The sequence below is a fragment of the Manis pentadactyla genome, chromosome 9 (assembly GCF_030020395.1).
Source record: "Manis pentadactyla isolate mManPen7 chromosome 9, mManPen7.hap1, whole genome shotgun sequence".
In the NCBI taxonomy this organism is placed as follows: domain Eukaryota; kingdom Metazoa; phylum Chordata; class Mammalia; order Pholidota; family Manidae; genus Manis; species Manis pentadactyla.
The window spans coordinates 91,301,235-91,372,186 of NC_080027.1; the positions used below are offsets into that span (position 1 = coordinate 91,301,235).

At 47.3% G+C, this 70,952-nt stretch overlaps 1 protein-coding gene and 1 pseudogene across 3 annotated transcripts; both read left to right on the forward strand.

Annotated features, from left to right (window-relative positions):
- The first annotated feature begins 1,888 nt into the window (after positions 1 to 1,888).
- On the forward strand, positions 1,889 to 38,088 carry PARP1 (poly(ADP-ribose) polymerase 1). 3 transcript variants are annotated; one of them, XM_057507796.1, is made up of 24 exons: positions 1,889 to 2,133; positions 6,287 to 6,452; positions 9,935 to 10,050; positions 11,341 to 11,555; positions 12,173 to 12,272; positions 14,151 to 14,267; positions 14,894 to 15,070; positions 16,030 to 16,071; positions 18,247 to 18,391; positions 19,554 to 19,694; positions 21,771 to 22,013; positions 22,298 to 22,366; positions 22,602 to 22,734; positions 24,367 to 24,562; positions 27,180 to 27,308; positions 30,082 to 30,165; positions 31,618 to 31,740; positions 32,283 to 32,411; positions 33,820 to 33,918; positions 34,379 to 34,531; positions 35,447 to 35,574; positions 36,311 to 36,372; positions 36,909 to 37,023; positions 37,256 to 38,088. In XM_057507796.1, exons 1-24 carry the CDS (start codon positions 2,014 to 2,016, stop codon positions 37,335 to 37,337), a joined length of 3,084 nt encoding a protein of 1,027 aa, XP_057363779.1. In that variant the 5' UTR covers positions 1,889 to 2,013; the 3' UTR covers positions 37,338 to 38,088. The 3 variants fall into 3 exon arrangements, with proteins under 3 accessions (XP_057363779.1, XP_057363781.1, XP_057363780.1); XM_057507798.1 differs by lacking the exon at positions 21,771 to 22,013; XM_057507797.1 differs by lacking the exon at positions 16,030 to 16,071 and having other exon boundaries at positions 1,891 to 2,133.
- Positions 38,089 to 57,482: 19,394 nt separating this feature from the next.
- Positions 57,483 to 63,880, forward strand: LOC118926322 (isopentenyl-diphosphate Delta-isomerase 1-like; annotated as a pseudogene).
- Positions 63,881 to 70,952: the final 7,072 nt, after the last annotated feature.

Genomic DNA, 70,952 nt, shown 5'->3' on the forward strand with positions numbered 1-70,952 from the left:
TGAACCGTGATGCCCAATCATCCTCCTGTGGGGGTGAGGGCTCGGGCAAATCCTGAGTACTGTCCCCCAGGAAGTTTTGCAGGGATAAAGGCTGAGCATAAGGCCTTGACTCCGGTTTCCATGTACTGGACCTCAGCTGCTGGAACTGCTGCTCTGCCTTTAATTGATGCCACAGTTCTAACAAGATTCTATTGGGCTGCCCATCAAGGTTTTCTTTCACTATCCCGGCCTTTATCAAATCAACCCACATCTGGGTCCTCGAGACCTTCGCAGGGCCTTTTGCACCTCTCCTTTCAGTCATAGCCCATACTTCCTTCAGTGCTCATATTGTTTCAACCTCCCCCAGAACTGCTAAAGTACGAGTAGCCTCATCTATGAGTTGCCCTATGTGGGTGCAAGAGTAGTCACCAGGGACCCAAAAAGAGATGTGGGAGCTCTCTGCAGCACCAGATTTCTCATTCCTACGGTGAACACCTCCTCATTGGGGCCTGAGGGTCCATATTATAAATGATGTTTTTCATACCCAATTCCCACAGTACCTGTTGTAGCTCTACATATGTTTTCCAACTACTGGGTAAAGACGGTAAACCACCCTGATTAGGCCAAACTGCCCTGATGGCAGCCGTCAGCCATTCCAGGAGAGTCTGATTCCCTGAGGCACGAAGGGCATCTTTCAACTGCTGAGGGAGGGAAGGGTGAGTCATCAGGCAAGCCATTCTCCTCAAGGGGAACCACGTGGGTAGAAACCGCACCAGACAGGATAGAGGCAAGACAGAAGGCCCACACCATCGAAACCTGGGGTTGTGCAATGTTCACCTGTTCTGTCTCTCTCTGCCATTATCAGCCAGCCCCACTGATGGAAGGGTTATGGGTACCAGAGCTGAGGATGCTCAGGGCTATTCAGCAGAGTAACTGGAATCAACTCAGTCACCAGTCAGAGGGACATCTGGCTATAGGTAGATCACTAATCAGCCTGCTGTGCAGGCATGGGTTTATCTGCAATCCTTGCACAGAGCATATGGTAACTAGAATGGGACCATGTTACTGCCAGTGATGGCCATTTAGAGGTGACACGGTTGTCAACCCAGAGGTCCAATGATCCTGATTTTTTATTTGGTTGCTAAGTTCTTTTATTTATTCCATCCTGTATCCCACTTACTGTTTACCTTCAGCACATCTAACAGGTCACTAACAAGATTCTTGTCTATGTCTCACTACTTGCTGTCTACTTCACACGTCTTTTAAGCTACTAGCTTTCTTCTCCCCTATGCTTAGCACTTTAATGAGTTTCATGCATCCTGTTCCTTTTTCTTGTCCCCACAGCAGAACTAAATAGTCTCAAATACAGCACACTATGCTATGGTAATGTCTTAAATGAATAAAATGAAACGCTAGGATTATTAAATAAACCAGTTATATATAGTTCTACATTAACAAGCTGTAGTAGCTGCAGCCCTTTTGACTATTGCTGACAGTCACCGGGACCCTTAACATTGCAATGGAGCCTCCGATGCCAGCGGGATACAGATCTGGCCAGTCCCGAGCCAGACCAGGGCCCCCAGACCTCGGCCGCCAGGGGAGGCTGCTCTTAACAGGGCTGGAACCACCAGCAGTGACAGCACGTGCGTCTGGCCGGCATGCAGCGGTCACCTAGCGGCGCAGGGGCGCCGGAAGCGGCGGGCGCAACCAAGCCCCGCCCCCGATCCGGGCCCGACTCTCCAAGCCCCGACCCAGACCCAGCCCGCGCAGCCGCAGAGCAGACCCAACCGCCCTCTGGCCGGCGGTGCGAAGGCGCGCGAGCGCGCGTCGTCGGCCCCGCCCCATGACGCATAAGGGGGCGTTCCCGCGGCCTGGCATTGGCCGTCTATCGGGGCGCGGCGTACTCGCTGTGCTCTGCGTACGCGACGTCGGCCGCGAGCGCGCGGGGAGCGGGCTGGCGAGCGAGCGGCCGGGCGGACGAGAGCCGGGCTGCAACGGCGTGTCTCCAAGTTGCGTAGCAGAGAGGGCACGAGGATGGCCGAGGCCTCGGACAAGCTCTACCGAGTCGAGTACGCCAAGAGCGGCCGCGCTTCATGCAAGAAATGCGGCGATAGCATCGCCAAAGACTCGCTGCGGATGGCCATCATGGTGCAGGTGCGGGCGCGCGCCGCGGGCTGTACGCTCCAGGGCACGTTGCTCCTCGGGGCGTTCGCCAGGCCGCCCACCCTTGGCCACCTCGTCCGGGAGGTTTTGTCCTCTGTTGATGGGGGCGACGGGCTCGCGAATTTTTTTAAATCTATTTTGGGGTATCAGTTCAGCACGTTCACCCTTGTTCTCTTAATTATGCAGAACCTTACAAGTTGGCGTCATTTCTGTGCCTTCCATTCGGTTTGGGCCTGATTTGTGGTTTAAAACACTATTTTCCCTCAGACTTTCTGGATCCGGTCACATGTTTTCTTTGTGCGTCTGCAGCTGCCTGGTCTGAGCGAGCGTGGCTGGGGGTCCTCCCCTCGGCTTCTTAGACCGGGGGCCCCTCAGCCTCAGGCTTCGGGACGGGATGGAGGAGTTGAAGGTCGGGGGCCCCCTCCATTTCCCAGGCTTCAGGACGGGGTGCGGTTGATAGACTGGGGGACCCCCTCCGTGTCCTCAGGCTAAGGGGCTGGGATGGAGTTGATAAACTTGGGTGGAGGGTGGGGGGTTGCTGCCCGTCTCGCTAGGCTCAAGGCAGAGTGGGTGAGCCGGGAGGTGCTCACGGGCCCTACTTCCCCAGCTCCCATCCCGCATGAGTGTAGTCCGGCTTTCACTTTCCCCTCCAACCCCTCCTCCAAAGTAAAGCTGTCTGTTCCCAAAAGTAGTGCTCATGGTCAAGGTAAATGATTTTATTCTCCCAGCAGTGAGGCAGTAATGTGTTTGGGTATGACTGGATAGTTACTGCTGGATTTTCACTACTCGTGCGGTGGAGGAGAGTGACTTCCAAATGCCAAGTACTTAAGTCATCCCATTTCATTGGAAACTGCAGTCAGTGGGCCCCTCAGAGCCTACCGAGCTCACTACTTGGCACTCAGTACTTACTCATTCTTTAAATACTGAGCACCTGGTGAGTATTATGCATTGTGTTTGTACTAGAAACACAGCGACTGCCCTTGGCAGCATCCAGTTTGGTTAAAGGGAAGATGACTGGTGAACTTTGCTGTTCAGGGTGACTGCCCCTGGATGGATGTGTGAGCTGAACTGGGAGCATCACAGAAGTGGCAGGGAGTTGCAGATGGAGAAGCAGACAAGGCCCAACTTTTGAAGACCTGTATCTTCTACTAAAGTCTTCGAACTTTCCCCCGAATGGGTGGCCTGCTCTTGAGAAGCTCCCTTCTAGTGCAAGGGTTCTTAACCTGCAATATGGGATGGCAGGTAGAACCCAAACAGTGCATGAGTTCACATGAGAAAAAAATGTACATCCCTATCTTCACTAACCTCTAAATAAAATACATTCTTTCCCTAATTAGTAATGTAAATCGCAGAGCAAAGGCATATTTGCTCCACTTGTGATTTTGGTCACCTTACAGTAATTATGGGCATTTTCACCTCCCTTTACATCTGTTGGAGGTTGTCAGAATATCATTTACACTCATCACAACAAAACTCCAGTAATTAGAGTGAATGCTGAATCTTGCTGCATCCTTCCAAGTTCAACAGTAGCATATCCCAGTAAACTTTTAAATGTTTTGGTAATTATTTCAGAATAATTGGTTTCTTTTGTGAGCCTTTGTGTATTCTCTGCATTTTTAAGACACCCATAGGGTGATGGCCCCATTGAGGAACCGATTCCTGAAGCAAATGATGTTTAGCCTTCCGGGCCTTCATTTGGCATGCTTGACAGTGAAAGAAATTACTAATATTAAAAGTTGGTGTGTTCTGTAATTGGGGTGGAGTTCTAACTCAGATTATAATGTTGGTCTTGTAGGCCGCCTGAGCTGGTGGAGGCGGGAAAGAAAGAAGCCATTCTTGCCATTTGGTTTTGAATACTGCCTTTGGCATCTGTATGAGAAGCTTGTTCTTTGAGTTTCAAATACCTGATACTTCACCAGGCCTGTCCCTGGGCAGCCTCGAGGGGATGAACCGGACTTCCAGCCTTTGGACTGGGATGGGGGGGTGTGGAGTGAGGGTGGTGGGAGTGGGAGTGGTGGGGGATGAGGTGGGCCGAGTGTTCTGCCCTGTCTTGGACGGGCCTGAGGCAAACAGCGTGGTCGCATACTGTGTACCAGTGGCAAGCCGTCTGAGTTAGGCCTGTAGCCTCTGGGTAGGTGGGCAGTGTAATGGCCTGTTTCACACAGGAGGAAGTAGGCCAGGTGCTGGCTGCGGACACTGGGACATGGTGGGTGCTCAGTGTTTACTGAATACACAGCCAGCGACTGCCACTTGCTCAAGCCTTACCTTGTAGTTGCCAAGTGAAAGCCAGTCTTGTGACCCTGGTCTAGTTCTCCTCCTGCCACGTTCTCAGCCTTAAGTTCTCACTTTAGTCAAAGGTTCTTCCTTTAGAGAGAGTCCCCAAGATGTTGCTGTGAATATGCCCTTGGGCAACGTGTCTGGCACTGCACTGGGTGGGTGGCTGGGGACCATGGTTTGGAGGGGCAGACCTTGGGGCAGATGGGCCCTGGCCGAACCAAGAAGAAATGCCACCCCCACAAGTTCCCACATAGGACAAAGCCACTGAGCCACGCACATCTGTTCACAGGTGTAAGCTGAGCATTGCGAGGTGAGGTAGACAAGGCCCCAAGGCAGGAAGAGCCAGGTTAAGGCCACTGCGGCTGTAGTAAGGTGGGCAGTGCTTGAGGGTGAGTGGGCTGCCATGGTGGGAACACGAGTCCACTCTGAAGTGCTGTTTGTTGTCTGGTTTGGAGTGAACATCCTCTCCACAGAAGGAATGCCCTGTCCTTCCTCCTTCCCCCCAGACCTGGGGCATTCCACAGAGTGCCATCTGTGGGCTGGAGTATCAGTGCTAGCAGGATGGCATCATGCCCCTTGGAGCTTTGACACAATGCAGGACACAGGCATTGACCAAATAGGCATCCTGGGAGATGTGTTGGGCAGGAAAGTAGATATGAGCGGGGTGGAGAGAGAATAAAGGCCCATAAAGCCCACTAAAAGGGACTCGAGAGTTAACCATTTAAAACTAGAAAGCCAGAAAGGACTCACATCCCCTAACAGTTCTATCTGTGGGGAGTTTGGACATGCTGTTTGCTCCCAGCAGGTCTGGAGCCCTGAGCCCTGCCCAGGGGGTGGCGCAGGCTGCTTGAACCCAGGGGTCCTCAAAGTACCCGCCTGAACACTAATATTTTACTCCCGGAAAGAGGCCCCTTGCACGGTGAGAGCGAGCTGGTCGGTAGACCTTGACATTGCCTTTTCAGCATATTTCCCCTATCCCCACAACTTCACCTTTTTTAAAAAGTTGTGAATAGTAGTTATTTTTAATGCTGTTATAATACCCTCATTCCATCTGCATGACATTCAGCTTTATGTTCTGTAGAAACAGATGTTTGGGGCCCCCCTTGCTTCGATCAGAACTGTTTGTGTATTTTTAAGCAGCTCTTCCTTCCAAGCAGTGTGGTGGAAAGAACCATGGGTGTCGGATTCAAGCTGGGGCTGAGTCACCTGCCTGTGTCACCCATAGCCCAAGGCATCTGTGAAATGAGGGTGCTAGTCCCCACCAGAGGCAGTTGTGGGGTTACACATGATGGCTTTAGGGACCCACTCTGCTTGGTCCCTGTCACAGTGAAAGGCTCGATGCTGTCAAGTTAGTACCCCACCTGGGTGAAGCCTCACAGGAGAGAGGGGCTGGCTGCAGGCGGGGAGATCCACCCTTGCCCTCCCTGGCCTGCCACTCCCCACCCACCCCCACCGTTTTCCCTCACAGACACATTCATGCCCCCTATCAGTACAGCTGCTGCTTTCTGATACATTTTCCCCACCTGGCTCATTATCTGACTTGTCCTGTCTGAGCGCTACTGCAGAGGTGCTCAGCCGGGCCATGCAGGCGCAGGGGATGGGGACACAGGAGGTGTCTTGTGGAGGACCATCCCTGGCACACAACAGCACATAATCAGAAGTAATGCCTTCCCATGGGTGGTGTGGTCCTGAAGAGCTGGGGAAGGGAGGAATGGGAGGTGGCTTCCTTGTGTGTGCAGCTCTGGGCCCATGACTTGGAGGATCTGGGCAAGGCCTCCTCACCTTAGAGAAAAGCAAACAGGGAAACAGGTTTACCTCGGAGGCAGGGGGAGCAGCTGGTCACACACTGCACTCTGTCCCATTGTAGTCACCCATGTTCGACGGGAAGGTCCCGCACTGGTACCACTTCTCCTGCTTCTGGAAGGTCGGCCACTGCATCCGGCACCCTGATGTCGAGGTGGATGGGTTTTCTGGACTGCGGTGGGACGACCAGCAGAAGATCAAGAAGACCGCGGAGGCTGGAGGAGTGACAGGTGGGAGCAGACCCTGCTGGGAGGGCACCTCAGCCCTGCTCTGCTGCCCATGTGTGCGAGCTGGTCAGCCAGCCCCAGTGCTGCAGCTCCTCTGACCAGCATGTCCTTTAGCAAAATGTTTACTTCTCCCCGTGCTTGAGATGTAGCCTTTTAAATGTGGTGTTGTTTTTGTTTTCAATAGACTTTATCTTTCAGAGCAGTTTTAGGTTCACAGCAAAATGAAGCAGACAGTACAGGGTTCCCATGCACCCCCAGCATCCCCACAGGCACATCCTCCCCCAAGATGGTGCATTTGTCACAGTTGAAGAACCTGCAATGGCATGTCAGGGTCACCCAGAGTGCACAGTTGCATGAGGACTCATTCGTGCCGCGTGTGCTGTGGTTTGGACACATACCCTTGAGAGCTTCGCTGCCTTAAAATGCCATGTTCTGCTGATTCTCCCTTAATATCACACCACTGGGTCTTACTGGCGCAAGTTTTGCTTTTCCCAGGAATGTCGTATATTTGGAATCATGCAGTATGTAGCCATTTCAGATTGGCTTCTTTCACTTGGTAATACTCATTTAAGTTTCCTCCATGTCTTTTCACGGCTTGACAGCTTGTTTCTTTTCAGCACAGAAGAATATTCTGTTGTCTGGCTGTACCACTGTTTATCCATCACCTGCTGAAGGACATCTAGTTGCTTCCAAGTTTGGGCAGTTATGAATAGAGCTGCTGTAAACTTCCATGTGCAGGTTCTTATGTAGACATAAATCTTCAGCTCCTTTGGGTGAATACCAAGGAGCATGATCGCTGGGTCGTATGGGAAGAGTATGTTTAGTTTTGTAGAAGCTGCCAGCTGTCTTCCAAAGCAGCCACACAAGTCTGCCCTCCCACCAGCAATGGAACAAGTTCCTGCTACTCCACGTCCCCACCAGCACTTGGTGTCAGTGTTCTGGATTTTTTTGGCCATTCAAATAGGTGTTGTAGTGGTTTTAATTTGCATTTCCCTGATGATATATGATGTGGAGCATCTCGTCATGTCTTTGCCATCTGTACACATGTTTGGTCAGGAGTCTGTTCAGGTATTTTGCCTGGTTTTTGTTCCTTTTCTTATTCTTGAGTTATAAGAGTTTTTTGTGTGTTCTGGACAGCAATCCTTAATCAGATGTGTCTTTTGCAAGTACCATCTCCCATTTTGTGGTTTGTCATCTTTCTCATTCTCACGGAGCAGAAGTTTGCAGTTTTGGTGTAGTCCAGCTGGTCAGTTCTCTCTTTCATAGATCTTTAGCCTCGTGTCTAAAACGTCATCACCACAAGCACGGTCGTCTAGACTTTCTTCTGTGTTATGTCCTAGTTTTGTGATTTGGGGTTTTTAAATCCATGATCCATTTTGAGTTAATTTTTGTGGAGGGTGTAAAATCTGTGTGCCCTTCTTTTGTCCGGGCATGTCCAGCAGTTGCAGCGCCCCGTGTTGGAAGACCTCTGTTCTCTGCTGCATTCTGTGCTCCTCATCACACATCAGTTGCCGATGTTTGTGTGGGCGTGTTTATGGGCCCTTCCTTCTCATCTCCCTGTCGGTTCATTTGGCCAGTACCACGCTTTGATTACGGCAGTGCTATGGGAAGTTTTGGTGCCCGGTGGTGTCAGTTCTCCAGCTTGGTTCTTCACTGTGGCAGCCGTCCTGGGTCCTTTTCCTCCACGTGAGCTTCAGTCGTCACCCCTGCAGACGTAACTTGCAGCGGCACCTTTAAATTGTTTATTTTTCATCCCTTTGAAGATCTGAGGCTGTGTTCTAATTTTTCTGCCTTCCTAAGCTGGCCCCGTTTTCCCTGAGCTGTTAGGATAGGCTGTCGATGGGAACATCAGCTGCCCTTCCCCCTAGATCCCCTTGGACCTGAACCAAATGGTGTTCTCTGACTGTCTCTGTCTCCGGCTGCTTCTGATCTGCTGGAAACTGAGAGATGAGTGACACAGCTAGAATTGTGAATAAAAATGAGAGGCTTGTTGCCAAGAGGAGGTGGAGAGTGGATTTAGCAGAGGACAGGTGTGACAGAACTTTCCATTGTTTGGTCATTGTCAGGATAGTAGGGTTGTCCATTTAGGGGTCTAGATTGTTATATCTAGTTAGAATTTACATGTGTCAAACTATAATTTTATAATATGAAAAGGCAGTCATTTTGCTATAAGCATGTTTCTTTTATGAAACAATCATAAATTGCTACCTACTAATTGTTAAAGGATTTTTCATCCAAAGAGCCCAACTTAATATATTTAGACATAGAAAACATTTAAATCATCCCATATACTGCAGTTTGGGGATAAATATCATTAGCATTATGGAGTACTTCCTTAGATAATTGCTTTCTGTTCAAATACTAATTCATGTGTGTATGTATATATTTTTCTTTTTTCTGCAGAAATGGGATCCTGTCCTAATATAATACCTTTTTTAAATGCTCAGTCACTTTTTTTATGGTAAAATAGACACAACACAATATTTACCATCTAACAGTTTTAAAGTGTATGTTTTGGTGACATTAAGTCTGTTAACATTATTGTGCAGCCATTCTCACCATCCATCTGCAGAACTTTTTCATTTGCCCAAAATACCCATTCCAAAATAATGTCTATTTCTACTCCCCTGGCCCTCGTAACTACTATTATTTCTGTCTCTGAATTAGAGTACCCCGCGTGCCCTGTGTAAGTGGAACCACGCAGTAGTGGTCCTTTTGTGTCTGGCTTATTTCGCTCAGCATAATGTCTTCGAGGCTTGTCATGTAGCAGGTGTCAGGATTACAAACTGAGGCGGCTTTACTTGTTCTTTTCTAAACTTACAACTTTTACATCTTTTTCTTATCTTCATGCATTTAGTAGAACCTCCAATACAATGTTGAATAGAAATGGTGAGAGGAGACAGTCTTGTTCCTGATCGTAGGAGAGAAACAGTTCGTGTTAGAATTATTTCCGTTTAACAGAAGAATCTAGCTTTGGTCCTGGATGCTTGGCCATGTACTCTCAAAACCCCTTACTGAGTGATTGAACCTAGTAGGAAATGGCCTTTACCGTCTGTTTAACACTTACATGTACTTGTGTCTGATTCTATATCAAGGTACTCCCTTTGACTCAACATTTAACTTAGATAAAAGTATAGTAGAAATTAGAAGGTGGGGTTGGAATTCCATGTGGTACAGGGCTTTGGCGGTAAGTACCTTATGGTGAGGGAGGGGTCCAGAGGCCGCGGAAGAGCTGGAAGGTGAGACAGCTACCACCTAACATGCTGTGCAAAGAGCTTGTCTGGTAACATTTTTTTATTTCAGTGCCAGGAAAGAGGCTGACAGTTGTCAGAAACACACATAGATGAGATGGGCCAGTTTTAGTCACCCCAAACACAAGGTGTCCTGGTGGAAAGAGCCTGGGGAGGGCATGTAGGGGAGGCCAGGGGCTCTCTGGAGCAATGCTCTGAGGCTGCTGAGGTGAGTTGCTGTGTTCGATGCTTCAGGCAAAGGTACAGATGGAGGTGACAGCAAGATTGAGAAGACACTGGGGGACTTTGCAGCAGAGTACGCCAAGTCCAACAGAAGCACGTGCAAGGGCTGCATGGAGAAGATTGAGAAGGTAAGAGCTCGGGAGCTCAGACGGCCAGGCTGTAGGGATTTCTTGCATTGGATTTCATTGGGTGTTTTGAGAGAAAAGAAAAACGGGCTTCAAACGCCAGCTCAACACTAGAGGTTAAAAATGAAGTGAACATCTTTGAGACAGGAGCTGGCAGTGACTTCCTTCCATACAGGTGAGCACTCGGGGTCCAGCTGCTGTGTGCGGCTGCATCCACTCTTCCAAGACCTGGGAAGGTCTGGAAAGCTTCACTCTAGGGGCCTCTTCTGGGCTCCAGGGCAGGCAGCAGAAGCTGTTGGTCTGTGTTTTATGGTAGGATTACACTTGAGGAGTGGGTTTGCTTCCTGGTTGAGCTTTAAGGTTTCCTCTATAATCAGAGGAACCTTACGAACACAGTCTGGTCCCTAAAGAATGTGACAGCCAGTCAGGCAGAATGAATGATTATCCACGTAGCCAGGGACACAGAACAATAGTCCCGTGCCTCCCAGCCTTGTCACCATTCTCATCTTAAGCAAACATTCCCATTAATTAGTTTAAGGAATTGATTGACAGTTTCTGCCTCCTCAAAATATTGCACAGGAAATTGAAGTGAACCAGCTGGGATTTAGAAAGGAAAAATATGGAATTGCTAGATGCTCTAACCACCTTCAGCCACCAAACTTTTGAAGCAAAAGTTAAAGTTCCAAGGTCAGTGCCTGAATCTACCACCACGCAGTTGAGTGTTGCTTGGCCTGAAATTGAACTTTACATAGTGCCAGCACTCCTTGCCTAAGTTGGTGGGATCTGGGGCTCACAGGCTTGAAACTCCTAGGAATATCAGGCCTGGGAATTAGAGACCTGGGCAGGATGGCAGGACTTGGTTCTTACTGAATAAATATTATTGGTTAATTACCACCTCTTATGCTGGAAATCCTGGCTGGCATCAGGCATCTGCAGTGAAGCCTCCTAGGTGTTCAGACCCTGGCTCACCTTGACACAGTTCAGTGTCCTTATTCCTGCTCCAGATCTACCCAACATCTGCAGGAATATTACCACTTTCCACCTGTCCAGGTCACTGGGAAGATAGTCGCTATTGGAGTTGACCACATACAAAACGGGGGTACTGAGGCTTGAGGGTGATACAGTCTGTGGTAGCATAAGGGCCAAACCTCCCAACAACTGTTGGGGTGCCCTGGGCATGGATTCAAGACCCCTCACTGGCTGGAGCCCAGGCTGGCTTGTGTCTCCCCCAGCCCCTTGTGTTCACCACCCTTCCTTGTCTCCCTCTTAGTACCATGTATGGTTTTCCCATAGGGCCAGGTGCGCCTGTCTAAGAAGATGCTGGACCCAGAGAAGCCTCAGCTGGGCATGATCGACCGCTGGTACCACCCAGGCTGCTTCGTGAATAACAGGGAGGAGCTGGGGTTCCGTGCCGAGTATACCGCGAGCCAGCTAAAGGGCTTCGGCCTCCTCACTCCAGAGGATAAAGAAGCCCTGAAGAAGCAGCTCCCAGGAGTCAAGAGTGAAGGGTGTGTGGAGGGCCACGGGAAACACGGGCTCACTCAGCAAGGGGCTCGATGGAGGTGCAGAGACCAGTGGATTACACACCACCCCTGTGTTCCCCTTATTATGGTTAGAAAGCCAGGGGGTGCAGACCTAGGTGTGGTGACAGCAGAGCTCTGCTGCTTCCCTGCCTGGTTGGGAGGACAGGGTAGGGAAGGCTGCAGGGCCGTCCCTGAATGTGTGTCTGAAGTCCCTGGTTGGTCTAGCCCCCTCCACGGCACATCTCCTTGGGCAGGTGGTTCGAGCATAGCTCCTGCCAGAACCTTCCAGGCCAATGCGTTGTGCCAAGAAATTATGGGAGTTTTGACATCAGATGAGGCCTGAGCCCTTGATTCTGTTTTGGATGTCCAGTGCCCTGGAGCAACCCCTGCACTGCTCTGTGGCACAGAGTGTTCTGAAACCATGGTGTCAGCTGCACATACTGCCAAGCAGACAGCAAGCTCCTGAGAGCACCAAATGAATCGCAAGCATGTCAGAGCCTGGCAGAGGGGACAGTGAATGACATAAGGTTATGTGTTAGGTCCCTCGGTTTCAGAATGTTAATGGCTCTTGTTCTTTTCACTTATATCCTGATTTCTCTCAGAAAGAGAAAAGGTGATGAGGTGGATGGAATGGACGAAGTGGCCAAGAAGAAATCTAAAAAAGAGAAAGACAAGGATCGTAAGCTTGAGAAGGCTCTCAAGGTGAGCTCAAGCAGCGGGTCTCCTTTTGCCATCCTGCTTCAGTTCTCTTCCCTTGTTCTGCGAAGAAAGTTCAGACGGTGTGGATGCCCCCTTTACCAAGACCTGTGGGAATTCCCACTAGGACAGCTGTTGCTAAATAGCATGGCTTCCCCGCAGTGTTTTCTTCTCTTCCCTTAAGAGAGCAAGTCTTATTCAAAGGAAAACCCACATTGGGCTCTAGGTGCCACATTTCCACTCTCCACCCTCACAGGGAGGCAGTAGGTTCATGCTGCAGCCATGAGAAACATATCTCTGTGGCCTGGACCTGTAGGGTCGCTTGTAAACATTGCAGAGTGGATGTTCAAGGATGCCAAAGGTTCTTAACATAGGCAGATAGCTTGGAGACACAAAGATGTTCCATGTTTTTATTAATGAAGACGTCTTGTTAAAAAATAGAAGGCATGCACAGCATCTTACTATGATGATGGACAGTGACTGTGAATGGGGATGTGGGGGGGACTTGGTGAAGGGGGGAGCCTAGTAAACATAATGTCCTTCATGTAATTGTAGATTAATGATATCAAAATAAAATTTAAAAACAAAACAAAACAAAAAAACAAAAAATAGAAGGCATGTAACAAAAGGGAAAACTATCCATTGTTAATCAGAAAATAATGGGTTTCGGGGAATCTAGGGGAGAATAGTCTCTCTTGGGAACATGATCTTCATGAGCCCTCTGTCTTGCTCTCAGTATGAGGGTAGTTTTTGCCAGTGGTGTAAAAATTAGTAGTAGTTTCAGAACTGGGTCTGATTGCTTGAGAGGAATCACAAATACAGTGTGATTGTCCTTCAGTAAAAAAATGGGTCTGTTGTGCCCCAGCCCAGCTGCAGTGAAGCTGTCACGCTGTTCTGCATTTGTCCTTGTGTGGGTTTGGTGGTGTCTCTATCTGGCCTTTTCAGAGGTAAACAGTCAGAAAATCAGGTGCTTCCCCACCCTCCCCGCCTGGCACATCTGTTTCTGCTGGCCTCCCCTCCTTGGTCACATAAGTGAAATGGTTCAACTGCTTTCACCTGAGCTGTGCAGTCAGACAGTCTCCTTGTGCTCTGTCTCCATAACTGGTGGCCTAGTGCAGGTGCCACACTGGGGGTGTTCTTGACAGAGCCCCTGCAGAGGGGGGTGACTCCACCCACATCGCTCAGTGCTGAGGGCGCCTGATGGGTCATGCAGGACCAGCATTTTCCTCTGCTCATCACAGGGGTCTGAGACCACGGTGTGAATGGCTTGCCCCCTACCCTAGAGAGGGAGGTGGCTGGCCCTGGCTCTGACTCAGCAAGGCCAGTGCTTCCCTGATGGTTGTGAGAGTAAATGAGATGACATGAAAGGGTTTCACTGAGAGCAGGTGCTGTATGAGTATTACCATAGAGATTCAAAACTCCATTTTCAGAAGAGCTTAAAGCATTCCTGCGTGGTAATGTAATATGCAGTCAAGGAAACCGGAAGTGTGCGGGGTTTGTCCCCTTTGGCTTTCAGATTGGCAGAGAGCAGCAGGTGCCCCAGCTCTTGGTCATCTCAAACAGCCTCTCTCTAACAGCTCCACCCAGGGGAGATAAACCTTGTTCCTCCAGCCTCTTTCCTGTGTCCCAGGATTTGTCTGAGGGGTGGATTCCAGGAACTCGAACCTGACTTCAGCCTTCCCGTCCCCATGTGGTCCCTGAGACCATGCTCTAGGCTTGCTTTGGCCCCCATGGAAGCGTGGCTGGGGCGCACTTGCCATGGAGGAGCCAGCTTTGGAGAACGGCTCCACTCCCTTGCAAGGAGACCAAGGAGAACCAGGGTACGATTGTCTCTGGGCGGCTTCTTTGAGAAGAGCTGGTTCTCAGTGGGGATCTTGCCCACAGGCCCAGAATGAGCTGATATGGAACCTCAAGGATGAGCTAAAGAAAGCATGCTCCACCAACGACCTGAAAGAGCTGCTGCTCTTCAACAAGCAGCAAGTACCGTCCGGGGAGTCAGCGGTGAGCCACTTTAAATGAGACACGCATGACAGGCCCAGGCACTGTGGAGTGACTGTCCCTGTGGAGTGTGGGAGGCCCTTGAACCCCTGCTGGTACTGACTGGGAGGCATGGATGTTCCGTGTCGCATTGCGTGATCATCTCCGTCATGGCCTCTGCCTCGGGCAGGTTCTCTCAGGCCCTGGGGATCTTGGCGTAGACTTTGGCAAAGACTGAGGTGTGCCAAGTATTTGCCTGGCATGTTCACTCCACATGCTTTGACCCAAGGAGTCCTCTGCCACCGTCTGCCCAGGGTCCCCAAGGGGCTGCAAGGGAGTGGGGGACCCTCTAGTTTCCCCAGGGGCCCTACCCTGCCATCCCCTCTGGGGTAGCTGTTGGCACTGTTACTGGGTAGCAGTTGGGGGTGCTCGGGCTCTCCATGTTTGAGTCACCAAGAGGTGGGGAGCTGCAGGATTACCCTGGGTGGAAATAAGGTCTCAAAGTACAGAAACCCAGGCTCCAACCATAAACCAGATGCCGAGGGGAGTTCTAGCAGGATTGGGGTCTGCAGATTGTTTATCCCACATTGGTTGGTAAATGTCTCTGGAGCCACTCTTTCCCTCTGACAGGGTTGTTTCACTGGCTTCAGATCCTGGACCGAGTGGCCGACGGCATGGTGTTTGGCGCCCTCCATCCCTGTGAGGAATGCTCAGGCCAGCTAGTCTTCAAGAGTGATGCTTATTACTGTACCGGGGATGTCACTGCCTGGACCAAGTGTATGGTCAAGACACAGACACCCAGCCGAAAGGAGTGGGTGACCCCAAAGGTAAGTTTGGTGGGGCAGGGAGGATCCTGAGATGTTAACAGAAACACATGGTCCCACCTCCTGGGCTCGTTCACACTACATGTCACCACAGCTGCCCTTTGGTGCTCCTCAGACATTGGTACAACATGCTGTCCTCATCATCAGAATATGAAATTATATGTTCCGTATGTTTGTAAACTGCACAAATGTAGAGCCAGAGTACTTCCAATTGGAATACAGGTCTGTCCAGTTGGTGTAAAGCCCTTTTTCTTGCAAAGGCCATTTTTGTTTTCTGTTTATTTTCACTTCTGTTTATTTTAGCAAGTATGTACTCTGTGCCAGTCAGTATTGTAAGCACAGGAGACACACTGGTGAATAAATAGTTAATTCCTGCCTGTATGGTAGGAGAGCTTTTCTTAAGGATATTTCCTTGCCTTGGTGCTAGAGGGTGAGCTGGGGCTGGAGTTCAAGTTACCTTCCATTATTGATCTTTTTTTTTAATGGAATGGCGTATTGAATTCTCAGTAGGCAAAAACAAAAACCCTCAGTTGGAGTCCTTCTGGTGGTCCTTGAGGGGCTGGCAGCTGGACTGACTCCACCTGTGCCCCCAGGCTAAGGGAGCTGGTGCCTGGCGGCCTGGGGAAGAGCCCTGGCACTGCCTGCTGCTCCTGGGATCTGGGTTCCACCTCCTGGGGATGGAGCATTTGGAAGAGGGCGCACAATAAACACTCAGATGGTTACATGAGCACCTGTGGGCACCACTAACTCTACGTCTAGAACTGACCTCTGTTTTCCTCCAGCCCCCTTGCTCTGGCTCCTGTTTCTTGGGTCTGTCACTATCTTAATAACATGCCCTCCCTCCCAGTCTTTGCTCTGTGCTTCTTTGGAGTGGTCTCTCTAAAGCCAGTCTGACCTTGTTAATTCCCATACCTTAAAACCTTTAGTGATTCCCTATTTCATGTAGAAAAATATTCTCCCAGTTTTCTGAGTTCACAGATATTAAAGACCCATTTGTGGTATTCGTATCCTTTTTATCATCTTTGATTGAGAAAAAAGTAAGATACCAATTGCACGGCATCTATATATATATGTTTGTTTGGTTGTTTTTCCCTGCACAGCAGGACTGTTTTTGGGGCAACAGTGCTTGGTGCCCATGAAAATTCCTGGGTTCACGGACCCTGGGGGTGACTGCTGCCTCCAGGCGCTTGGCCCACAGGATGGAGATCAGCTCCTTAGCTTGACTCCCTAAAGCCCTCTGTGATCTGCCTCTGTCAGCCTTCTGCTCCCCCTCTTTCCACCCCCTTTTCTCCAAATTACCACTTCCACCATCCCTGCATGCACATCTCCCTCCCACTCAGTTTAATTCTTTATACTCCCAGCAGTGGGGCTGTTGCGGGAGTGTTGTGTATTTTCCCCATCCTTGTCCCCACCGCTACAAAGAATTGAAGGGCAGAGACACAGTAGTGAAGCAGAGTAAAAGTTAATTATTTAAAGTTATTTAAAGAGAGAAAAAGTACAGCCCACCTCAGCAAGGAGAGGTGCCGTGAAAGGTTGGAGAGAGAATGTTTAAGGTTAAAAGGTTATGCACTTAGAAAGTACGGGTGACCTCAGAGAGGAGTGCCCCCCAAAAGGTTGAGGGTTCCCCCTTTTAAGAATTCTTCAGGAATGTGACTAACTGTTGGGGGTGCTGACCTATTAAGTGGTCTCTGAATATTTAGAATTAATTTAACACAAGGAACTTCCTGCTCTGATTTCTCCCTGGGATAGCATACATCTTGGTTTGGGTGCATATCAAACAAGGCTGCCTGCCAGGCCCCCAAGGAGGGCTGAGTTACTATTTGCTGAAGAGTAAGTTAATCTTCTTAACTTCCTGGGTGTTAAAATGCAATCATATCTTGAAGATGGAATCCTTCCTGCCTTTTGCTATGTTGTTTATGACTGGGCCTGCATGCTAAACTAGTTGCCTAGGTTGCAAACTACTTGATTAGGGCTGAAGGAGAAAAGAACAGCATATAGGTAAAGTTAAAAAATAACCTGGGCCTGCATGAATAACATAATAAAGACATGTACTATGCTGAGGTACACTCCTTTATCTGGGCAGTACTCAAAACATTCCAGGCCAAGTTGCTCCTAGCTTTTTGAGCTTTAACTGATTAACTCTGGGGTTTTTATTTTAGTGGGCTTTTTCCTGGCCTTATTCTCTTTCCATCCTGCTCATACCTATTTTCCTGCCTAACAGGGCCCTACTTGCCTAGGGTTCCCAACTTTTCACATATCAGCCAAATGCCTTTGCTTAGGCAGCACCCTCCTTTTTTGACTCCCAGCTGACTTGGGTCACCGCCTCCAGGGAGCCTTCCAGCAGTCCCAGTTCTTTCATTGTTCTTAGCACACCTCTGGGTTAGAACTTCACTCCTGTATTGAACTTTACCTTCCTTTATCTGACTCAGTCAGACCTGAGCTGCCTTCTCAAGGGAAGGAACTGTTTTTATAACCTCGGGGCTGCTAGTAGTTGCTGTTGGAAATAATCTGTTACCTCTTTTATTCTGTGGGCATTCATAGAATGTGGGCGTGGCAGGGAAGGGCTCTTTCTTGATTGGATGAAGGCTTAGGAGCAGAGGAACCTTCCTTGAGCACATGGCCCATTGTGCATTGCCTGGGGCTCAGGTGAGCCCTCTGTTGAATACTGACTGTTAATGGAGTCCCTGCATCCAGATCCCTTTTTCCTGGACAGGAAGAAATGACCCTGACTTTCTTTTGGGAAATGATCTCCCTCCTGGTGGGTGCTGTCTTGGGGAACTTGCTGTCGTTGGATAAGCATATGGCCCCAGGGAAGCTGTTGACTAGAGGGGAACGAGTCAAGAATTAGACTCCAACAGCATACACTGGCCACATTGTCAACTGGGGTTTGTTTGTTTGTTAAGGAAAATATATTTTCCATAAAGCATCTATTATATCAGCTGTATTATATATATATATATATATATATATATATATATATATATATATATATATATATAGAAGCACTGGAAATAACATACTGATAATAGCATTATATTTCATCCTAGAAGCTTCACATTTTCTTGATTGTTTATCATAAGAAAAGAAGTATTTAATTTGGGAAGGCCAAATTTGCTTTGTTCTACCAGATGGTTATTTCAAGAGAGAACTGGTTTCTTCCTTAATGTTAAATTCTTTAGGAATTCCGAGAAATCTCTTACCTCAAGAAACTGAAGGTCAAAAAGCAGGACCGTATATTCCCCCCTGAGACCAGCGCCCCACCAGCGGCTGCACACCCCCAGCCCACAGCCCTGACCCCGGCTGCAGTTAACTCTGCTCCACCAGGTACAATTCCCCAGGGCCAGGGGGAGCTGATCTTAGGGGAAAGAGGGTGTCCTTCTGGGTTCTTGGTTTGCTGATCCTGTGGGGGGGAGCCCTGCCCACTCCCCGCAGCAGGAGGAGGGAGGCTGGGAGGGGCTCCTAAGAAAGGCCTGGCAAGCAGCCTTACCTGAAGTGGCATTTGGTGCGGCTTGCCTAACTGAACCACAGAGTGTCCTTCTGGGTCTTGCTTTCCTTCCTCCAGGCAGCCCCATACCATACCCATGAGTCAGTCATCTGAGCCTGGTAGGATGCTTAGGTCTCTTGAATATGGAGACATGGCATCAAAGGAAGTTGCTGATCAATGTCAGTGGCAGATACTCCACACCAACAAAGACAATGAGTTCAATATGTGTTTCTGTGTCTGGAGGAAGACCCACCACCTCCTCTGTGTACTTAGAGGCACATGGAATAGTCCAATAGTTAGGGCTCCAGTTTGGTGGTGGAGGACGGGTCCATCCCTGCATGTGAGCGGGCATGTGCATTGTGCACAGTTGGTCATCCCAAGTCCACTGCGCTTGCAGCCTGGGTCCAAGTGCACGTGCAGTGGGCCAGGTCTGGTAGGCCCTCTGACCCTCCTCCCTCCGGCTCTGAGATCCCTCCTGCTTCTCCTGACCTGCAGTTGACAAACAACTAAATGTTCTTGTTCCCTGCGAGGACCTCAGCCAGTTTGCAATAAACTGTCAATGTCCCTTGTTATCTGCCCTACCGGAGAGTGCCTGAAGGCCTTCTGCCTGCAGCATCTCATGTCTAGAGTGTATAATACAAGAAATTGGAGGTTCATGTGGTCTACCCCTCCACTGCCAACATCCTGGCCCCTCATCCTCAACTGCAGTCTTCCTAGTCTGCCTGTGGGGCAGCCTGGGGCACCCTGACCATAGCTGGCCTGCTGGGGGAGCTGTGTCCTTGGGTGGCTTCTGTCAGCCTGGTCCTTACTGTGCCTGGGGGCAGGAACCGCCTCTGGGGTGGCAGTTGGCTGCCTTGACATCCGCTTTTGCACTAGCCCCTTTCTTCTGTTTTCCCTCGAGAGAAGCTGCTCAGAGAAGGGTGCAGAGGCTGTCCCACAACCTGTTCTGATTTGTCCCTGGACGCGTCTGCCTGGTTTCCTGACTCTGCTCTCCCCTTCCAGATAAGCCGCTGTCCAACATGAGGATCCTGACTCTTGGGAAGCTCTCCCAAACCAAAGACGAAGTGAAGGGCATGATCGAGAGACTTGGGGGAAAGTTGACGGGTACAGTCAACAAGGCCTCCCTGTGCATCAGTACTAAAAGTGAGTTTGACCTTGGTTGTAAAATGGAGATCCTGCTGTCTGTGTCTTACGATCGTGCTGAGAATTACGGGAGAGGAGGCACTTGGTACAATGTCTGATATACAGGACACCCAAAAGTGTGTCTCTTCTCCATCACAACATCATGTTCGGCTTTACGGAGAGTAGCCAGGTTTGTGCCTCTGTTACTGCTCTGTATCGCAGCATATACTCCCCTGCTCCTGTCCCAGCCGAGACCGCAGGCTCCTTCCTATTCCCTGCTGGCCCGAATCCAGGCACTGAGCTCCTCCCCTTTGGGACACTGGGAGGTCTTGCCAGGATCTGTGAAAATTATAATAGACCATTTGGACAAGCACAGCAGTCTAAGAGATGACCAAGAGGTGGAGCGTGGCTGGGCAGAAGGGTCTTCTACATGTCCAGGCTGAGAGCTGGCTGTTTAATCTGTTGCATAGAAACCAACACAGATCATCAGGCAAAGTGAAGAAACAGCAACATGTTCCAAATGATAAAACCTCAGGAAGAAACCTTGAAGTAGTTTACCTGGTGAAGAGTTCAAAGCAATGGTCATAAGGATGCTTACTGAACTGGGGAGATGCGTGGATGGACACAGAACTTCAGCAGAGAGATGGAAAATACAAGAAAGTACCAAGCAGAAGTCACAGCTGAAGATTTAACAATTGTGCTGAAAAATACATGAGAGGGGTTCACGGTAGCCTGGATCCATCAGCTTAAAGACCGGGCAGTGGAACTCACCCAGTCAGAGCAGGACAAAAACGAATGAAAAAATGTGAAGGTAGCTCAGGGGTCTTAGGGGAGCAACAACATCAAACAGACTGGCATTCGCATTATAGGGTCCTAGAAGAAGAGAGAAAGGGGCAGAAAGCATACAAAGAACTAACAACTGAGAACTTCCCTAACCTGGGAAGGAAACATATCCAGGTCTAGGAAGCTCTGAGAGCCCTAAACAAGATGAACCCAAAGAGGCCCACCCCAAGACACATTAAAAATTAAGGACAAGGAGGGAATAGTAAAGGCACAGAAGGAAAAAAACACTTGTTATGTACAGGGGAACCTCCATAAGAGTCAGCTCCACACTCCCCAAAGTAATTAATGTACAGATTCAGTTAATCCCTGTCAAAATCTAATGACATTTTCCCAGATAGGACAAATAATCCTAAATCTGTATGGAACCACAAAGGGCCCCAAATAACCAAAGCAACCTAGAGGAAGAACAAGGGGGCATTGCACTCACTGATGGCAAGCTATGCTACGGAGTTGCAGTAATCAGAACGGTGTGGTCATGGCATAAATAGACACGCAGACCAATGGGACAGGATCAGAGTCCAGAAATAAATGTACACTTATATGGGCAATTAGTCCTCAACAAAGGAGTCCAAAATACACAGTTTGGAAAAGGTTTCTTCAATAAATGGAGTTGGGAAACTCTTACTCTGTACACAAAAACTCAAGAGTGGATTAAAAAATGGAACGTTAAGACCTGAAACCATAAAACTAGAAGGAAGCATAGGTGGTAAGCTCCTTGACATCAGTCTTGGGACAATTTTTTTGAATCTAACACCAAAACCAAAAGCAACAAAAACAGTAAATAAATGGGACGGCATCAAACTAAAAAACTTCTGCACAGCAAAGGAAGCCATCACCAAAGTGAAGGGCAGCCTACCAAAGGGAAGGAAATAACTTTAAATTGTGTATCTGATTATCCATTTGGAAGATGCAGTGTTAACAAAGGTGAACAGGTTCCTTTGCAGGTTTATTATGTGGACAACCATTTTAGGTCTCCAAGACCTGAGAAATAGGGTACAGCTTTTCCCGTATGAGTTGGATGTCGGTCCCTTCCCTGTGGCTTACCCGTCACCTTGTCCTTAGCTCATCATCCCTTAGGGGAATGTTGCTGAGCAGAGTCAGCTGTGGGAAAGAGCCCTGTGAACGCTGGGTTTGGAGGAAATGGGAGCTGTGGTGAGGAGGATTTGGAAGGACTGAGTAAAAACGACACTAGTAGTTGGAGATTTAAGTTTAGTTTTCATCTCACTGCTCACCTTCTTCTTCTGATTTTGACAGAGGAGGTAGAAAAGATGAATAAGAAAATGGAGGAAGTCAGAGAAGCCAACATCCGCGTTGTGTCTGAGGACTTCCTCCAGGATGTCTCTGCCTCCATGAAAGGCCTCCAGGAGTTATTCTCAGCCCACATCTTGTCCCCTTGGGGGGCAGAGGTGAAGGCAGAGCCTTCAGAAGTAGCGGCCCCTGGAGGGAAGGTGGGGGCTGCACTCCCCAAGAAGAGCAAGGGCCCCAGCAAGGAGACAGGTGAGGTGCCGGCCGCCCAGCTGCCGTAGTCATGGCCCTGCTCCTGGCCAGCTACACGCATCTGCCTGTGCGGGGCCTCACCCCCTGTGCCCCGGAGTGGCCTGTGGAACACTTCCCTGCCAGCTTCCTCTGCTCCATTTTCCGTGGACACAGGGTGGAGGTGCTTTGGGGTGGGAAGGGCAGGGGCAGCACACGGGCCACGTGGGCAGTCAGAGGGGAGGCCGTGCACTTGTCGGCCCTCCACCATCCCACTCTAATGTGCACATTTCTCTCTCCCCTCCAAGGTGTCAACAAATCTGAAAAGAGAATGAAATTAACTCTGAAAGGAGGAGCAGCTGTCGATCCTGATTCTGGTAAGCAGACAGGAACATGAGCACAGTGACTCCACGTGCCCCAGATGATTAGGAAAAAGTGTGGAGCAGGGCCACACTTTGGCCTGCCTGCCTGCTCTCCGACTTCCCCAGTCCTGAGAACTTGTGTGTCCTGTGGGGACCCTCCGGAGGGTGGTGGCGGCAGATGGGAGCAGTGAACTGCACACCTGCCCCAGCCCATGGGAGCAGGGACTGTAGGGGATTCGCCTCCCAACAGGCCTGGAGCACTCCGCACACGTCCTGGAGAAAGGCGGGAAGGTGTTCAGCGCCACCCTTGGCCTGGTGGACATCGTTAAAGGAACCAACTCCTATTACAAGCTGCAGCTCCTGGAGGGTGACAAAGAAGTCAGGTGTGTCCTGGGGACGGGGGAGCACATGCCGACCTATGAGGGCTGTACTGTCAGCCTCGTGAAACCAGTTTTCCCGGCGCCTGGGAAGTTTGAGCTCCTCACAGAGCACAGGTGTACCCTCGGCCTGTGACAAGAGGGCAGACAGACAGTCTCGCTCTCCTGCATGCACCCAGTCCTGCCATCCCAGCACCCCTCTCCTGTAGCCTCCTGAAGACCAGTCTAGATTTTCCAATACCTCTACACATACTTTAAAACTTCTGGAGCAAATGAAAGTTTGGCAAGAAGTGAACTCGCTCTAATGTTGCTTTAGGCTCCCTAGTTAATAAACAGGTTTGGGTTTGCCTTTATTTTTCCTTTTTTACGTGGTGGAGAAAGGCAAGGGCCAATTCTGGGTGCCATGGGGCTGGGCTGGCTTTTCCCATCCACGCCTTTCCAGGCAGGGTGGTCCTCTTCCCTGCGGTGGTCCCTCAGTACGTCCAGTCGGAAGGGGGAGCCTGTGCGTGCACAGGCTGTGGAAGGAAGAAAATCTCATGGTGAAAAGGCATTTTCAAATAATTACGTTGATATATTAACCTGGACCTTTTCCTTTAGCAAATGAAAACAGTTCTCCCATTGGAGGTCCAGGATATCCAAAAAACTTTCCTAGTGGGAAGGCACCAAAAGCTTGTGAATTGTAGTGCAGGAGGAATGGGGTTTTTGTAGAAACAGGCAGAGTGCCTTTGTCTGTTAAATGAGAAGAATAAAATTGCCCACCATCAGGAAAAAATTTCTTGGTGATAGCTATAGTTGCGTGTGTTTTTGTGGTGGCCCACGTTTACGGGTTTTTAGAGTGAAATGGCAGTGTGGGCTGGAGGGCCAGAAGTATTTGCAGAGCAGGTTATCATAATATCTCCAGGGAAAACAACAGCGGAGAGTAAATTTATATGCCTTTAAACATCAGCCCTGAAAACCAGCAGGAAGCCCCAAGTTTTCTTTGAATTCTCTGGTTTTACCTTAAAAATGCATACAAGTCTTGTATTTGTGATTCTGATACATCAATTTGTTGTGATGTAAAATTGAAGTTACTCATTACATCCCCTAAGAAAAACTAACTCATCCAAAGCTAAGCAGCACAGCCAGCCCCCAGGATGTGTGTCTGCCCTAGACAGAGATGGAAGCTAAGTGACAGCTGGGCCTGCAGCCTGACCCTGCATGCCACTGTCCACCCCCTGCAGTTAAATTGCTTCTCGGCCTCTGACCTGAGCCAAAAGTTCTTCATCACCATTAGGGTGTGTAGTCAGTAGTTGTCTCCTTGAACACATGGCTGCACAGTGCTCTTTGCTCTATATCTTAGGGGTGCAGAATTGGGTGTTTTTATGTAAAGGTCTACAGGCTCCAGGATTGGCTCCTCAGGATTGGCTCCCAGGTCCAGGCCTAACCTGTTCTTTGGCACTCTTTAGTCCCATTTGCCAGTGTGACTTGATAGGGCATGCTTTACTTACTAGAACCCTCGATTTAATAAAAGTAAAAATAAAATTCCTTTATTACAATGTCAGTTGCCATCTTTTTGGGGTGTTCGGAGAGTCAGGAAAGTAAAATGTGTCCTGAAACGTGCATCTGTATCGATGTTCTTCCCCACTTTTTCTCTCCTAGGTACTGGATATTCAGGTCCTGGGGCCGTGTGGGCACAGTGATTGGTAGTAACAAACTGGAGCAGATGCCGTCCAAGGAGGATGCCATTGAACACTTCATGAAATTGTATGAAGAGAAAACTGGGAACTCCTGGCACTGCAAAAACTTCACCAAGCACCCCAAAAAGTTCTACCCTCTGGAGATTGACTACGGCCAGGTGACCAATAATGCTCTTAGTCCATCTGGTTCTAGTAAAAGGAAAGGACAGTGTGTTCTTGAAAAAGCTTGCCGTGGATCAGGTGGCGGCACTGGTGAATGCTACCAAATGTTTAAAGGATTAATACCTGCCAGACCTTCATAAACTCTTCCCCAAAATAGAGGAGGGAACACTTCCAAACTGATACCAAAGCCAGACAGACATCACAAGAAAACTACAGACCAGTATCCCTAGGAATATAGAAACAAAGTCCTCAACAAAATACTAAACAGTCCGGCAGCATATAGGGATACACACACCATGATCTGGAGGGATTTATCCCAGGAATGCAAGGTTGGTTCAGCATACAAAAACCAATCCATGTAATACAACATACAAGTAGAATAAAGGAAAAAAACACATGATCATCTGAATAGATACAGAAGAATCATTTAATAAAATCCAGTACCCCTTCATGAATAAAGTTCTCACCATGAAGTATGAGTTGGAGCTTAGAAGAGAACAGTGTAGGCGTTTTTAAGACCATCAAGGAGGCACAGTCCATTTGAAGTTACTCCCTAAATGCCGCAAGGAGTAATTCAGATTCTAGGGAAGGCCCCTTCACTGAACCTATATTTCATCATAGATCGCATCACCTGGTTTATCATCAGCATGGAATTATTATGACTTGACATTCCCTGCTAGATTTTGGTTCCAGATTATTTCTTAGTAAATCTGCTATACCTGCATTTGCGGCCTGACAGCTCCCTGTGTATCTCACCAGGCAACACTGCCATTCTCTCTCAACTGATGTTTTGTGGACAAAAATGCTCCCCCTGTTTTAATGGGAAAGTCAGTTACCTTCGAGGGCAAGGCACATTTATTTTGCAGCAGGATTGAGATTTATAGATGAGTATAGATTGTAATTCCAGATCTTTAAGGCTTAGCATGTTTTTGAGGGAATGCTCTAGTTTATTGAGTGTCCGTCCTAAGTTCTCAGCATTAAAAATGGAATTTAACTCTCTTAGGATTTTGAGGTTGAGACCTTGGACTTCAGGGGTGGACAGACTTGGTCTGACTCAGCAGTGCCCCTTACTGAACCTTTCTGATTTCAAAAATACTCATATGATTTTAGAAGATTTTGAGAAAGACAAAGGCACAAAATCAAAACCCAGAAGTAACTGCAGTTGGAATCACGGGGTCTCTTGTTAGCACCCTTCCTCACTTTACAGGTGCTCTTCCCACCAAGAAAGTGGGTCATTCCGTACATACAGTGTTGTGCTCACCTGCTTTTCCTGATTCCCTGGAGTGTCTCCCCATGTCTTCTAGAGCAGTGCTGTCCAGTGGGGGTAGGTGACCCCTGGGCAGTTTTAAATATTTCAGTAGCTACATTTTTCAAAGGAAAAGGCAGCAGTAAAATTAATACTAGTCATTCATTTAGCCCTGTATAACCAAAATAACATTTCAATGTGTGGTTATTGAGAGAGAAAATTATTGAGCTAGTACATACTCTTTTTTTTTTTTTTAAACTAAATCTTTGAAGTCTGGTCTATTTCTTCCCCTTACAGCACATCTCAATTCAGACTGAATTTCAGAGGCAGTTTCTAGTGAATCGAACTGTACTGACCTGGAGCATCATTTCTTAAGGATGCACAGAATTCCATAATTTTGGAGTTACGGGTGGCTATAATTTGTAATTTACCAAACATCACTCCCCATTAGGCATTTAGGTTATTTCCGTGTGTTTGCTGTAGTGATGCTGATATACGTAAAAATATACCTCTGTTACTAACGTTAAGAGATGGTGGTATTGGGTCACAGAGGATATGCGTTTTAAAGACTGTTACCCATTAATAGTTTGCCTTCCATAGAAGCTCTAACCGGAGGATAAGAATGCATTGAAGACTCCATGTGACACATAGAGCAGATCTGCTGTGATGTTGGCAGCAGCAGCCAGGGGTGCCAACATTGGACAAATCCCTCTAATGTGACTCGGTTAGGCCAACCCAATTCTGGGATCAAACCCAGTGCCAGTTATCTTCACTCAAGGCACATACCAAACACTGTTACTCACTAGGGACACTGATGGACAGAACACAGTCCCTGCCCTTGTGGGGTCGAAAGTGAGAAGAATTACGATGCTTAAAGTACAGCATGGTTTTCACTTAGCCCGGCTTCTCCAGGGAGCAGGGCCTGAGGGGTGGCAGAGTGAGACGGAGGACAGAGGGTAGAACACATTAACCCTGTCAAGCTGCCTGGCAGGAAATGGCTGGTTGCCTAGTGTTCGGACTGTAGAGAAGGCGGTGTGGACCCAGTCTTACAGTTGCCCTGGGGTGAGGTGATGCAGGAAAAGGGGGAATATGTCCAGTGTCCCCTTAGGCCAAGGTTCGCCCTCACAGCTGCCACCACTTCTGGTTTGGGCATGAGAGGCCAGCAGTAGCCGAGAGGACTGGGTGCCAGGAAGTGCCTGACCCCTGTGCAGACTCAGGCACCTCCCAGCACCTCCCGCCCAAACCCTCTTGATGAACATGCAGCCTTTTTTGCTAGTGGCACCCTGTCCTCTCTTACCTGCAGCCCAAACACCACTGCCACTTTGCTTGGGTTGTTTGACTGGGTCTCTGATTTTCTCCTCCCAAAGGATGAGGAGGCGGTGAAGAAACTGACAGTGACCCCTGGTGCCAAGTCTGAGCTCCCCGGGCCGGTGCAGGACCTCATTAAGATGATCTTTGATGTGGAAAGTATGAAGAAAGCTATGGTGGAATATGAGGTTACTGCACTTCCATTTTATCACAAGCATTTGCTGGGGTTGATGATCTGGGTGCTGAGCTGCTGATAGCGCAGGGACTGTTCTCAGTGAATGTCAGTCTGTCCCTCAGCCAGAGAAGACTGCAGGGGGAACTGGGGCCTGCGACCCGTCTGGCGTGCTGGGAGATGGGCAGTGTGTGGTGGAGGCCTGGCTCCTCGGTCCCCAGACTCCCTTGCACTCCTGCCCTTCTTGTGGCCATGGTGGGGTATTGCAGGCATGGTTCTTTTGTGGCCTAACCAACAGGTCAGCCAGTATTGTTGTGGGAAGTCCAGGACGGTCCAGTAACAATAAAACAACCAGCACTGACAGACATGCTGAGAACTGATGCTTGCTTCGTGGATGAAATTCATACTGACTTGTTAAGAGCAGGTGGGGAGGGGGGTATGGACTCGTCCCGCCTCTCTGCTCAGGGCAGAATGACAGGGACTGCAGCCAGGCCAGGGGTCCCTGTGGTCTCCGTCCTATCTTACATTCTCCAGGGCGATGGGTGCAGAAGGGCCCCTAGTTCTTGTCCCTGGCATCAGCTCCTGAGTGCTCACCCCGGGACCTTTGAAACAGAGATGGTCTGGGCACTGCTGGTATGAGGCTGGCAGATAGCACCCTCCCCACTTCCCAGCCACAGATCCTGGAAGCTTCGGGGCTGCTCTGGAAAATGAGCAGGGATCCATGGGGAGGGTGAGCACCGGGGGTCAGCCTTAGCCAGCCACTCCTCCCCAGATCCTAGAGGCTGCCTGCCAGCCTTGGATAGCGACGGCACAAGCCTGGTGGTAGAAGCCACTGGTAGCCTCTGCCTCCTGACCCTGAGTCCCTTTGCCTGGAGCTGAGCCTGGCAGGACTGCTCACAGCTCAGCTGTTGTCCGAAAACAGTGTTGAGTTACATCCTAGACGCCCCTGATGGGTTTGAAGATGGTCAGGGTGTGCATGATCTTGTTCAGATAAATACATAGCCCGACTTGGGTCTGGGAGGCCTGGCTAGTTAAGCTTGTGGGTGGGCTTCTTCAGAACGCAGACCATGAGGAAAGGGAGAGAAATATAGTGAAGGCGGGGGCTCCATTTGACTAATGGTTTAAAACAAAGGTCATTACTTCTGGCTTCCTATGCTCTGGCTGATTCATAGAATTTGTACTTTCTCAACTGTTAGGTGTCCCAAGTCTCTTCCTGTGAAGTAATGTTTTTTATGCTGTTTTCACTCAGGTAACTAATTTGCAGGAAGGAAAGGGCCAGGGTCCTGCTTGTAACCTGGTGGGCCCCCCATGGGCTTGGGCCTAGCACACGATACGGGAACAGGTAGCAGGGAAGCTTTCTGCTCGGCAGGCCTCCTGGCTCTCCCTGAGGAAGGAGCCAGAGTGGGAGGGCGCGGCTGTGTCCTAGTCCAGCTGTTGCCTGGAAACCTCCCCCTGGCTGCGTCTGTGGCTCACAGCTCCCTGACTCCGAGGGCCACCCCTTACCCCTTCCCGTAGTGGGGCTGGCTTGCGCTGAGCACTCCTCTGGCTCAGGTGTGCCTTTTGAGGGGTGCTGGTACACAGACACCAGAGTCACACAGCTTGGGGCACACACGCTCCCTTCAGAGTGTCTGGTCACTCAGCCCTTGATAAACATCTTTCAGTTCCTTCTTTTTTTTTTTATTTTTATTTTTATTTATTTATTTATTTATTTATTTATTTATTTTTTAGCATCAGTTCCTTCTTAAGAACTAATTTATAATCCACACTGAAGGCACTCTGCCCTCTTACTGTACCTGTCCTTGTCTCACAATAGCTTATCTACCTTCTTCCCCACATGGAGCCCCGACATTTAACTTCCCAGAAGCCATGTCCTGTTGGGATAGAGCTGCTGGTACTGAGGGTACAGAGAGGCCAGGGTGCCACGGCTCATGGTCACTACTAAACACTGGCCCCAGGTTGGTGCCTGAGGAGCTGTCAGCACTTCCACAGCCTCTAGTTTAACTTGGTCACCTGGCAGTTTCGTTTGTCAGATGCTTGTGTGGCTCCCTCTAGTTTAGGTACTGTGCGTGCTGGAGATGGAGAGATGGGTGATGTGCCACCTTGGGCCCAGGAGCTCAGAAGCTTCGAAGGGTCCACTGGGAACAGCCCTGGCGACTGTCAGAATACAGCGCACAGGTCCTGGTTCATAGAGCGGCTGCACCAGCCAGGCCATTTGCCGGTGGCAGGGTTGGGGAGGAGCTGCCTTTTGAGGCAGGTAGCCCTGTTTTACAGATCAGAGGCCAAGGCTGAGTGGATGTATTACTAGCTAAGTGGTGAGTAGTCCTTCTGGCTGCAGATCTCATGCTTTTCCACTGGAGCTCACCACCTTTCTCGAGCAGTAGCTGGAAGAAATGCCTATTGGTGCGTCTGATTGGAAAGGGACAGCATTGCTTTGAATAATAAATACATATGTTCAGGAGTGTGTCCTTTCAGAAATACTTTCCACCACTTTATGGTTCTTACTTTCGGGCTAGAAACTGCCTTGGCTCTGAGACCCCAGGGAAGGCCACCTGGGCTGGCCCTCATCCGTCCTTGGGACTGAAAGGGAATGTATATATTCTCCCAGAAGTGCTGGGCTATTTCTGACTGAGGACAGCAAGGGCAGAGCCACAGACTCAGTTGAGTTGGGCCACTGGGTCTTCAGCTGTGTTGTGCCAGGCCCGTAGGCCTGCGGTGGTATTTTGTCCAGCTCTGCCGAAATCACAGGGCATAGTGCCTGTCTTTCAAAGGGAAATCTCCTGTTTCCTCAGATTGACCTTCAGAAGATGCCCTTGGGAAAGCTAAGCAAAAGGCAGATCCAGGCTGCATACTCCATCCTCAGTGAGGTCCAGCAGGTAAGCACGGAGCTGGCCTCTCCCTGTCCAGCTGCCCAGTGGGTTTCTGGGGCCATCTGCCTGTCTGGCCTCTGATCTACAGGGTGGGTGCAGCAGTACCTTTATTCAAAGTTCATGGAATAGACTACCCAGGCACAATTCATGATTCCAGTGTTTTTCAAGCCAACAAGTAGGACAAGTGCCTGCCATTTGCAGAAGACGTCACAAAACAGTGAATCAGCAGTGTTCTCAGTGATCAAATAAACTCCCTATGAACTTGATGAGGAATCTTGTTCTCCATCCTCATGAAAATGTTCTGATTTTATTTTATGTGTCCTTAAACTTAGGCTGTTTATTTTGTAGTTACTGGGAAATCACTGAATAGAAAGCTAACTATTTCCTTACTTTGATAAATGTTCATTCAGTGTCAACTTGCCTATCAAGGATCCCCAGCCCTAGAGCCATCAAGCCTTGCCCTGGAGGTGCTGGTGGGTTCTGCTTATATCTGGGGTGAGGAGCTGGCTTGACTTGGGAAAGAACACACAGGAAGCTGATGTGCTACTGGGAAAGTGGACTTCTGGCTGAGCCAGAGAATAGGCCCCGGAAGGGATCGGTTAGATCCAGTTACACCTGTTCCCAGCATTGGCCTCTTCCTTGTTGCCCACTGACTGGGACAGCTCAGCCCCAGCCCCTTGCTGTTCTGGAATCCCTGGGTAGAAGGGCTGGCATCCTTATGTACAGAGAAAAGTGCAGCTCACGTGAAAGTTTTACAACTTGGAGACACCTGGGTCCCTCTGAGAAGCCAGCGTGAGTCTGGGGACCTGCAGTTGCCAGCTCATTGACCGTCCCATTCTCTGCTCACCTAGGATGTCTTATCCCCATGGTGCAGCTTCTCCATGTCTTCGTGTATTTATTGAGCACCTTCTGCATATGGAGCACTACTTGGCATTGTGGCCATGTGGGGTGCTTAGCCCTCCTGGGCCTGGCCACACCTGGGCCTCAGGTGCAATAAAATAACTTCTGCCTTAAAGGTGAATGTCAGTCGGGGAAGAGGGCCTCACTGAATTTTATGGCAGTGGGTTTTTTTCCCTTTCAACATCTTAGTATGAAAATGTTTCAAACACACAAAATGTTGAAAGAATTTTATATCAGTGCCCTTGAGCGCATGACATGGCAGCTACAGTGGGGGTTTACATATCTACAACTATTTTGCATAGCAGTGGGGCTTTGTATATCTGTAAGTACACAACTGTAGGTGCAAATGACATTGGGTATGGGAAGCCACTTGTGTGCTGAGCTGCAGCTAGAAGGTGCAGGGCAGTGTGACAACCACAGGAAGGTGGTCTTGGAAATTTCCCTGGGTTTCCTGTTCTGGGCACACCAGGCTGCCATGGGGTCTCCCTCCTAGAGAAGCAAGCTCAGCCAAGCACTGGGGCTCACAGCTGCCCCCACAGTGTGTCCCCTCCCTTCCAGGTGGTGTCCCAGGGTAGCAGTGACTCCCAGATCCTCGATCTCTCAAATCGCTTCTACACCCTGATTCCCCACGACTTCGGGATGAAGAAGCCCCCACTCCTGAACAACGCAGACAGCGTGCAGGTAGCCCACAGGTTCTGGCGGACGCTGCTCCCTGCCACTACCCCTCCACATTACAGTCCCTAGGGCCGGGGCCAGGGCCACCCCCGTGCCCTCATTAAAAAGTGGGCTTTCTTTCCACATGGTAGAGACCCCGTAGGCAAGATAACAATGGTTTTCCTACCCTCGCTTCATGCACTCCTCCACCACCTCGGGCTGGGAAAAGGGGCCTCTCTTCCTAATGGCATTTTCCTTCCCATCTGCCTTCCCTCTGTTCCTCGCGAGGGGATGAGTGAGAGGTCCCCACCTGTCACCATGTGTGCAGGAGGAAAACTGCCCTTACCATGCGTGCAGCTTCTGCCCTGCCCCACAGAGCAGCCCTCCTCAGCATTCCAAGAAGTCCTTCAGGGGTTCACTGAACAACTGTGACAAGCTAGCAGCGACCAGCTAGGGGTTGCTGCACTGTCTGTTTGCTGTTGTCTACATAGGTTTTCTGGGCCAAAACCAGCCGGGTCTTTCTCCCTTGCCTTGGTACCTAGCTCAAGGCTTTTCTTTTGTTCCTCCAGGCCAAGGTGGAAATGCTGGACAACCTGCTGGACATCGAGGTGGCCTACAGTCTGCTCAGGGGTGGGTCTGATGATGGCAGCAAGGACCCCATTGATGTCAACTATGAGAAGCTCAAAACTGACATTAAGGTAACAGGGCCTGCCCTCTTTGAAGCTTCCTTACCACTCATCCCAAGAGCAATGGTCCCCAAACTTGAGTATGCATAAGGAGCTCCTTGGAGAGCTGCTTAGGCACATTGCTGGGGCCCAGGAATTAGCCCTTCTAACTTAAATTCCCAGATGTGACTGCCGGTGATCCTTGGAGAACCTCAGAGCATTTTACCTGTAAATATGCATCTTGTTTGCAAGGCATGCTTCGAAGCCAGTGTCTCAGTTTGGTGTAGAGACAGGATTTTGAGGGGCCTTACAAAAATTTCTTTTTTTCCTCAAATCTAGAAAGGATGTCTGGAGACTCTGTGGTGTGCACCTTAGAGGGTTTATATTGGTGTCCCATTTCAGAAGTGAAAATGCCTGATGGTCGTGATAAAAACACCAAACTTGGTTGTTCATGTTCCTCAGCGTTGAAGTGGTCGGGGTGGTGCAGTCCTTAACCTTCAGAGTGTTTGGAGTCTGGGAGAAATCACCCTGCCCAGGCCAACCAGAGTGGAGTTCCTGCCTCAGCACCTGGCTGGGCCTGAGCCTGAGCCTGAGCCTGGGCCCCTCACTCCTTGGCCCCCGCACCCTCCCCCAGTGGTGCAGACCTGAGTCCGCACAGGCCCGGGGAGCCCTATGTGGTGTGTTTACATCACTAAAAAGAGCCTTTGCTTCTTGCTTAGGACAAAACATAGGTCTGTAGGTCGAAGCAGGGTATGACCCCAACTGTCACTTGTTTTGTTCCTGGGGCACATTGCTGGGGATGCTGTGGGTGCGGTGCCTTGGGGAGGGGTTGTCAACTCTCCGTTGACTTGATCACGAGGCTCCGAAAAAAGTCAGAATTCTTGGATTATCTGAACTTTGGATAAGAATATGAAAATAGGTCACAACATGGCCTTTGTCATGACACACTCATGCTTATTTGGCCTAGATCATATTAGCTTTGCTTGTTATTGATGGGCATGTACTCTGAGCCACTCTGTGCTTGGCCCCAAGAACTGGAAGGAGATAGAACATTCCTTCCCATCCTTAAAACCTACAGCTGATTGGATCCTTGCACCTCTGATTGCAAGTCTTAGCTGTAAGGTGTCTCCTAGCCCACGTTAATCTGGTTCCAGTGAGCTGGATTGTTAACCTGGGAGCTGGCTCCTCGCTCAGAGGCACCCTGTTCCCAGTGATCCCCACATTCTAGTTTTCCTAATATCCTAAAGCATGGAACTTTAAGACGGGGAATGCCTAGACTCTCTTGCAACTGGAACAGATGCAGAAGCCAGTGCCCCAGAGATGGGGGACCACTAGCCCAGGGGGCCGTGGTACTGATGCCGGCTGGGCCTGTGGTCTTCCTCCTGCCTTCGTGTGGCTCTCCGGGGGCCTCCCTTGCTCTAATTCCAGGACACCCTTCTAGGTCGTGGACAAAGATTCCAAGGAAGCCGAGACCATCAGGAAGTACGTCAAGAATACGCATGCAAGCACGCATAATGCATATGACTTGGAAGTCATCGATGTAAGACACTTCCCCTCCGCCCCCGTTGTCCTTACAGCTCTTTCCTGCTCTTTCCTCCAGCCCTGGCCTGGGTAAGAAAGAGCACTTTGCTTTAAATAACCAGAAGAAGTAACTCATTTGTTTATTGAGCAGAAAATTTGGTAGTCTTGCGATTTGGGTGTGGCTTTTTATTCTGTTTTAAAGGGCATTTCCTTTCTCAGAACCTATTTATAGAATCAGAAAATATTATCAGAATCCAAAATAAAGAGCCTCAGGTATGCACGTGTTACAGGCAGTAGTAATTTCTAACAGCAAGTCTCTGGCTCGGCCCTGGACTAGTCTCGCTGCTCCATCTGGCCTGGTTGAAACGCCTTACATACTCAGCAGAGCTGAAGATTTCCAGCTGTCAGAGCAGCTGGTCAGATCTTAACCATAGTGACAAGTGGCTTCTCTCCCCTCTCCTTCATTCTATCCCTTCAAGATCTTCAAGATAGCACGCGAAGGGGAGAGCCAGCGCTTCAAACCATTCAAGCAGCTGCATAACCGGAGGCTGCTGTGGCACGGGTCCAGGACCACCAACTTTGCTGGCATCCTGTCCCAGGGCCTCCGGATAGCCCCGCCTGAAGCACCCGTGGTATGTGTGCGGCCTGGGGAGCGAGGGGTGGGCAGTGCCTGTGTGGTTGTCTCCATGAAGAGCTTTATAGGTGCTCAGGTGAGGCATGCATGTACCCCAGTGAGTCAGGGGCCTGTTTGAAGACGGAGGTGCTGGGACAGCTGTGGCTGACAGGTGGCTGTTGCCAGACACCCCTGTGCGGGCCAGATGGTGCCTTGGCCTTCGTGACCCCAGCTCTGCAGATGGGTGGCTGCCCATGTGTTGAGTGGAGTTTCTGGAATAAAAGAAGCAGTGGCCAGACCCTGCTGCCCACATAGTTTGGTATGTGGACATGCAGAAAACAGACCTTGGCCACCAGCCTCACCCCACTGGGCACCCTCCATGGCCCCATTGCTTTCCTGAGGAAAACCTGGCAATAAATGAGTGAAGCCCCATCCAGGCCCAAGGGACTCTTAATGTCACTTGGATTATGCAGGTGACCGGCTGGATGGCGCTGAGCAGAGAGATCTGATGACTTGCTGGTGCTGTGCCGTAGCATGGGACCTGGCGGCAGGCAACCTAAGTGCTCTGAGCTTCGTGTTCCATGTATAACAGGAATAAAAGTAACAGCCAACATTGAATGGGTATTCACATGTGCCAGGCACTAGTCAAAGTGGCATTTATTAACTCTCAGCTTCAGCAGCACAGAAGAATCCACAAGGTTCTTTTCCCCAGTTCAGAGAAAGAGAAAGTGGGGTCCAGAGAGATCAAGTGCCTTCTTGCAGCCCCTGGCAGAGCGGGGATGTGGCACGTCAGCTTGGCCCACATGTCCCTCACCAGGGCGTCAACAGGGACAAACATGGCACCTCAGTGTGGCATCTGGCCCACAGTGCTGAGCAGACGTGCTGCTGCTCACTTCACAGCAAGTTTTCAACTACCCCTTTTCCAACCCTCCAGACAGGCTACATGTTTGGGAAAGGGATCTATTTTGCCGACATGGTCTCCAAGAGTGCCAACTACTGCCACACATCTCAGGGGGACCCAGTAGGCTTAATCCTGTTGGGAGAAGTGGCCCTTGGGAACATGTGAGTATGGCAGCTTTGGTGCAGGTAGCATTTGAAGGGGTAGATGGGGCAGGCTGCAGGAGGGGGACCCCTCTTGGCTGGAAGGCAACCCTGGAAATTAAAACACTGAAGGGACCCACTGGCTAGGTGGTGGGAGCAGAAACCTGTTGAAGCTCTGTGAACACAGGAGACACAGGAATGCCTCTCAGAACCCCAAGGACAGGAGCAGAGGCAGTGTCAGGCCAGCAGTGCCCATTCCCTGTGGCCTAGGAAGCAGAGAGGTAGACCTGCACAAAGATATCACCTGTGTCCCCTCCCCTTGCTGAGGTTTAAATTTTGTGTTTGAAATCAGATCAAACTGGAGTCTCCATCCCAGTTCCAGGTTCCCTGCAGAGAAAATCTGGTTGGCCCAGCTCAGAATGGGTGTCCTCCTTGGTCCTGTATACTGCCCCCCAAAGAGCAGGGTTAGTAATGGGCCAGGGTTCTGGGCCGTGGACTGGACAGAAACCTGCAGAGTGGCTGACCACCACTCAGATAGGACTTTTCCTTGAATGCGGCCCCCTAGTAGTGACCATTGGCACAAACTGTTCAAAGGAGCTACACCTTCAGTTTCTGGTGCCAGACGGGAGGGAAGTGCAGAAGAACTGGCTTCTCTGGGTGTTTATCTCAGGTTCTCACCTGACCTTGTGCTCAGCAGGCTACTGGTTTGAGAGCCAGTACGCTGGAGGCTCTTCTGAGACTGTCCTCTCTTGAACAGGTATGAACTGAAGCATGCCTCGCACATCAGCAAGTTGCCCAAAGGCAAGCACAGCGTCAAAGGTAGGTACTTCGGAGGCTGCTGTGGCACCTGGGGCCTGGGAATGGCACGGGGAGGAGCCTGCTTTCCCCAGAGGCTGCCTTCCTGTGGCCAGCAGGAGGGTGCTTTAAAAACCCATTTCCCTCAGTCTGCAGCTAGTATTGCACATGCCATTAGGGGAGTCTGGGTCTGAGCATCGTCACTGGCACGGTGGCTTTGGGCCTTTGCTGAACTGAGCTGCAGCGCTGAGCACCTCCTGTGACATGGAGCTTGGAGCCCATAGCGCCTGTGGACCTCAGGCCTCCAGCTGCCTGCTGGAATCTGCTCAGTAGGAATAGGATCCCATTGGGGGCTGCTGCGACTCTTACTGTATCAATTAAGGCTGATGCCTCGGGGTTTTGATTTAGAACCTGGTTTTCTATCTGAAAGAAGAATAGAGTATGGAGTTTGTATATCTTTAAAGTGAACACGTAGACCCAACATAAAATGTGTCATCTCCCTGAAACATTTTGACCATCTGTTCTCACAGTTCATGTGACTCATGCCTCCTGTTGTGCAGGTTTGGGCAAAACCACCCCTGACCCTTCAGCTAGTATTACTGTGGATGGTGCAGAGGTTCCTCTGGGGACTGGAATCTCATCCGGTGTGAGCGACACCTGCCTGCTGTATAATGAGTATCCTTTCACAAGTGGTGTGGAGCCTGCAGTGCTGGGAGTCACGGGAAGCAGGGTGATGTGTGGCAGACTGACAAGAGGACCTCGGGGGTGACACTGGCGACTAGTGCCCCTCGGCGTCTCCCCTCTATGGGGGGAGATCCATGTGAGCCTAGGTGACAGCTGTGGCCATGCCGGGCATCTGCCTTCACCATGGTGAAACCATTTGCTCCTTGACATGCTTGACCTCCAGGTACATTGTGTACGACGTTGCTCAGGTAAACCTGAAGTATCTGCTGAAGCTGAAATTCAACTTTAGGACATCCCTGTGGTGAATGAGACGTGGCTGATCCGCAGCTCTGAGTTCACCTGCTGTGCTTTCCACCAGCTGACCAGACACACCTCAGCTGGGTGGCCATGGGGTAGCACCTTCACTAAATCTCCTTAGAAGGGATTTTATATGAACATTTGATCACATGTTAAGCAGTTTTTCCCAGCACATGAAACTCGTTTGTGTAGGGGGGGTGGGAGGGGCGTTGTTTGGGGTTTTTTCCCCTACCAGCCATAACCCTGGTATGCACGACTGACAATAGGGGAGAGAAGTAGGGGGGAGGGTTTTTGTTCTAGACTAGTCCCTGTACAGCAAAAACGTCCACCTCACTGGCTTCCCCAGGAAAGGAAAAATGATCTCCCACCCTTATTTCTAAGTTCGTTTTTAGTTTTAGTTTTGGAAAAATGTTAAACGTTTATTTTGAGGTAAAAATAAAACTAATTTCATACTATTTAGATTTTATTTTGCACTTATTGTCACCCTTTTAGCTTTTTTTCTTTTTTATTCCTTTCTTCAGTGAGGAGTATGGAGAAGACCAAGAGGAAACATTAATAACTTCTCATAACGTAGAAACAAAAAGTACTTTTCTAGACAGTGAATATGGGAGTTCTCAGAATATGTAGTAAATTCAAAGTTGCATTTGAAATTCTCAAGTTTCCTATGAAGAATTCTATCTTCCAATTTAAAACTATATCACTGATAAACCCTTCAAGGTCCAATAGCAGTTCTCAATTAAAATGGAAATGGCTTCTGTGTTTGTGTATTTTGTGTTTGGTCTCACTGACTACAGGGCTAGTTGGACATCACAATGCAAGTTCCACAAAGACTACAGCAGATTATTTGTAGAACCTCACAATGTTCCAGGTAGCAGATGGCATTGCCCAGTAGGAATGCCCCATCTGAGTGGCTGAACATAGGAAGGTACTCTTAGCTCCAGCTTGTCAGAGACTGGGCTGACAGACGTATTGTTCTAGGGAGTAATATTTGGCATACTACTCCTGTATATTTGGGAATGACACATAAATGTTTATATTAGACTCCATGAAAGCGGGGTCATATCTGATGACACAGTGTTTACAGAAGGAGAATGGGAAATGTGGGCTAGAAGGCAGGGTCAAGAAAAGAGAAGGCAGCAAAGAGAGCTGCTGCTGCAAACCAGAAGTTCACTAGGTTTTTGGTGAGGGAAATGGGACAGATGTCATTCAAGACATGGAAGAGGAACACCACTCCCCCGAGTTGAGCTACCTTTACAGGATAGAGTGAAAGGTGCAGTTGGTGAGCCATGGTACCTGTGTTCTGGGTGACTTGGTAAAAAAACAAAAACCTTGTGCAGAAATGTGGGGTGCTCGAGAGCCTACCTCATAAACTGCTGCCCCCCTGCCTCTGATTGGAAAAGCCCTTGGACATGGCAGCTTCTGGCACATGCTGCAGACCACACTTCAGACAGTGGCGCCTGCAGGGTTTGAAATGCCCTAAACAGAAGCGTGAATTAACTGGTAGGCTGTGCTCTGGTTCTCTTGCTGCATTTGGGGTGTTGCCCTGTCGTGGTGGGGACAGCCCCTCCCCCATCCCAGAGCACTTCATGACTGCGTGATTGGTTGGAATGGCACCTCAAGCACCCTCAAGGCTGTGCCTGAAGTCAGTCCCCAACGGAGATGCGGGCACCCCACCTGGCCTGGGTTCACAGTCCACACGGGAAGCTCTGTGAGCTGTAGTCCTTTGGCCTTTAGAAACCTTGTGTCTTCTCACTTTTTAGACCTGAACATCAGGAATGGTTAACCTTTGACCACTGGGCTGGTTTTAATACACTCTGGTGTCACCTGGGTACTGAACCATGCTGGGTACCAAAATGTTCATATTTCTTTTTTTAAGGAATGTTTCCACCACTTTCAGGTAAGGCCTTTCAAATTGTGACTGATTAGGACTTATGCTTAGTAAGGCCTGTGGTGGACAACATCCCTCTGCCCTTCAATGTTTGCCCCATGACCTGCATGGGAGACTAGATAATCTCGATTTGCCTGTTTTTCTGGTCTAAGAGCAGTTGCAGTTTTCTCACTGTTCACTGGTCTCTAGTAATCAAAGCTGTGAGAAAGTACATATTTGGAGACTCACTTTAAAAATGTGGTCTGTAGGACAAGAGGAAAAGATGGCAACATGACTAGGGTGGCGGAAATCTCCCAAAACCACATGTATTTTGAAAATACAGCAAATACAACTATTCCTAAAAGAGTGACCAGAAGTAACAGTACACCAGCCAGTCAACATTTGCGAGAAGTCAACATCTCATGGAAAAGGATAAAGTACAAAGTCGCAACCTGGTGGGACCCGAGCACTCCCCCTACCCCAGCTCACTGGCAGAAGGAAAAGAATCAGAGCGGGGAGGGAGTGGAAGCACAGGACTGCTAAATAGTCGGCCCTAGTAATCTGCCCTGGGAGCACAGACACACATTGTATGGTGCTTTGGATACTAGAGGAGCTGAAAAAGTCCAAGACTAAAACTGCAAACAAGCTCCCACAGCCAGCTGCCCTGAGACAGAAGAAAAGCAGACGCTTTAAAAGTCTTAAAAGGGACAAGGGTTTAACAGGTGGACAAAATCATACTGGCACACTCAGCCCAGCAGGCTGGGAACTTTAAGGAGCTTCAGGCACACTATCCCCCTGATTGGCAATGCAGCTTTGAGGCCCCTCACCATGATAAGCAGCCTGCTGTTCCTTCCTCTGCACCAGCACCTGCATGCAAACCAGCTGCCCTGTCATTGCTGCAGACCAGCTGGAGAGCAGCCCGGCCTACAGCAACCACACAGCTTAACACAGGCTTCTCCCCTGTGCACAGTTAATGGGCTCAGACCCAGAAGCTGCTCCCTGCACCCTGGTGACCAACACAGACAGTGGACACAGGTGGGGAGACCAGGAGGCACGAAGGGACTTTGTTCTCATGGCAGAACACATGCCGCTTGTCTGCAACCCCTGCCAATGTGCTAGGTCATCCTGAGGGCTGCCCTGCCCATGGCAGCTTAGGGGATTAACCCAGAGACTGCTCCCTGAGTGGCAAACTGCACCAACAGCAGAGACAGGCACTGAGACCGGGAGCCACAAAAAAGGCTTTGTCCTTGTGGCAGACACACACATTGCTGGCCTGCAACCTCCACCAGTACCCTAGGCCTTCCCAAGGGCTGCCCTGCCCACGGCAGCTTAGGGGATTAACCAAGAGGCTGCTGCCTATGCACAGTTAACCGGCACAAGCAACAGAGACAGGCAAGGTGACCAGCAAGCAGGAAGGGACTTTGTTCTCCCAGCTGACACACATGCCACTCACCAGTAACAACTCCCATCACTCCAAGACCATGAAAAGGTAGAATAACCTTATTCAATCCAAAATCCCTCAAACATAAGAAAGAGGGCTTGGTGACACTGAAATCACCAATCTTCCTGAAAAAGAATTCAAAATAAAAGTCATAAGCATGCTGATGAAGCTACAGAAAGATATTCAAGAGTTAAGGGACAAATTTAGGATGGAGATAACAGAAATGAAACAAAGAATGGAAGGATTTAAGATCAGATTGGATGAAGTAGAACAGACTATTAATGGAAAAGAAATCAGAACAGGAATACAGAGAAGCTGAGGCAGAGAGAAAAAACGATCTCTAGGAATGAAAGAATATTAAAGAGAACTGTGTGACCAATCCAAACGGAATAATATTCGCATTATAGGGGTACCAGAAGAAGAAGAGAGGAAAAAAGGGATAGAAAGTGGTTTTGAAGAAATAATTGCTGTAAACTTCCCCAACCTGGGGAAGGAAATAGTCTCTCAGGCCATGGAAGTCCACAGGTCTCCCAACACAAGGGACCCAAGGAGGAGAACACCAAGACATATAATAATTAAAACGGCAAAGATCAAAGACAATGACAGAGTATTAAAAGCAGCCAAAGAGACAAAAAAGATCTCCTACAAAGGAAAAACCATCAGGCTATCATCAGACTTCTCAGCAGAAACCTTACAGGCCAGAAGGGAGTGGCATGATATATTTAGTGCAATGATGCAGAAGGGCCTCGAATCAAGAATTCTATATCTGGCAAGATTATCATTTAAATTTGAAGGAGGGATTAAACAATTTCCAGATAAGCAAAAGCTCAGAGGATTTACCTCCCATAAACCATCTCTACAGTGTATTTTGGAGGGACTGCTATAGATGGAAGTGTTCCTATGGTGAAATAGCTGTCACCAGAGGTAATAAAAACACAGTAAACAAAGTAGAACAGTTAATTACTAAACAAATGAAAAATAAACTGCCCCCAAAGTCAATCAAGGGATAGATAAAGAGTACAGAATAAGACACCTAACATATAAAGAGTGGAGGAGGAAGATGTGTTTATAATAGCATAATAACTGAGTTGTTAGACTGTTAGATAGTAAAGAAGCTGTCCTTGAACCTTTGGTAACAACGAATCCAAAGCCTGCAATGGCAATAAGTACATATCTATCAATAATCACCTAAATGTAAATGTACTGAATGCACCAGTCAAAAGACAAAAAGTTACAGAATGGATAAAAAAGCAAGACCCATCTGTATGCTACCTACAAGAGACTCACTTCAAACCCTAAGACATATGGACTAAAAGAGGAGGGATGGAAAAAGATATTCCATGCAAACAATAGGGAGAAAAAAGCAGGTGTTGCAATACTTGAATCAGACAAAATAGACTTCAAAACAAAGAAAGTCACAAGAGACAAAGAAGGACATTATGTAATGATAAAGGGGTCAGTCCAATGAGGATATAACCATTATAAATATCTATGCACCCAACACAGGAGCATCGACATATGTGAAACAAATACTAACAGAATTAAAGGAGGAAATAGAATTCAATGCATTCATTTTAGGAGACTTCAACACATCACTCACTCCAAAGGGCATATCAACCAGTCAGAAAATAGGTAAGGACACAGAGGCACTGAACAACACATTAGAACAGATAGACCTAACATATCTATAGAACATTCCACCCAAAAGCAGCAGGATACACATTCTTCTCAAGTGCACATGGAACATTTTCCAGAATAGACTGCATACTAGGCCACAAAAGAGCCTCAGCAAATTCAAAAATACTGAAATTGTACCAACCAACGTCTCAGATCACAAAGATATAAAACAAGAAATAAATTGTACAAAGAAAACAAAAAAGACAAACACATGGAGGCTTAACAACATAACATGCTCTTAAATAATGCATCAATGACCAAATTAAAACAGATCAAGCAATATATGGAGACAAAATGACAGCACAAAGCTCCAGCTTCTCTGGGACATAGCAAAGGCAGTTCTAAGAGGAAAGTATATACCAATTGAGGCCTATTTAAAGAAGGAAGAACAAACCCAAATGAAGAGACTAAATTCACAATTACTGCAACTGGAGAAAGATGAACAAATGAGGTCCAAAGTCAGTAGAAGGAAGGACATAATAAAGATCAGAGAAGAAATTAATAAAATTGAGAAGAATAAAACAATAGAAAAAATTAATGAAACCAAGAGCTGGCTCTTTGAGAAAATAAACAAAATAGATAAACCACTAGCCAGATTCATCAAGAAAAAAAGAGAATCTACACACATAAGCAGAATCAGAAATGAGAAAGGAAAAATCCCTACACACACCACAGAAATGCAAAGAATTATTAGAGAGTACTATGAAAAATTATATGATAAACTGGATAATCTAGAAGAAATGGACAACTTTCTAGAAAAATACAACCTTCCAAGACTGACCCAGGAAGAAACAGAAAATCTGAATAGACTAATTACCAGAATAAAATTGAATTGGTAATCAAAAAACTACCCAAGAACAAAAATCCCTGGACCAGATGGCTTCACCACTGAATTTTATATGACATTTAGTGTAGACATCAAACCCATTCGCCTTTAAGTTTTCCAAATAAAAGAGGGTGAATACTTACAAACTCATTCTATGAAGCCAGCATCACTCTAATACCAAAATCAGGCAAAGGCACCACAAAAAAAGAAAACTTCAGACCAATATCCCTGATGAACATAGATGCAAAAATACTCAACAAAATATTAGCAAACCAAATTCAAAAATACATCAAGAGGATCATACATCATGATCAAGTGGGATTCATCGCAGGGATGCAAGGATGGTACAACGTTTGAAAATCCATCAACATCATCCACTATATCAATAAAAAGGACAAAATTCACATGATCCCCTCCATAGATGCTGAAAAAGCATTTGACAAAATTCAGCACCCATTCATGATAAAAACTCTCAACAAATTGCGTATAGAGGGCAAGTACCTCAACATAATAAAGGTCATATATACCAAACCCATAGCCAACATAATACAGTGAAAAGCTGAAAGCTTTTCCTCTAAGATCAGGACAAAGACAAGGATGCCCACTCTCCCTGCTTTTATTCAACATAGTACTGAAAGTCCTAGCCACGGCAATCAGACAACACAAAGAAATAAAAGGCATCCAGATTGGTAAGGAAGAAGTTAAACTGTCACTGTTTGCAGATGACATGATATTACACATAAAAAATCCTAAAGAATCCACCCCAAAACCCCTAGAACTAATATCTGAATTCAGCAAAGTTGCAGGATACAAAATTAATACACAGAAATCTGTTGCATTCCTATACACTAACAATGAACTAGCAGAGAAATCAGGGAAACAATCCCATTCACAATTGCATTAAAAAGAATAAAATACCGAGGAATAAACCTAACCAAGGAAGTGAAAGACCTATGCCCTGAAAACTATAAGACACTCTTAAGAGAAATTAAAGAGGACACTAATAAATGGAAATTCATCCCATGCTCTTGGGTAGGAAGAATTGGTATTGTCAAAATGGCCATCCAGCCTAAAGCAATCTACAGATTCAATGCAATCCCTTTCAAAATACCAACAGCATTCTTCAACAAACTGGAACAAATAGTTCTAAAATTCATATGGAACCACAAAAGACCTCGAATATCCAAAGCAATCCCGAGAAGGAAGAATAAAGCAGGGAGGATCTCGCTTCCCAACTTCAAGCTCTACTACTACAAAGCCACAGTAATCAAGACAATTTGGTGCTGGCACAAGAACAGACCCACAGACCAGTGAAACAGAATAGAGAGTCCAGATATTATCCCAAACATATATGGTCAATTAATATATGATAAAGGAGGCATGGATATACAATGGGGAAATGACAGCCTCCTCAACAGCTGGTGTTGGCAAAACTGGACAGCTACATGTAAGAGAATGAAACTGGATTACTGCCTATCTCCATACAAAAGTAACCTCAAAATGGATCAAAGACCTGAATGTAAGTGCAGAAACCATAAAACTCTTAGAAGAAAACATAGGCAAAACTCTCTTGAATATAAACATGAGCAACTTTTTCATGAACATATCTCCCCGGGCAAGGGTAACAAAAGCAAAAATGAACAAGTGAGACTACATCAAGTGGAAAAGCTTCTGTACAGCAAAGGACACCATCAACAGAAAAAAAGGCATCCTATAGTATGGGAGAATATATTCATAAATGGCATATCCGATAAGGGGTTGACATCCAAAATATATAAAGAGCTCACGTGCCTCAACAAAAAGCAAATAATCCGATTTAAAAATGGGCAGAGGATATGAACAGACACTTCTCCAAAGAAGAAATTCAGATGGCCAACAGACACATGTAAAGATGCTCCACATCACTAATTATCAGGGAAATGCAAATTACAACCACAATGAGATATCACCTCTCACTAGTTAGGATGGCCAACATCCAAAAGACAAACAACAACAAATGCTGGCAAAAATATGGAGAAAGGGGAACCCTCCTGCACTGCTGGTGGGAATGTAAATTAGTTCAACCATTGTGGAAAGCAGTATGGAGGTTCCTCAAAAAACTCAAAATAGAAATACCATTTGACCAAGCAATTCCACTCCTAAGAATTTACCCTAAGAATTCAGGAGCCCAGTTTGAAAAAGACATATGCACCCCTATGTTTATCACAGCACTTTTTACAATAGCCAAGAAATGGAAGCAACCTAAGTGTCCATCAGTAGATGAATGGATAAATAAGATATGGTGCAGATACACAATGGAATATTATTCAGCCATAAGAAGAAAACAAGTCCTACCATTTGCAACAACATGGATAGAGCTAGAGAGTATTGTGCTCAGTGAAATAAGCCAGGCAGAGAAAGACAAGTACCAAATGATTTCACTCATCTGTGGAGTATAAGAACAAAGCAAAATTGAAGGAACAAAATAGCAGCAGACTCAGAGACTCCAAGAAGGAACTAGTGGTTGCCAAAGGGGAGGGGTGTGGGAGGTCAGATGTGGAGGCAGGGAGAAGGGGATTGAGGGGCTTTATGTTTAGTACACATGGTGTGGAGGATCACGGGGAGAACAATGTAGCACAGAGAAGGCACATAGTGGATCTGTGGCATCTTGCTGCACTGATGGACAGTGACTGCATTGGGGTATGGTGGGGACATGATAATATGGGTAAATGTAGTAATCACATTGTTTTTTCATGTGAAACCTTCATTAAGAGTGTATATCAATAATACCTTAATGAAAAATTTAAATAAAAAAATTTTTTAAAAAGCAAAGACGAAGGAACAAAACAGCAGCAGACTCACAGAAGCCAAGATTGGACTAACAGTTGCCAAAGGGAAAGGGACTAGGGTGTGGGGTGGGTGGGAAGGGAGGGAGGGAGAAGGGGAATAAGGGGCATTACAATTAGCACACATAATGTAAGGAGGGGCATGGGGAAAGCAGTATATCAAAGAAAAAACAAGTAGTGACTCTATAGCATCTTACTATGCTGATGGACAGTGACTGTAATGGGGAATTGATCATGGGAATCTAGTAACCACAATGTTGCTCATGTGATTGTATATTAATGATATCATAATTTTTTTAAAATTGTAGTCTGTAAACACTTTCCTCTTCAGTGACGGCCCGTGCGTGGATGAGGGTGCCCATCCCTGGGCGGGCAGGAGGTGCTGGGTGTCAGCCTGATGGTCCGGGGGCTCATGGAGTGCTCGCCTACCGCCATGTGGCACCAGACCACCTGCCTTCACGACAAGGGGCTCATTTCACAGCAAGGAAAGTCAGCAGTGGGCTCAGCCCATGAGTGCACGTGTGTCGCCATGTACCCTTTCACCCATCAATGGCCCCACTGGAAGGTGGTGGCATCAGGTGTGAGGCAACACACTGAAGGGCTGCAGCTCCATCCCGTAGGCTCAGTATGTACTTTAAATCAGGCTGTGTGCTGCTGTCTCCCCCCACAGCCACAGTGTTTGGGTTTGGGACCTGAGGGATGTTGGGAACAGCTCTGTCACCACGTCTGATAGCCAGGTGGGCTTGCTTCCCAGGGGACACACAGTGGCTCCACTGAGTTGAAATTGAGGCCACCAGTGTCCCTGCAAGCAGAGAAAGGGGTTACTCTACTGGCTGGAGGAACTGGTTACCAAAGGGGGAGTTGGGGCATTGGGCCAGGGAGGTGAGGAGGACAGGGTCTGCACCCAGGGTTCTTGGGAGACCTCTGTGCCGTGTCTAGCAGTGCTCGTAGTAGAGACTCCAGACCCATGACTCAGTGCTGTGGACTCAGACCCCCAGGAAGGAAGGTCTGCAGCACTTCACCAGGGAAAGAGTTTTGGGCAACTGAAGTTATGAAGGCAGAAGAAACACGGGATGGGCTGTGAAAGAAGGAAGTTTCAGGTTTGTGACCAGTTGTACAAATGCAGTGACTGGTTAGGGTGCCATAGACAACCGTGGCCTAATTCACCTAAGTGTCTGATTTGTCATGATGGATTAGGGCTGTTGTAAACAGGAAGCTGGTCGCTTGTTGAAGCAGTGTCTGTCTGGGTTCCATTCATGCCCCCAAGTCCCTCAGCCCATGGCTCAGTGGTTTCTGAATGCTGTGGGGATACTGCTCCCCCTCGAGAACCAGTGGTGGGCTCAGCCTGGGAGAAGCAGAGGTCAGCACCCAAAGGCTGTATCCCAGGGTCATCTGAGCCAGGGCCCCTACCTCTCCCTTCTAAACAAGCATCTCTTGGGGATTGTGAAACGATGAATCAAGCTGTTTTGGACCCTTTGGTACCTACCCCTTTGAGTTGTCCTAAGAATGTGTGTGCTAATCCCTGTAAAGTACTTAGCATGGTTCCTGACCTTGATATGCCCTCAACATATCTCAGCCATTACTGCTGAAATCCCAGGAAATGGTTTTGCTGGATATTAGTCCAAACAGGAAGCTCCAGGTAAAATGGGAAGCCAGGGGGCAGCTTAGAAACAAGTCCCAGTGCTCAATAGGGAGCTGTCAGCAGTCCGAGAGCGAGCCAGGCCCATGAAAGTGACCTGCGCCCCTTTGCAATGTATGAAATGGTGCCAGGACTCTGACCTTCATCCATCCCTCCCTGCCATCCACTGGGCTGTGAAGGGACCAGACTCCAACGCCATCTCTCAGACCAGCCACACTTCCAGGCAGGCCAGCTGGGGCTCAGAATAGCCCAGCTGCTGTCTCAGCAGATGACCAGGCTAATTTTAGCCATGTGGTACTCACCCAGGGACCATGTTCGGCTTTTTAGATCTGAGTCAGCCAGTGTGCAGCTATGGTTTGGGGCGAGTAACACAGCTTTGAATTGTTGTGATCTATGTGTCTGCCTAGCACTTGAAGGGCATTCCAGAAATGTAATTTTTAAGTTCTTTTGTTTCTTTGAACCAACAAGAACCCAAACTAGAGAACCAGCAGGCAGTCAACACCAGCAGACTGAGTGCTGATGGAGGGGGTCAACAAGCAGCTGGTGACACCAGCTCCTGCCTCACTCTACCTGATATAGCAGGCAGGTGGCAGGTCCTCAGTACCCTGGCACACTTTCCCTAGTTGCTCTCTTTGTCAAAATGAAATAAGAAAGCCAGCTTCTCGGCTTCCCAGTTCATCCTCTGAACCACTTCTGACTGTTGGGCTGCGTTTTGATGCTATGGAATGGGGATCAGGAGGAAATTAACCTCAGATGCCAACAAGAACTTTGTGACAACCTAGTATGAAGTAGGCCAAGTGGAAGTGGCCCAGGGAAGTAGAAGGCTGACCAGTCTCAGGTGGGAATCGAGCAGGTAGAGAATCTGAGTTGTACAGTGTGCTTCTTATCCCACCCACCCCTCTTCCCCCAATATATGGAGACTGGCTTTCATACAAATTCTCCCAGAAAGTTAAGAGAGCCCAGTGTGGCTTGGAGACCTCTGTTTCCACTGCTTCTCCTTTTCTCTAGGCTGATGACTAGTCTCCAAAGGGAGTTCAGGAGAATGAGGAGACCAGATTCCAGTCACGGCTCCTGAGCTGGGACCGTGAACCTTTAGAAGATGCTGATGATCATCAGGGAGTCTGCTGTGAGAGGCTGTGTTCAGCTACAAGAAAACAAGGCCCTCTGCCAAGCTCTCCAGCAGTGAGGACAAATGTTAGCCCTCCGTGAAGAAGTGGCTGTGGTGGGTCAGTCAGTTCAGCTCCATGTTTTGGCTTTCCTTTCACAGTTGCAAGATGGTAGCTGGACTGTTAGCATCAACATCTAAAAGCAGGAAAGGAGAGAGGTACCTCCTCTTCATCCTCTTTACCAGAGGGAAAAACTCGGTTGCTGCCAGTAAACTAATCTCGTTGGCCAGGGTTGGGACACATGGCAGAGCCCCCTCTGCAGGGGAGGTCAGACGTGGAATATCCATTATTTCAACCTGTAGTGGGAGGTGGGCCCTAGCAGCGAGGACAAGGGGGCCAAGCAGGGTGGCTGTGTGCGTGTCACTCCCAGGGAGGAAGACACAGTTTAGACCTAACACACTCTTTTATGAGCAGTGGTACCTGGACCCTGTTAGAGCCTCAGCGGCCCAGCGGTGCACAGACTTGCGGAACCACAGCCATGAAATCCCTAAGGCTACCTCAGCTGCTCTAGTGTTCTCTGATTTCTGTGAAGATGTAAACCATCAGAGAATAGAAATATGCCCAGAATAGCTTCTATGACAGTACTTAATGCTAAGCTCAGACACAGGCTCAGTGACCCCACTAAGGTCATTGTCAGACTCCCCTGGGACAACCAAGCTTTTCCTCCTTAGCTTGTTTTTTTGCTGTGAACCCTGGTGTCCTTGCCCAGAGGATGGTCCTGCCCTGCTTGTCTGAAGTCAAGATCCTTTGAGCAGTTGCTGGATTCCCCTCTACTAGTGGCAATTCCATTCCTTGGTGGGGTAGTAGCCACTGTGGTGTCCAGGACACCAGGAAACAGCTCCAATGGGCTGTGACAATCAGATCTCCTAGGGCGTGGTTAGCAGTTCCCAAAGGGGGGCTGCAATACTGAGCCCTGCTGTCAGGGCCTCCCCAGTGGAGGACCAGCTCCAGGCAGGCCTGGCCTGCAGCAGCAGCTGAGAACACAAACTGCTTGCCAAACTAGCGCACACTTGACGAATCAAGTCCTATCTGCATGATGAACCAGCACAACTTGTGATTATGATTAAAATGACTTCTTTTTCTCCCACTGCCCTTTTAAAACTGTCCTGTGAGGGCGTCTTCCTCCTGCCACTGGAAGAAGATTCTGCAGGCAGGCCCAGGGACTCATCTTTCTGTAAAAGGCAGCTGGTCTTTTACACCCTTCAGTGATAGTGACACCAATTCAAACAGCTTCAACTCTGCAGTCAGTGCCCAGGCCAAGATAACAATCAAATCTCTGAATGTGGTTTCTCATTGCTCCTTCTCCTCCCTCAGCCAGGCCTGCTTCAGGCTGGGGACTGCAAGCTTGTCTCAGCCTCTTCTCTTCCTGAGTTCCTAGCTGATTTCTGGGCCCCAGGGAGGTGAAGGGGGAATGGCTGGGAGTGGGAAAAGCTTGCCTGCCCTGGCACCTGGGTAATCTGACTCTAGCAGGTATGGGATTCTGGCTCTTAGCGTGCTTTCATCAGCTTTTCCAGGGGTTCCCCTGGAACCCTCAGACCTGGCAATATGTGTCCACTGTGGTCACCTATACAGGTCTGAGCAGTCAGATATTCATCTCCAGCTTCCTGCTAGGCTGCCTCACCCCACTGGCAGAACCCAGGGACCCCTTGCCACACCCTGCCAGATTGCCCACACTTCCCGTGCCCTGACCACCCCTAGGAGCTTGGCCAGTCCTGGCTCAGTGGCACTCTCCACCCTGTTCTGCAAGGCAGTGAGCTGGTCCTGTGTCTGTCCCAGAAGGGAGCAGACCCCAGTCCACCCTGCCTCGGCTGAGGGCTCACAGACAAACCCTCCAAGGACACAAGCCACCCACTCCTGGGAGGGGGTTAGGCTCTTGGCTCATCTTCCTGCTAAGACAGCCTTCTTATGAAATGCTCTCTCCACACACTGAGTCTCTTTTAGACCTGTGACCTGGCTGATGGTTCTGAGTTGTAGACTCTTCCAACTGTCCTTTTCATACCTGTTGTATTTTGAGTCTCCATCAGAACTTTAATCTTAACATCCTATTGCACACAATTTAATTTCATCCTCACTCCTGCCCTGTGAGGTAGATATTATGATCCACAGTCTACATATGGAGAATGGAGGCATGGGATGCTAAGGGACTTGCCCAAGGTCATATGCTAAGAGATGACTGTTCTTGCCATGTGGTTGCCTGACACCTACACAAATCTTGGCTGAATGGGTGAGCCAACTGAGAGCCCTCTTCACCAGACCCAAGGCTAGCGGCTGGTGACCAGTGTGTTCAGTAACTTGTACAAAGAACAAATTATTGCACCTCCAAGGAATCTTTTGGGAGTGACAGAAATGTTATGTATCTTGATTATAGTGTCAAAGTCATTGAGTTGCACACTTTAGTTAGATGCAGTTATTGTAAGTTATACCTCAATAAAGTTGACTTTAAAATACCGATAGATTAAATCATTATTATTATTATTATTATTTGCCCCTTGGTGGTGAAAACCAGAGCTGAGGTATCTTTACGGAGCCCTGGGAGTGGGGCCCACGTTGGACTCTGCAGGGTGAGCTAGTGGAGAGAAAGAGAGGCATGCAGCAGGTTTCCAGAGGAGCACGAGGCCCCATCCTCACGAGAAGACTGGCTCCTGGCTTCCTGCTTCCCACTTCCTGTTTCCCACAAAGCCATATCCCCATTTCCTTTGGATTCCCAGGCCTGCTGCAACTTTATCACTAGGCTCCCTCTTTTCTTGAGCCAGTCCACGTGGGCGCCTGCTCCTTATCTGAGAGCCCTGACACCACGAGCAGCCCAGACTCCCTGCCTCTGATCCTGTCATGTTTCTGCTGAGTCGGCTCTCTCCTTCTGGGGCCTGCATGCACATCCAGGGCCCCCGATATCTGACAATTTCACCTACATATTCCTACAAACTGCCCCAGGGCCTCCCTGGGAAAGGGAGCAATGTGCAGTGAAATTTATGATGATTGTCTGAGACCAGACACAGTCAGGCCCCTGCAGGGGTGCTCCTGTGAGGAGAAATAAGACATGGAAGGCACAGAGAATAGGACAGAAGCAAGGACCACATGGCTTCGGAAAGCCTGACGGCCAATGCTGAACTCTCCCCAACACCCCGTACCCCGTCCCAAATGCCCACTCCTCTCAGCCATGTCTGTCAATTTTAGACATTTCACCTGTTCCACGTGCTTATCACAGTATGTATATTAATTTCACTAAAATTGCAATTAGACGAGTCTTTAAGTGTTTAAATTCTGTTATTACACAGCATGATGTGATTCTCAGAAAAAGACTAAAATATACATGCATAGAAAAAAGGGTTGAGAAGAAGACCCCAAAATGTAAAAGTAACAGTCTCTAGATGGTAGACTTGTGGGTAATTTCTGTGTTTTGAGTTTTTCACAATAAACTTTTATAATCAGATAATAAAAACAAGTCTCCCCATTTCCAAGACATGCTGATTATCTATTCCAGCTGTTTAGTACAATAGGCATTGCTCCTGGGTCTTCTAAGGTTTCCCCTTTTCAGACCCAGGGTGCCCTCAGCCCGAGACCCCACAGCCAGGGGCTCAGGCCCCTGGGGTGGCCTTCTGATTCCTTCTGTCCAAGCGGCCACCCACCAGCAACTCAGCCTCCGGCACAGCCCGGGCTAGTCAGCTCCAAGAGCTGTTGGCCATTGCCCCCAGAACACATGCCTAAAAGATGGTATCTAAGACACCTTTTTCCCTGCACCCCTGGGTAGTGTATTGTCACCACTGGAGAGACGCAAAGGGGCACTGATTTGTCTGCACATCCAAAGGACTGAGTGCCTCTTGTGCCTGGGCACTTGGGTTTTGTAGAGGAAAAGGCCCTCTGAGGGGAAGGACTTGGCAAGCTCCATGGGCTAAGCAAGGATGAGGCGGGGCGAGCCATGGGGCTGGGTCCCCATGCAAAACCTGGGGAGGCTCTGGACCCTGGAACTTCCCATGTGGGCCTGACTAATGTGCTCCCGAAATGATTAGCAGGCACCCTCCAGAAATGAAAAAGGGCCTATTCGTTTGTCTTTAATGGCAGAAAGAAGGAGGGAAATGGGAGTCTGGGCCCCACTCCTCAGCCCTCCAAAGGAGTGGGTAAGGCTGTGCATGGGCCTGACCCCAGGGCTCTGGGCCTGAGAAATGGGGAGTCCAGGAGGGAGTCCCCAGCAAAACCACCTTTCATGTTACAAATCCCATGTTCCATTGAACCCAAGAACTGGTCTAAACCCAGGGCCTCCCCTTTTGGGTGCTGAGTGTCCAGTTAGTCCACTGGGCCCCGCTGGGCTCTGTCTGTCCTTTCCTCCCACACTCGGGTGAACAGTGCCCACAGTTGGGGAGCAGTGGGTGAGCCCCCACAGCAAGGACACACAGAGGGTTAGTCCTCCATGTGTGAATGGTTGGCCTCAGCTTCCCAAGGCGGTGCTCATCATTCACTTCCAGGGGTGCCTTCATTCTACAAACACCATCCTCTTCCATCCCAGAAGTCTGGGAAGGAAGGCCATCCGACGCATAGACAGACTGACAGACAGACACTGCTTAGACAGCACCTCCCATAAAACCCGGACCTCTGAGGAAATGGGGATAGGGCTTAAGCCTCACTGTCCCCACAGCCCCTGTGTGTCCCAAGGGTGATAAGAGGGGCATTAGGAAGTGAAATCAACATTTCCAGGCCTGGAAAAGTGCCAGGACCCCGTTTTTAGAAACCCTTTGCTCCATTGATGGTTTGCCCCCAGCACACAGCCGAAGCATTTCAACAGGCAGGTAAGCAAGCATTATTAGAGGTTCTCCCCTTGGATCCAACAAACCGCTGGATGGAGAAAGCTATTTTACATGCAGATACCTGCTCATGCTTCCCTCTCTGTTTTGAAAACAGAAAACCAAGTTACCAAGAAATGGTCTTGTTGAAAACCTTGAAAAACATCTAAAAAGAAAAATTAAATATATTCCATCTTTGTTATTTCAAGGAATCTTCTTGGAACCGCCATCTTGGAAAATGCTTGTATTAAATGGAAAGAAAATTAATTAACGGTATGGAGTCAGGGAATAGGGGGTGGCCCTGGGTGTATCACTTCCCGGGCTGCCCTTCCTCTTCTCTGACCCCACAGTAAGAACTCCCTTTCCTTGGACACTGACAGCCCTCCTTGTGTCACATGTCACTGTGGGGAGGTTTCAAAACGCCAGCTGACCTTGCTCTTGAGATGGAGCCTCCACTCTCCAGTCTGTGAGGTCAGTGGCTCAGCACCTCTGTTCAGCTTGAGAATGAAATAGAGTCACACAACAGGTTGCAATGACCCCGAAGGCAGTAAGGAAGGCACAGTGTGAAATTGGGGGCATTGGCTATGGCTAAAAGAAGAACCCCAAGTTCTTTGCTGTTTTGTTTCATGGTTTTATCAGATTTTACCTGGCAGTTTTTATCCTTTGCTAGTTTCTATTCTTGTTGGTCATAGGTTCTTCTGGGAACTTTGAGGAGCCTTAGAGGTATTTAATTTAGGGATTCCAGGAGGTTTCATGTGAAACCTCAATCTTGACATGTGAAGTCTTATATGTGGGCTTGTTGGTTTTAAACATGCCACAGATTCTTTGGTAATTCCCCCCTCAAACAGTGGAAACTAATTTTTGTCCCCTCTGGTGTTAGGCTGTATTCAGTGACTTGCTTCTAGCAAACAGGTGGCTGAGCTTCCCCCACAGCCTCTCTCTCCATTTGCTCTGGGGCAGCCCACTGCCATGTCATGTGAAAGGCAGCCACCCTCGCCAGTCACGTGAGTAAGCCTCTTGGAAGGGGGTCCTTCAAACCCAATCAGACCTGAGGATCAGGGTTTCTCGACCTCAGCATATTAACACCTGAGGCTGGATAATTTTTGCTGTGGAGGCTCTCCTGTGCACTGTAGGGGGTTTACTAGCATCTGGGCCTCCACTCACAAGATGCCAACAGCACCCCATACCCTACTTAGTGACGATCAGAAATGTCCCCAGACATTGCCAAATATCCCCTGGAGGGCAAAGTTACCCCTGAGGAGCACCATGTGCCAGCTGACTGCAGCCCAGGTCACCAACCTGACTTTAACCTCACGGGCCAGAATCATCCGAGACACTGCTTCCAAACCCCTGGCCACAAAGTCCCTGGGGATAGTGATTATGCAACCATAAACGATCAGTTCAGTGGGCATGTGAAGTTTTCAGAGGAAAAGAAGATCCTTACTTACTTCAGGTTCTCAGGGGGCACCTGATCCTAAAAGATTTGACAACCCTGATCTTAAACCAAATGCAGAAAATCCTTTCAAACCCACACTGCTTAGATAGTTCCAGCCTCCCTACTGCATAAGGTCACTCAGTTCATTGTCAAAAACTTTGATTTGTCCTGGAATCTGCTACCGAGCTCCCACCTGTGTGGCTGGTGATCTGTGTTTTTCAGATTTCCCTCCCAGCTCCTCAATCCCTATCAAAACTTAGCTTTTCTGGGCCCTGCCGCTCTTTTTTTTTTTTTTTTCAAGATCCTTGTTAACTAGTAAACTGATCCTTGCTCCTCTGAAAATCAGCTAGCCAAAGACAGTACATGTTCTGTTCAGCCTTCTGGAAATAAGACTGCTGGGCAAATCAGCTCTGTGAGTGGGCCTCCTGGTGCAGGATCCAACTATGCTCAGAGTAATAGCAACTGCCAATTGCTGGACCTTTCTCTCCAAATCCCCTGAGGTCATGGACGCGCTTCAGCAACTGCAGTGATGTTTATGATTTCTTTCATCCAGCCAGAGGACTCCTACTCATCCTTACTCACCATTTATCCTCCTTTCCTGGACTGTTTCCCTGAAGGCCCCTTTGGTCTCTGTTGAAATTCATGATGCTTTTCCTTGGCTGCTTCCAAACAGGTGCAGCCCTTTTATTACTTCTAAAGCCAGCCATTGTGGGTCAGAACTATGTGCCAGAAACAAACAGATGCAGAGAGAGAGGCCATAGAGCAATGAACTTCACTCTTTCCAGATTCACCCAACCAAGGAGAATGCACAGGGTGCTCACTGGTTGACAGCTCACACAAGGGCTCAGGATGCTCAGCAAGGCCTGCTCTCATTGGCTAGATAGGCATGCATGAACAACACGCTCAGAACACGGGATAGCATATTATTCACAAAGTACTGGGAAAAAGTGTGTTATTTCTTTAAAGAAAAACTTTTCTAAACCCAAATAACCTTACAATGAATTAGTGCTATGCCAGAAAGCATTATATAAGGGTATATAAATATGTACATATTTACTCCCGTAGTTAGAAAATCGGCTAACTGAATTAAAAGCATTTGTCTCTCAAAAGCCATAAAAAATTAATGATGGAACTTTTAGATGCTTTCTACTGTCTTTGATCACCATAACTTGATAAATTATCAAAAGCAGGTGTTTCCTTCTTTTAAACTGAGGTCCCATCAGGCAGGACCCATGTCCTGTTTATCTTTGTATCCTTCAGGCCTCCATATACAGTTCATGAGTTTGTACACTGCACAAGGATGCCCAGCTAGTGGGGTGAGTGAGGGCTGTGAAGGCTGAAGTCCAGCCTGCTCTTTCCTAATTAAGCTCCATGCCTTGGTGTTGTGTCTGCCCAGAGGATGTATACTTGTTCTCTTTTGTGTGACCTAGAACTTATTCTCATTCCCTAGCAGTGCCCTTTGATTACTCATCTCCTGGACATTGGGGAAGCCCAATACTGTTTGTTGAAAGAGGAAATGAATTAGTGAAAGTCTGAGTGGCCATCTTTTGCTTGCAGTGGAGGTGAATGGGTTAGGCAGACTAGTTTTTTGCCCTCCTACCTGGCACCATTTTTCCCCCTGATATCTACCCTTCCCCACTCCCTACTCCTCCACTTGGGGAAAATCCTGAGGAGTCTAAGCAGAGTGGTTCTCAATCTTGGCTACACAATAGAATCACCTAGGGAGACTCTTTAACATCCTTATGCCTAAGGCACATCCTAGACCAATTAAAGTGGATGGTCAAGAGGTGAGCATTGGGCATCAGTGGTTTTTAAAGCTCCCCAGGTAATTCCACATACATGTGGCACTTGGTTGATAACCTGACACCACTGGTCTGAGCCAGTCATGGTGGTCCCATGCCCCTTGCTGGCGTACTGGTTAGGACAAGGGATATGGCCCACTTCCAGCCAATGAGGCATGAAGAAAAGCCTGCCTGGAGCCTTGGAAAAAGAAGTCTCACTGGTAAGAAGTGAAGAAATGGCCAGGTATCTTGTCACCATCAGTCCCCATGCACAGAGCTCTCTAAAGGACAACCCAATGTGCTAATAAGGAAGGAAAGGTGAGGAGAAAAAAGTGACTCAGGTGCCTCCTAATTTCCCCAAACTACACCACTACCAGCCTGAGGGCACCCTCCTCTGAGAGTCTCATTACCCAAGGTGATACTGTTTTTTAATGGCTTAAAGTCATCCAGTGAGGGTGTTCGGCTGCTTAGAAAGATACCATAACTGACACAGCTAGGAATTTCAATATGAAAAGGACCCAATGCACAAGGGACTTTAGAAAGATTTCCTCATTTGGAGGGAAAGTTCAGTGAGTGCAAATGTATGGGCACTTTGCCTCCAAAGGAACAGCAACAGGTGAGGCCCAAATGCAACAAAACGTGAGACCAGATGGGGAGAGAAAAATAAAGAGCTAGAGCTAAATATAGACTAAAATATACATGGTTTGGGAGGCAATTATGCTTTAGAAGAGGAATTAGAATGATGCAGGAAGAAATTAGGTTAGAGGAAGTGCTAACTAACTCTGAGAACTTAAAAATGCTGATGATTCACAGAGATGTAATATGGCTTTGCTGGACAGAGACCCAGGGGAAGGATTACAAAGGAAGAACAAAGGCAGTAGGAGAAAGAGCAAGTTGCAGGATGAGGGTGGGAGCCAGTGGATGTCAAACAGTTATTAAATATGCACTCTGTGTTTGCTCATGCAGATGACACAATAAATCTAAGAACACATGCAACCAAAGTACAAGGTTTGCTCTCAAAAAAGCAGTTGGAGAGCACTCTACCCTGCACACAACATGTGCGCAATAAATACTGGTTGAATCAACTGAGGCCAGTACGTGACCAGGAGGCATGTCATTGGGCCAGGACTATCACGTCTTTGGAGTGCAGAGGAAGGAAAATCAGCAGCATCATTACATTGATTCTGGAAGGGACCAGGCATTATAGGAGCTGGGTCTTGAAATTTACAGGGGATTTATTTGGGCACAGAAAATGTTGAGAGACTTAATGACATTATGGAGGGTGAATTCTCATAGATCCCTGGCAGTTGCTACAGGCCAAATAATTCCTATTATTGTGATCCAGAGACAAGTACGTTATCAATGTAGTAGAATTTGATGTGTGACTAATTGTTTTTAGTTTGAAATATGCAAAGTATTCCATTCAAACAGAAAAATGTATGAAAAAGCTTGAGAGTGAATAATATTCTCATGTCACTCTTTTCAATGTTAGCAATTTTTACATTTTTAAATTAATAAATGGGCACTACTTAGAAGCTTCACTGGAATAGAGCCTTTGTGAAGCTTGGTGCTCATGTTCTTCAGAGATTGGAATGGCCCCAGTCATTCTGGGGTGACAAGCATAAGCTGCCTGACTTTGACACTTGCTAGCTGTATGATCCCGGAAAGCCTGATGATCCTTAAACTCTTGGAACATCAGTTACATAAAGATAATAATCGTGCCTCTCTCAATAGGCCATGAGAATTATATACAGGTAGTGTAAACTAGTGACTGGTATGTGGTAGGCATGTAAATGGTAACTACTAGTGGTTATATAAATGCAAACTAACAAATGCCACAGGCATGCAAAGTTGTCTAAGGCCTGCAATCAAGTAGGCCAGACAAAAAGAAAAAATAATAACCAATAATTACCAAATAATAACCAAAAATCAAAGCTAGCTACTATTAACATTTTGGTATACTTTTTTCTAGGCTTTTTTCTGTGCAAAGTGCCTTGGTTGTGACCCTACTGTGCATACAAGTTTGTAGCCTACTTGTCTGGAAGGAATTTCTTCAAATCCACCACCTTGGAATCAATCTATAATATATTTTGAGATCTGTCCACATACAGTCTTCTCAGCTTTTTTTGTTAAAGTTTTTAGTTTTGCAGAAATGCCCATATTGTTGGGACTCTGAAGGGCCAATTTGCTACAGGCACTGTTAACCTTTACCCTTTTCAGTGAGCAGTGAGCTCCACCTGACTCAAAGTTTCACACTCAACTCCAGGCAAGTGTCTGGCATCATGTGTGAGGACATTGGCTGAGTGAATGAATGAGCAAATCTGTTAACAGAAATGTAGGCTGTTTGAAGCTCATTTACAGACTAAGGAGACCAATCCAATATGTTGTTGCTTATGCACATGTGGCAAAACAGAATCCAACCTAGATCATGACACTCATTTTTACATGAACTTGGCTCTTTTCCTGCAAAACAGATATTTTGGGTGCTAAACAGGTACCCACTAGGGATCAGAAGGCCTGGTTTGACATCCTAGGGCAGCACTTATGAGTCACGCCATTTCATACATTCCTCTCTTAGCCTGGAGTGCACTTTCTGTCTACACTGCCTAGATAAATCATCCTTTAAAACTCAGCTCAAGCATCATCCCTTCCAGAGGGCTTTCTTGACCCCAAAGACACTCCCCACCCTTCACTTCACCCACTCCACCCTGTTTACACATTCTGCCTGTTTGCTTGTGCCTCCCTTACTAAGGAAAACCTCTGGTAGACAGAACTTTGCTATTCTCAGTGCCTTGTACTTATGAGAAGCTCAATAAATGTTCCTTGAATGAAAATGGATGTGATCTTGGGAAAGTTACTAATCCTTTCTGAGCCTCAGTTCCTTCACCTACAAAGTCATAATAATGAGATGAGGGATGTGAGTGTACTTAATGTAAAATGTAAATTAGCTTGTAAAATGTGAGAACTTTAGTTATGCAGTACCAGCATTGTCTGGATCCAAAATTACTATCTTTCCCTCAGTAGTATTTGAAGGGGCAAGAGTATCAGGCAGGTATGAAAATTTTTGAAAATTAAAATTAAAGCACAGAGGAATTACTGAAAATATGAAACTTATTTGAATAATAAAAAATAAGAAATTTAGTGGCCTGTGGCATAATATCACACAGTCTAACATATGTATAATTGGGGCCTAAGGTGGAGGACATGGGACAAAAAGTTGTTAAATAATATGCAGGGGACTCTCTTGTCCCCTACTGGTACGAACCGGGAGCTCTGTCCTCTCACTTTATCTCTAAATAAAAGCCTGTGCCTTGCTCTCCTAAAAAAAAAAAAAAAAAAAAAAAAAGGGAAAAAAAAAAAGAAATACTATGCAAAATGTTTCCAAATCTGATAAACCATAAGCCCACAGAGCCAAAAGGCTCAATGAACCTGAAGCAGGAAAACCACTAACAGCACCACACCAAAGCACACTGCCATCAAATTGTTGAAAAGTAGTGATAAAGAGAAAAATCTTAAAGCAGAAAAGAAAAAAGGCACATTACACATAGGTGAGCAAAGAGTTTTCATCAGAAACAGTGCAAGTCAGAAAGAAAAGGAATGCCATCTTTGAACTGCTGAAAGAAAAAAAGTTACCAATCTAATGAAATAAAGACATTGTCAGAGAAGCAGAAGCTGAGAGGTTAACTTCTGACAGACTTGCATTATAAGAAATATTTTAAAGAGTTCCTCAGGTTGATGGAAAATGATACCAGATAGAAAAATCAGACATATACAAAGAAATGAAGAGTGATTGAAATGGCAAATACATGGGTAAATATAAAATATAAAATACTGTTTGTAAAATATCCCTAAAAGACAATTGACCATTTAAAGAAAAATAAAATTATGTTTTGGGCTTTATAAGACATATAGAAATAGATGTATTAAAATAATAACACAAAGGTTGCAAGTGGAAAATGGAGGTAGACACTTAAAATATTCTTATATTATGTGTGAGGCAGCATAACAATATTTAAATATTTGTGATAAGTTAAGTATTCATATTATAAACCCTAGAGCACACATTTAAAAAAAGAAGAAAAAGAAACAACAAAGAGGTATAACTAATAAGCAAACAGAGAAGAAAAATAGTCAATCAGATGAAGGCAACAAGAGAAAGAAAAACAAAAGAAACAAATGGAAAATGACTAGCAAGGAGTATACTGAAATTCAACCATACTAATAATCACATTAAATATAAATAAACATTTAAATTAATGGCAGAGATGGTCAGACTGATTAAAAGAGCAAGACCAAACTACATACTGTCTAAAAAAATGTGCTTTGAATATAAAGATACAGACAGATTGAGAATAAATGGATGAAAAAAAGATACGTTCATCAAAACGCTAGTTATAAGCAATCTATACTAATACCAGCAAGGCAAACTTCAGAACGATAAATGCTACCAGAGATTTAAGAAAACATTTTTTTCATAATGACCAAAAGGGGGGCAACTCATGAAGAAGAGGAGAGTTCTCAATATTTGTATACGTAATAACAGAGGTTCAAAATTCCAGAAGCAAAAACTGACAGAGCCTATAGTAGAAATAGACAAATCCACAATTCCAGCTGCAAATTTCCACAATCCTCTCTCAGTAATTGTTAGAACAAGTAGAGAGAACACCAACAGGCAGTGAGGATTTGGACATTATCAATGAACTTGACCTAACTGATATTCATATTGAAAAACATACATTATTTCAAGTGCAAGTGTAACATTCACTGAGGTTGTCTATATCCTGGACATAAAACAAGTCTCACATTAGGACTGAAACAATATAGAGTGTGCTCTTGGACCACAAGAGAACCTGGAAGTCAGTATTACTACACGACTATCTGAATAGCAAAACAAAAACAACAACCAAAAAAACAAACAAAACCCCTGATAATACCAAGTGTTGTTGAGGATATGAAGCAACTGGAACTCTCATACATTGTTGGGAGGGATGTCAAACTGCACAGTCACTTTGGAAAACTATCTGTCAGGTTCTGTCAACATGTACCTACCACATGACCCAGACATTTCACTCCTAGGAATTTACCCAAGAGAAATGGAAACACATGACCACAAATGCTTTTACACAAACATTCAATATGCATGGTAACTTTATTCACAAAAGCAGCCCCAAACCGGAAACAACCAGATGTGCATCTACAGGCAAATAGATAAGCAAACTGTGGTCTGTCCAGACAATGGAATACTATTCAGCAATAAAAAGAATCAAACTACTGATGCATGCAGACATGAATGACATTCAAAAATATTGCTGAGCTAAAGAATTGAGACCCAAAGAGCATATGTATACATATGAATACATGTATATGTATATTTTTTCATATAAAGTTCTAGGACAGGTAAAACTATATTGTGACAGAAATCAGATCAGTGTTGTCTAATACTGGGAGGCAGTGGGTTGACAGCAAAAGATTATGAGCAAAACATTTTTGGTAATGGAAATGTGTATCTTAATTATAGTGATGTATGCACAGGTGTCAAAATTTATCAATGGACACTTAAAATGGGTACATTTTATAATTTATTACCTTTACCTCAGTAAAGTTGATTTAAAAAGAAAAAATCATCAATATGTTACATATTTAATACATTTTACTAAATGCATGTTAGGTTTCAATTTTAAAAATCTTAAAATTGGTTGTGGTGCAAACTACTTGTAGAAATAAAAATAAAACCCAACATTCACCCATGATCCCATACCCCAAATAAATTAAGCTGTCTTCATCTTTCTTCTTTGCCTCCCATCCTCTGCACACATGCAGTTTAGGTACAGCATGGAAATATAGGCTAATGAGGTCTTGGGGTACAAATAATCCCAGAGCAGGAGTGCAGCCAGGCCAGGGGAAGGAGAGAAAGGCAACCTGGCCCAGGAACACTGCAAGGGTTCTCTCCCTCTCTTCTCCCAGTCATCTATGGTCTATCACTTTATGTTCTTTGTGGGCTGGCTTTTTTTTACTTTTCTAGCCACAGGGCAGAAGAAATAGGCGGAGGGAGGGACAAGTTTGTGCCTTATCATGTAGTCACTTGGAAAGTGACTAAATCCACTCTGGATCCCCTTCCCAATCCCTACAGGAGAGATTCATTGATTTAATTTCCCATCCTTGAACCAATCAACTGTGGCAAAGTGTGAGAAGGAAAATCTTGGGTAGGAGTAACCTCTGAACCAATTGATGGTGACCTGCAGTTCCCAGAGGAGACACATTTTAAGCCCCACAGCATTTGTTTGGTTATTACCACAGGACCCTTTACTGCAGCTGGAGCAAGGATCTTTATGACAAACAGACACATGCTCACAATGCCTGAAATAAATATTGACAATTTTGATGAGTGGTTCAGTGTCTGGCAGTGATATGTATTATTATTGATGAAAATGACAATAAAATTTGACCTCAAACCAAAATGAATTGTCACCTGAATGAAAACATTGAGAGGACTATTGCATTGAACCTGAAGTGTCATCTTATTCAACACAGAAAATAAGGTACTGCTATATCTCCCTATGCTCACAAATAGTAACCACACTAGCAGGGGTTAGGATTTAATAATGTGGGTAACTGTTGAACCACTGTGCTGTATACTTGAAACCAATTTAAGATTGCATATCAATGATAATTTAATTTTAAAAAAAGAAGGTACTATTACAGCAGAGGTTAGATGCTAAAGTTCCCTTCCCAGTTGTTTTACTGATACTGGTAATTATCCATCAGGTCATTCAGGAGATCATGAAGAAAAGGATGGATTTGGAGTAAGAAGAGCAGCATGCAGGCCTTTAAAAGGCAAAGTAGGAGTTCCTATGAAACTCGTTTCCCCAGAAGACATTGATTCTTTAACAAAATTCACTGCATGGCTCAATCTGATTCTACATGGGGTGAACATGAAATTGATCACATTTTGTTTGTGAGGAAGACTGTAACTCGGGTCCAGATCCCTGTGAGACTGAGAGCTATTGTTATGTGTCAAAGGAAAAGCTGGAAGAGCTTCTGGGTAAAGCAACCAGTGGTGAAATCAAGGCAACTTCATGGTTTAAAATGATTGCACAGACTTTCTACATGGTGAGATAATGCTATTTGAATTAATTTGTTGAAAATGAAAAATAATGAACATGAAATTGTGAATGAATGATTTAACAGGTACAAATGTGTCCAGATTACACTTAGGAAGATTAAAAATGTCAGATCCAAAACCCAACATCTTTTAGATTTTTAACGGTGGCATTAAACTTCACCATTCTCACCCTCAGGATTTGATATTGGTTTGAATTTAATATTTTGTGGGTGTAGCCTCAGAGGCCTCTGCTTTCCTTTTTAAACTTCCCTGCTAGAGTAGCTCTTACCCTCCAGCCAATGACCCAGAGAGCAGGCTTACTCCAACTGCAAATTTTACTCTCAGGGCCTGGGGAAATGACTAGCAAGTGTGCCCAGACCCACTGGACCTACTGTAAGCACACTCTAGTCAGGATTCCATTTATCACCTTCTGCCTCTACCCTGTTTGCCCCAACTTTAAAGGGTGTTTACTATAACTTCAGGTCTATCTATGACTGTCAATGTCAACTCAGACCCTGTGCTCAGTGGCCCTTGAAATATCTGGGTATCCCCTCTCCTCAATACAGTCATCTGAGTAAATACATCCCCTTGAGGGATGCTAGGAATCATTACAGTGTACACTTGCCATAGAGTGGAACGTGCCTTCTTTCAAGGTACCTGGTCATCTCTTCAATCAATGGTTCCAGGTCCAAAATTAGGCTCAGGCCTGGTGTAGGAAAAAAGGAAGTTCCTATAGCCAAGATCCTCATCTGACCCTAAACTACTTGATGATGTAATTGGCCTACTGCTAGGCTAATACTTACACACTCATTGGCAATAAGCCATTATTGTCAGTGTTACTATATAAAAAACAGCTCTGCCTAATGCTCTCCCCAGAGGCAGAAACAAAGAGATTGTGAACTTGCCAGAGACAGACATGACTCTAGCACTCAACCTGCCACCATGAGAATAAAACTTGGTATAAACCCTTTTACTCCTAACATTCCATTGTTATTAGGTCTTACTGAATCCAGAATGAACTTGCCTGGGGCCAATCTCCCTCAGGCAAGATAGTTGGTGTAGCTGGCAGGATTCACTGCAGACCAAAAAACAGAATAAGCTGCCTTCATGGGAGGATACTTCAGCAGGCTGCCCCTACGGATGGAGAGATACCTGGGCATCCCCCAGTGGGCATATGGTCTGAGGTGGCTTGCTTCCTAGAGGAGTAGGCCCCACCCCAGGACTTGGGTGAAGTGGAGGTGACATCTGAGACAGTAGAGGAGGCCCTCTGCAAAATAGGGAGGTCCTTGGAGAAACACAGTGCCTGTGTGCTGGTGGAAACTGTGGGTTGGCTATTCCTCACAAGGTTTAAAAGGGCCACAAAAGAGAAAAATACACTCCTGTAGGAAACACAAGAAGAGGTAAAGGTCATGAAGGGAGGAAAAAATTTGTTGATGATTGAAATGGTGTCACTGTGAGGTGCTATGGAGACAGAAGGATGTAATGGTAACATAAGAAGAGACAGCACAAGAACACAGGCTGAGAGGTACTGTGGATAAAGTAAAAGATTTGTTGAAGAATGAGATGGCACCACTGTGAGGCACTATGGGAGAGGTAAAGGCCATGAAGGAGAAGGATGTACCCCCATAAGAAGCACAGGAAGAGGCAGTGCAAGAACACGAGCTGTGAGGTGCTGTGGAGGAGGTCAAAGATTCTTTGCAGAATGAGACAGCAGTGCTGCAAGGTGCTGTGGAAGAGACAAAGGCCATGAAGGAAAAGGACATATTCCTGTGAGAAGCAAAAGAAGAGGCAACATGAGAACACCAGCTGAGAGGTATTGAGGAGAAAGTAAGGGCTATTGAAGACTGAGATAGTATCGCTGTGAGGCACTCTAAAAAGATAAAGGATGTAGCAGAGGAGGCACTCTGTTAGCCCTGGAAATGGTGGTAGAGCCAGGGAAGAACAAGGAGGTAGAGGTGGTAGTGTCAAAGGCACCAGTACCTCCTCTACTGAAAGCCCACCCAGTTGTAGTCAAGAAAATAAAGACACAGCAACTGCAGGTTCCTCTGGGACGGGTGCAGCCCCCTCCCCAGGTCGTGGAGCACTCAATGCTCCACCCCCATACACAGGCTGAGCTGGTAGATTTGGGGTCCCAGTTTTAGTAGAAACCCTCTGAGTCCATATTAGCCGGGCTCCTGCATCTTTGGAATTTAGGAGTGCATTGGATCATTCTGTCTGCATCAGAGATGGGAAAGCTGGCTTCCCTGCAACTCATCCTGCCTTGCGGCAATGACTGCAAAGTACACACCAGGCCCCCAGGAATGGCCGTACTTTGCACTGTATGGCCCAGTCAGGGTGACTCACCATCTTCCCCAGCTAGATGGCAGAAATACATCAAGCTCCAACAGGTGTTAGAGGAGTTAAGCATGAAAAATGACACTTATAACCCAGTAAATTATGGCCTGAGGAGGAGCTGTTTATTGCAGGGATGAGGGATATGTTGCTGCAAATGGCTCTCTTGTCCTTCTCTGGGCCCTTAATAGCCATTCTTGCCCCTCACTTAGGATAGCCCATAAATGTGGTTACCCAAACTGGATCATATTTGGGGGAGGCTGAAGCAACACAGGCACAGAAGGGAGTGTGGTCTGCTACTGAGAGGAAGGGTCTAAAGGGCCCCATGTAGGTCATGAGGACCCAGATGTAGGTTGATTTAATAGAGGCAGGAGCAGAGAGAGAAATTGGATAAGAAGTCAAATAGAATCTTGCTGGAGCTGTGGCAACAACTGAAGCCAGAGCAGCAGTTTTGGCCACTGAGGACCAAGGAGCAGAAGTATAGTACACCTTAATAGAGAAATAATTGGCTGCCATGTACCATGCCTTGCTGGCTATGGAGCCCATCACCAGAATAGCTCTGAAAAAGGTAAGTACCACCTATCCCATTGCAGGGTGGGAACGAGACTGTACCCAAAATCCGTGGAGTGCCATGGCACAATCCCTACACTGGCCGAGTGGGGAGGATAACTATAGCAGTGTAGCACCCTCTCTGACAGCACATTGAGTGAAGAACTCCAATCCTGTTGGGGCCAGTGACATATACTAGTGAAAGGCAGGAATAATTTTCTTTAGAGTCATTAGTAGCAGAGAGCCCTTATCAGGAGGGAAGAGCCCCTATTCCTGAAGATGCATGGTAAAGAGATGGCTCCATCCATGGGCAGCCTACAAAATGGAGGGCAGTAGCTTTCCATCCTAAGACTGAGACAATATGGATGGAAGATGGTGAGGGGCAGAGAAGTCACTGGGCAGAGTTGCAGGCAGTGTGGCTTGAGATCAACTAGGAGCTTCCCCCAATAGTTGTCTGCACTGACAGCTGGGCCATCTATCGAGGCTTGACTCTGTGGCTACTGACATGGTACCATGCCAACTGGTTGGTTGATCACTGGCCCCTTTGAAGGTAAGAGTTATGGCAAGACTTATGGGCCTCTGGTCAGACTAAGACTGTTACTGTATATCATGTGACTGGCTATTTGCCTTTGGCATCCCCAGGGAATGATGAAGCAGACACACTAGCCCAGGTGTGATGGCTAGAAGGAAAGTTTGCCTTTTAGGTGGCCCATTGGTTTCATCAATTTTTGCTGCATGCAGGACAAAAGATAATGTGGGCTGTAGCCCGTTGGTGGGGCCTACCTTTAACCTTTGAAGAAGTCAGCAGAGCCTGGCAGGAGTGCATTGTATGCTCTAAAAGGGACTTGCACTGAGTCCCACACAACATGGGACAATAGCTAAGGGGTCAATATCCATCATCTGGTGGCAGATAAACTATATTGGGCCTCTTCCCATGTTAGAAAGGTATTGATATGTCATTACTGGTGTGGACATAGCTAGGACTTCTGGATGCTTTTCTTACACATTGTGCAGACCAGTGGATGACCAAAAGAGGCCTGGAGGGTCTCTTTGCAGCCTATGGCCGACTACAGGGAATTGAGAGTGATCAAGGCACCCACTTTACTGGACATGCACTATAAGAATGAATACAAATGGAAGTTTCATATACTATACAATACTACTGCAGCAGGCATGATAGAGAGGTATAATGGTTTCTTAAAATCTGGCCTGAAGTCAGACACCAGTAATCTACAGGGATGGTCATTCTGCTTATGCTATGGCATTTGAATGAGAAGCCCTGGCAGGGAGCACTGAGCCCTGTAGACATGGAAGCACACATTTCTGCCTCCCCTGTACAACTGCAAGTACAAACCAATGAGGAATCAATTAAGCTGAGGTTTGGCCACTAGAACAATACCTTGCTGCCAGCTACTGCACTAAACCCTGGATACTCTGTTGAGTGGACAGAGCCTTGGACATATCGACACATAGACCAGCAATGGCTGGCCCTCCTGGCACCTTGGGGACAAGGCCTAGAGGCTGACTTCCTGTGTAGTCCTGGAGTAACAGCAGCATGGCCCCCAAAGATCATGGTAGTGTACCCTAAACAGTCTGGAGGTAAGAGCATCTTACAAGGGAGTTTTGTTTTATCATTATGGCAAGTGCATGCACTTGCAGTAGCACTATACATAGATCCCTCAGAAGCCTCCACAGGGAGAAGGGTAAAGGTATGGTATACTAGACCTGGATGAGACCCCTTTCTGATCACTCTCTTGCATGCATCCTATCTGATTGGCCAGATTTGCCTATGTTGGTGTCATTTAAAATATGTGTTCTATCACCCTTAAGTTTAATCTTTTCTAACATCTTCATGGGTTGGGCACACATCCTAGCAAAAACTGCTGCCTACTGAGTGTGCACAGAGCTCCCTATCAGTTCCACTACAGGCCTCCCATAAAAACTGTGTCATGAACTGGGACTGGTTTGAATACAGCTGGAATGACCAATTGTTGGCAATTGATCTCCTCAGGCTTGAGGATTATTATAATTTTTGTTGTTACCTGTATGTTGTTGTCCTCTTTTGCTGTTGTGGAATCTGGTTACAATGCTCCAGCTTTCTCTCACAGGGAACATTGCAGAAGATTGAGAGTGTGTAGATTGTGAGGTAAGAATCCTGGAGGGTGGAATGTGGGGAAAATGGAAGTTCCTATGGCCAGGATCCTCACCTGAACCTAAACTACTTGATGATGTAACTGGCCTGCTGCTAGTCTACTGCTTCCACATCCATTGTCAATGAGCCATTACTGTTGATGTTATTCTATAAAGAGCTCTGCCCAGTGCTCTCCCTGGAGGCAGAGACAGATAGACTGAACTTTCCAGAGACAGACACGATGCCAGCACTCAACCTGCCACCATGAGAGTAAATCTTGGTATAAACCCTTTTACCCCTAATGTTCTGTTGTTATTTGGTCTCACCAAATCCAGAGTGAACTTGCCCAGGTGAAATCCTCCTCAGGTGAGACACCTGGGAACTGAGCCAGGAATCATGACTTTTTAGATGGTGACTGTCCTCATCCTCCTACTGCTCCAGTCTTGTCTTCTTTTGATAGTAGATATGAAGCAGAAACATTGTGGGCTGCTGTCTTGCCAATGGGTTTCAGCCCTGGGCAACTTCACTATGGATTCAATGTGACCAAAGAAACTAACAGCAAAACGTTCTTGGGGTGAAAGGGTTATACCCAACTTTTTTTCCAGGTGGCAGGTCAGTCACTAAAATCCCATTCACTCAGAGCAAGTCTGCATGCAGCAAGCAGGTCTCTGCCTCTGGGCCCCTCTACCCACACAGCCATCCTCTGGGCCTCTGAACAGTCGTCCCACACAGCCGTCCTCTGGGCCTCTGTCCTTGGCGCTGCCACCACTCCAGCCTCTGCTCTGCTCTCCTGCAGCCTTGCCACTGTGTTGTGCCCAGAGCACTGGGCAGAGCTCTTTATATAGAGTCAACAGCCATGTATTGCTCACAGGTGTGCAGTGAGCTAGTCAACCAGGGCCAGGTGACATTCCTGGCCACAGGAACTCTCATTTTATCCACACCACCTCCCTGAGGCTTTTTATTCCTCCCCGCATCACCTGCCAGGGAAACTAGAGCATGAATGCTCTGCTTCTATCCTCAAACTCAAGCACAAAAAGAGGAATTTCCTCTTCATTCAGTGTGGCCCATTGCTTTCACTGGGCTTCTCAGTGACACCCTAGCATCCCTTGAGACTCTTGTCAGGGCATTAAATTCTACATCTTGAGAAAGGGTCCCCTGTCAGTGAACTCTTGCTCATCCAGTTTTAGATTATGGTCTTCTCAATCAACAGCCCTCAACATTCAACACAGGTGTCTCCCTACAAGTACATGCTGGGTAATTCTGGAAGCTCCATCAGGATGTGATGTTTCTCCTTCCTCTTCAATTCCAGAGTGTTCACAGACAGATTATGCTGGGTTTAACCCGGTTGTCAGCCTGGCAACCAAGAAGATTTGTCAGAGAAGATTCTGCATGTCTCTACTTACATGGAGGAGTGCTGGCTTTCAAAGGAGGGGCTGGCACGTCTGCCTCTGTGGGTTCAGAAGAGTCTGCAGGGCCAGATCCTTAGGGGTGGGTGCCCCTCAGGTGTTGTCTTCCCAAATGTTCTCTGACTTTAGGGCACTGACCTAAGCATAACAAACCTGCCCTGGCTAAGCATTTAAATGTCTCTGTGCTCAATGATGCTAAGTATTAAGTCCTGCTTTTGCCCTCAGCTGCTCCCACTATTCTTGGGGGCTATCCGGGCCCCTCTGTAAGATACCAAAGGTGCCTTGTCACTCCCCACTCAGCTTTCAGAGGTGTGGTAACTTCTTTCTCATTTCTCTTCTCCAGGGCCTCCATATAACTTAGTAACATGCAGCCAGCTCCATGCCCCTTGTAAGCAGGAGCCCCTCATGTCGTCCAGCAGAATCACCACCCAGCAAAGGTGTTGCCTTCTGTGGATAAAGTGAAGGTTCCCATGGCCAGGATTCTCACCTGGTCCTTGTCAGCTAGCTCACTACACTTAAGTGGGCAATACGTTGTTGTTGATTCTACATAAAGAGCTCTGCCCAGTGCTCTGGGAGACACGGTGGCACAGCTGCAAGGCTGCAGGAGAGCAGAGATAAGACTGGAGTGGTGGCAGCACCGAGGATAGAGACTGGGACAGCTGTGCGGGTAGA

Bases quoted from the DNA above. Each gene is read 5' to 3' on its own strand.
- PARP1 (XM_057507796.1), top strand. From the start codon at position 2,014: ATGGCCGAGGCCTCGGACAAGCTCTACCGAGTCGAGTACGCCAAGAGC. The intron at 12,273-14,150 runs GTGAGCTCAAGC...TCTTGCCCACAG, and splicing joins AGCTTGAGAAGGCTCTCAAG to GCCCAGAATGAGCTGATATG. The intron at 18,392-19,553 runs GTACAATTCCCC...CTCCCCTTCCAG, and splicing joins AGTTAACTCTGCTCCACCAG to ATAAGCCGCTGTCCAACATG.